We start from the raw sequence: 72,089 nt of genomic DNA, 5'->3' as shown, positions 1-72,089 counted from the left end.
CGACGACGAGGAGGGCGCCTAGGGAAGCATGCCTCCTCATTTTTAGTTATTAAATTCTATAATTTAAACGTAATATTGAATATCGCCGGCCTTTCATGTCGGCTAAAATGTTTAATTGATGGTTTTTCAGTGTTGAAATGTTTTTTTCGTGTCGCCTAAAAATGGGCCGCTCACCGCGTTGGGAGTAAGTGCCGACCGAATTGCAAAAGCGGACACGAATGTCTGTCGGGCCGACCCAAACGGATAAAATACGGACAAAAACATCGTCCATTTGGGTTGGTGCGTTGGAGTTGCTCTTACTTTTTCCTCCGTGCAGCCACACCTCTCATATTTTTTCTCATATGTCCGATCACTTGTACGTGATTGATGGAGAAGAAGAAAGAGAAAGAAAAGAATAAATAAACAAAGAGAAAACATGATCCGAGATGGGGTCGCGTCCTAAGTGGCGGACTGGCCGGGTGTGTCCGGACGCGTCCGCGAACCTTCATATCATCCTCGTATTTGAAATGGATTTAAGGGGTGAGTGTTAGTCCGAGCGTTTGAGATGGATATAAGGGTCCGACTCGGTCGATTATTTGTGACCGGTTACTGATCGAACAGGCTGGCCGGACTTTTAAGGAAGGTTTGAAGGGTTCAAGTGTGGATGCTCTAAATAAAGAAAAGAGAAAAGCTAGCTAGTGTGTATGTATTTGGAAAAAAGAAAAAGAAAGGCAGCTAGCTTTCACCATTTTTTCTACACCTTCAGTCACTGCTCATATAAACCTTTCGCCATTTGGTTTATGGAGAGAAAGAGAGAAAGAAAGGAGAAGACGTAGTACATGGGTATGTGGCAGTTTTTGGTTTGTCATGTGGATGTTTAGACTCCCGTAAAGTCTTTTTTCGTTTGGTTTCAGTTTGCACAAAGATGAACGTCGGGACTTGCCCGCGGACGAATACATGACTACGTTGAATGACAAACTGTGTCCACACAACTCGATTGGGACGGTTGTGGGAGATTTGAGAGTCCGCTTTAAAGATGCCTAAGGGCATTTCCAACGCTGACCCGCATGACATCTTATTCGTCCGTGGCATGGAGGATGAGTTCATGAACACAAATGTGGGAGGAAGCCATCTAGTGCTATCCACATACATTTCAAACCAAATTTCAACTAATAGAATGAAATTCATCAAACACGATAGAATTCATCAAAATTTGGAGAGAAAATAGTACAAATCGTCCATACATAGCATGCAAAAAAGTCTAGTACAACAGTACTTCAAATTCAACGAGATCAATCAGATGTTTAACATGTTTTTCATGATCGCCGCACACATACATCCCCTTGAGATCGTCCTTATTTGCGTAAATAGTCTGTTCTCCATCTTGTGATACATCATGACAGGGCGTGCATACTACATAATTTGTAGAACAACATTGAGTGAATGCATGAATTAAAAGTTGAGCAAAGAGAAGCAAAACTTATTTATGATCTTCACGGCTGCCCCATGCAATGACCACCTTGCCCCCAACAAATCAAGTGTGCCAAGTTTGTTCATGGATGATGTGCATTCATAGGGTGCAATGTGCTTTTGCTCGTGAAAAGAGAATCATGCACGCGCTCCTAGAAGAGCCCCCTTTTGATCCTGCCTACGAAATCCGTGGATTACAGCCAACCATGCATCACACAACAACTCCTAGTCTATGCTCGAGTAACCTGCCTTCCTTCGTACTTTAAAAAGTGACATGAAGTTCGAAAATAAGCTCAATGTTATTCGACTGAACACCTGTCGGGCGTTGTGACCACCATGGATGTCGTCGTAGTACCAAGGTGAGTGTGTTTGTGGGAGGTGGTTGCGGACGCCCCACAATGCCTTGGTGACTCATACTTGTGATCTGTGTTGGATTTTCCGTAAAGAGGGACGGGTTATCGCAGCACAATGCGGGTAAGTATTTCGCTCAGTTATAAAACCAAGGTTTATCGAACCAATGGGAATATCAACCACAAATGTCTTTAGTGGCTGCACACAAAACAACAAACAACTTGCACCCAACACGGGCAAGAGGGTTGTCAATCCCCTTGTACTTGTTATTTGCGAGCGAGTGATGTGTGTAGATAATTGTAGATAGGAAGATAAAATAAAAACAAGTAAATGGCAGCAAGGTATTGAAGGTTTTGTAAATATGTTGTGAATAGACCCATGGGCCATAGTTTTCCCTAATGGCATCACTCAGAAAAATAGCATACGATGGGTAAACGAATTACTATTGGGCAATTGACAGAAAAACGGATAGTTATGCGATATTCATGGCAATGATTATGTGTATATAGGCATCACATTCATAGACAAATAAGTTGACTCCTGCCTGCATTTATTACAATTACTCCACTCATCGACCGCTATCGAGCATGCATCTAGAGTATTAAGTAAGACAAAGTAATGCATGGAGAAAAATGACATGATGTAGACATAGTAAACTCAAGCAATATGAAAAAAACATAGTTTTATCCTTAGTACGAGCAACACAAAGACGCATCTTGTCCCCTTCTGTCACTGGGATATCGAAATTCACCAGTTTGAACCTACTACAACTCACCTCTCTCACCGAAGATCTGAGAGAATTAGCAAGCTATCATAATCATGCACATAAGAATCCTATAAGTATTCAGAGAAGACTCAAATATTTATCATGAATAATCTGAACATAAACCCTCAATTCATCGAATCCTAACAAATGCACCGCACAAAAGAAATTACATCATGTGTATCAAAGCAAAGATGCGATGATCATTGTATTGAAGATCAAGAGAGAGAGAGAGAGAGGAAGATTGCCATCTAGGTAGTGGCTATAGACCCGTAGGTCTGTGGTGAACTACTCACACATCATCATGAGGGCGGCAAGGTTGATGAAGAGGCCCTCCGTAATTGACCCCCTTCCGGCAGGATGCTAGAACGGAGCTCGAGATGGCCTCCCATCGGAACACAGACTTGCAGCGGCGTAAAAGGTGTTTTGGAACTTCCTCTGGGTTTTCAGGGTATGTGACAATTTATAAGCCACGGAACGAAGTTGGGAGGGCGTCGAGGGGCCCACAAGCCAACATAGCACCCCCCCCCGGCTACGTCGGGTTAGCTTGTGTGTCCCTCGTGTCGCCCCCAGGCTTCCTTTGATGGTTGTTGGTCTTCTTTTGGTCAAGAAAAAATATCCAGAAAGTTTTTGGTCAATTAGACTTCGTTTGGTTTGGAAACGTGAAAAGTGAAAAATATTCAGAAAACAACAACTAGCACTAGGCACTCGGTCAATAGGTTAGTGCTTAGAAATAATATAAATTGGTAAATAAATATCCCAATAGTGTTCTAGAATGATAATATATCAACATGGAACAATCAAAAATTATAGATACGTTGGAGACGTATCAAGCATCCGCAAGCTTAATTCATGCTCGTCCTCGAGCAGGTAAATGATAAAAATAGAACTTTTTATGTGACATGTTATCCACAATGTAACCTTATGCATGTATGCCCATTGAGAAATGATGAATTAACAAATTTTAACACAATAATATTTATAGGTATAAGCAATAAAATTATTAATCTTTCAAAGTATACGATCCTCAAAGATTGTTTGACCCTATTCATCTTATTATATTAGCAACGCATGGCTTCATCTTCACCACATTAATACAAATGTCAAGCATCATGGTGTCCAAGTCAAGCAATTTGATTGTACTTTTTCAATATGCATCTGATGGGGAACGTTGCATGGGAAACAAAAAAATTATACGCACACGAAGACCTATCATGGTGATGTCCATCTACGAGATGAGATTTGGATCTACGTACCCTTGTAGATCGCACAGCAAGAAGCATTAAGAAACGCGGTTCATCTAGTGGAACGTCTTCACGCCCCTCGAACCGCCCCACGAACCATCCCACGAACCGTCCCGCGATCCGTCCCACGAACCGTCCCGTGATCCGTCTCATGAACCCTCTTGTGATCCGTCTCATGATCCGTTCCGATCTAGTGCCGAGCGGACGGCACCTCCGCGTTCAACACACGTACAGCTCGACGATGATCTTGGCCTTCTTGATCCAGGAAGCAAGACAGAGAAGTAGATGAGTTCTCCGGCAGCGTGACGGCGCTCCGGTGGTGGTGATTATCTACTCCTGCAGGGCTCCGCCCGAGCTCCGCAGAAATACGATCTAGAGGAAGAGCTATGGTGTCTAGATCTGAGTTGCACGTGGCAAAAAGTTGTCTCAAATCAGACCTAGACCACCACTATATATAGGAGGGAGGGGGAGGAGGCTTTCCTTGAGGACCAAGTCCCCAAGGGTGCGCCGGCCAAGAGGAGAGTAGGATTCCTACTCCAATCCTACTCCAAATAGGATTGGAAAGTGGAGTCCTTCTCTTCCTTCCCACCTCCCCTTTTTTTCTTTGGTTTTCTTCTTATGGCGCCGAGGCCCTCTTGGGCTGTCCCACCAGCCCACTAAGGGCTGGTGCGCCACACCTAGGGCCATTGGGCTTCCCCCTGGTGGGTTGCCCCCCTCCCGGTGAACTTCCGGAACCGATTAGTCACTCCCGGTACATTCCCGGTAATGCCCGAAAACCTTTCAATAACCAAATGAAGCCATCCTATATATCAATCTTCATTTCCAGACCATTCTGGAAACTCTCGTGACGTCCGTGATTTCATCCGGGACTCTGAACAACATTTGGTAACCACATGTATAACTCAACTATACTAAAACATCATCGAACCTTAAGTGTGCAGACCATGCGGGTTCGAGAACTATGTAGACATGCCCCGAGGTACTCCTCGGTCAATATCCAATAGCGGGACCTGGATGCCCATATTGGATCCTACATATTCTCCGAAGATCTTATCGGTTGAACCTCAGTGTCAAGGATTCATATAATCCCGTATGTCATTCCCTTTGTCCTTCGGTATGTTACTTGCCCGAGATTTGATCGTCGGTATCCGCATACCTATTTCAATCTCGTTACCGTCAAGTCTCTTTACTCGTTCCATAATACAAGATCCCGTGACTTACACTTAGGCACATTGCTTGCAAGGCTTGTGTGTGATGTTGTATTACCGAGTGGGCCCCGAGATACCTCTTCGTCACACGGAGTGACAAATCCCAGTCTTGATCCACACTAACTCAACGGATACCTTCGGAGATACCTGTAGAGCACCTTTATAGTCACCCAGTTACGTTGTGACGATTGATATACACAAGGTATTCCTCCGGTGCGAGTGACTTATATGATCTCATGGTCATAGGAAAAAAATACTTGACACGTAGAAAGCAATAGCAATAAAACGACACGATCAATATGCTATGTTCATTGTTTGGGTCTAGACCATCACATGATTCTCCTAATGATGTGATCCAGTTATCAAGTGACAATACTTGCACATAGCCAGAAAACCTTGACTATCTTTGATCAATTGGCTAGCCAACTAGAGGCTTGCTAGGGACATTGTTTTCTCTATGTATCCACACATGTATCTATGTTTTCATTCAATACAATTATAGCATGGATAATAATAGATTACCACGAACAAAGAAATATAATAGTAACTAATTTATTATTGCCTCTAGGGCATATTTCCAACAGTCTCCCACTTGCACTAGAGTCAATAATCTAGTTCACATCACCATGTGATTTTAAAGAATCCAACACCCATATAGTTCTGGGGTCTGATCACGTTTTGCTCGTGAGAGAGGTTTTAGTCAACGATTCTGAATCTTTCAGATTCGTGTGTGCTTTACAAATCTTTATGTCATCTTATAGATGTTGCTACTACGTGCTATTCGAAAATACTCCAAATATCTACTCTACTATACGAATCCGTTTTACTACTCATAGTTATTCGGATTAGTGTCAAAGCTTGCATCAACGTAACTCTTCACGACGAACTCTTTAACCACCTCCATAATTGAGAAAAATTCCTTAGTCTATTAGTTACTAAGGATAACTTTGACCGTTGTTCAGTGATCCAATCCTGGATCACTCTCTGTACCTCTTGACAGACTTGTGGCAAGGCACGCATCAGGTGTGGTACACAACATGGCATACTATAGAGTCTACGGCTAAGGCATAGGGGACGACCTTCGTCCTTTCTCTTTCTTCTGCCTTGGTTGGGCTTTTGAGTCTTACTCAAATGCACACCTTACAACACAGCCAAGAACTCCTTCTTTGTTGATCTATTTTGAACTCCTTCAAAAACTTGTCAAGGCATGCATTTCATTTGAAAGTTCTCTTTAGCATTTTGATATATCTCCATAGATCTTGATGCTCAATCTTCAAGTAGCTCTATCCAGGTCTTCCTTTCAAAAAACCCTTTCAAACAACCTTTATGCTTTACAGAAATTTTACATTACTTCCGATCAACAACATGTCAACCACATATACTTATCAGAATTCTATAGTGCTCCCACTCACTTCTTTGGAAATACAAGTTTCTCATAAACCTTGTACAAACCCAAAAGCTTTGATCATCTTATCAAAGCGTATATTCCAACTCCGAGATGCTTGCACCAGTCCACTGAAGGATCGCTGGAGCTTGCATACTTGTTAGTATCCTTAGGGTCGACAAAACCTTCTGGTTGTATCACATACAACCTTTCCTCAAGGAAACCGTTGAGGAAACAATGTGTTAACATCCTATTTGCAATATTTCATAAACAATGCAGCAACTACTAATATAATTCCAACAGACTTTTAGCATCGCTACGAGTGAGAAAGTCTCATCATAGTCAACTCTTCGAACTTGTCGGAAACATCTTTGCGATAAGTCGAGCTTTTCTTAATGGTGAATAGTCACCATCATCGTGTGTCTTCCTTCTAAAGACCCATCTTTACTTTAATAGTCTTACTACCATCAAGTAGTTCTTCCAAAGTCTACACTTTGTCTTCATACATGGATCCTCTCTCGGATTTTATGGCCTCCAACCATTTGTCGGAATCCGGGCCCACCGTCACTTCTCCATAGCTCGTAGGTTCATTGTTGTTTCAACAACATGACCTCCAAGACAGTATTATCGTACCAGTGTGTAGTAGTACGCGACCTTGTCGACCTACGAGGTTTGTAGTAACTTGATCCGAAGCTCAATGATCACCATCATCAGCTTCCACTTCAATTGGTGTAGGCGCCACAGGAACATCTTCCTGCGCCCTGCTACACACTGGTTGAAGTGACGGTTCACTAACCTCATCAAGTTCCACCACCCTCCCACTCAATTCTTTCGAGAGAAAACTTTCGTCGAGAAAGGACCCGTTTCTAGAAACAAACACTTTGCTTCCGGATCTGAGATAGGAGATGTATCCAACTATTTTGGATATCCTATGAAGATGCACTTATCCGCTTTGGGTTTGAGCATATCAGACTGAAACTTTTTCACATAAGCATCGCAGCCCCAAACTTTCAAGAAACGACACCTTAGGTTTCTCCAAACCATAGTCTATACTGTGTCATCTCAACGGAAATACGCGGTGCCCTATTTAAAGTGAATGTGGTTGTCTCTAATGCATAACCCATAAACGATAGTGGTAATTCGATAAGAGACATCATAGTATGCACCATATCTAATAGGGCGTGGCTATGACGTTCGGACACACCATCACACTATGGTGTTCCTGGTGGCATAAATTGCAAAACAATTTCCACATTGTCTTAACTATGTACCAAAAACTCATAACTCATATATTCATCGACATGATCATATCGTAGACAGTTTATCCTCTTGTCACGATGATCTTCACTCTGAAATAGCGTTGAACTTTACAATATTTCATACTTGTGATTCTTCAAGTAAATACTCATGTACCTACTCAAGTCGTCAGTGAAGTAAGAACATAACGATATCCACTGCGTGCCTCAGCACCTTTTGGACTGTACACATAAAAAATGTATTACTTTCAACATGTCACTTTCTTGTTCCACGTGGTATTATTTTGCATGTCTCAAGTGATTCAAAATCAGGTGAATCCAAACGATCCATCCACATGGAGTTTCTTAATGCGTTTTATAGTAACAGGTGTGGTTTGCATGTCTCAAACGTTTCAAAAATAAGTGAGTACCAAGATCCATCAGCATGGAGCTTCTTCATGCATTTTACACCAACATGACTCAAGTGGCAGTACCACAAGAAAGTGGTACTATCATTACTACTTTGTATATTTTGGCACCAACATTACGAACATGTGTAACACTACGATCGAGATTCAATAAACCATTGAAGGTAATTTATTTAAGCAAATAGAATAACTATTATTCTCTTTAAATGAATAATCGTATTGCAATAAACACGATCCAATCATGTTCATGGTCAACGCAAACACCAAATAACAATAATTTCATTCTAACACCAATCCCGATGGTAGAGGGAGCGTGCGGTGTTTGATCGCATCAACCTTGGAAACACTTCCAACACCTATCGTCACCTCGCCTTTAGCTAGTCTTCGTTTATTCCGTAGCTTTTATTTTGAGTTACAAATCACTTAGCAATCGAACCGGTATTTAATACCCTCGTGCTACTAGGAGTACTAGTAAAGTACACATCAATATCATGTAGATCAAATATACTTTAGTCAACTATGCCAGCCTTCTTATCTACCAAGTATCTAGGGTAGCTCCGCCTCAGTGACCGTTCCCCTCATAAGAGAAGCACTTAGTCACGGGTTTGGGTTCAATCTTGGGTTTTTTCATTAGAGCAGCAACTGGTTTGCCATTTCATCAAGTATCCCTTCTAGTCCTTGCCCTTCTTGAAACTAGTAGTTTTACTAACCATCAACAATTGATGCTTCTTCTTGATTTCTACTTTCGCAGTGTCAAACATTGTGAATCGCTCAAGGATCATCATATCTATCCTTGAAATGTTATAGTTCATCACGAAGCTCTAGCATCTTAGTGGCAGTGACTTTGGAGAACCATCACTATCTCATCTGGAAGATCAACTCCCACTTGATTCAAGTAATTTGTTGCACTCAGACAATCTCAACACTTGCTCAACATTGAGCTTTTCTCTATTACTTTGTAGACAAAGAATCTTGTCGGAGGTCTCACACCTCTCAACAAGGGCACGAGCATGAAATCTCAATTTCATCTCCTAGAACATCTCTTATGTTCTCCGACGTTTCAAAACGTCTTCGGCGCCTTGCTTCTAAGACATTAAGTATTATGCATTGAACTATCACGTAGTCATCAAAAACATGTATGTCAGATGTTCGCAACATCCACAGACGACGCTCGAGGTGCAGCACACCGAGTGGTGCATTAAGGACATAAGCCTTCTGCGCATCAATGAGGACAATCCTCAGTTTTACGGACTCAATCTGCAAAGTTGCTACTATCAACTTTCAACTAAATTTTCTCTAGGAACATATAAAAACAGTAGAGCTATAGCGCAGGCTACATCATAATTCGCAAAGACCATTAGACTATGTTCATGATAATTAGAGTTTAACTAATCAAATTACTTACTAAACTCCCACTCAAAAAGTACATATCTCTAGTCATTGGAGTGGTACATGATCCAAATTCACAAAATCAAGTCCGATCATCACGTGAGTTGAGAATAGTTTCAGTGGTAAGCATCTCTATGCTAATCATATCAACTATATGATTCATGCTTGACCTTTCGGTCTCATGTGTTCCGAGGCCATGTCTGCACATGCTAGGCTCGTCAAGCTTAACCCGAGTGTTCCGCGTGTGCAACTGTTTTGCACCCGTTGTATGTGAATGTTGAGTCTATCACACCCGATCATCACGTGGTGTCTCGAAACGACGAACTGTCGCAACGGTGCACAGTCGGGGAGCACAATTTCGTCTTGAAATTTTAGTGAGAGATCACCTCATAATGCTACGGTCTTTGTAAGAAAAATAAGGTGCATAAAAGGATTAACATCACATGCAATTCATAAGTGACATGATATGGCCATCATCATGTGCTTCTTGATCTCTATCACCAAAGCATCGGCACGATCTTCTTGTCACCGGCGCCACACCATGATCTCCATCATCATGATCTCCATCAGCGTGTCGCCATCGGGGTTGTCGTGCTACTTATGCTATTACTACTAAAGCTACGTCCTAGCAATATAGTAAACGCATCTGCAAACACAAACGTTAGTTTAAAGACAACCCTATGGCTCCTGCCGGTTGCCGTACCATCGACGTGCAAGTCGATATTAACTATTACAATATGATAATCTCATTCGTCCAATATATCACATCACGTCATTGGCCATATCATATCACAAGCATACCCTGCAAAAACAAGTTAGACGTCCTCTAATTTGTTGTTGCATGTTTTACGTGGCTGCTATGCGTATCTAGTATGATCGCATCTTACTTACGCAAAAACCACAACGGAGGTGTGCAAATTGCCATTTAACCTCTCCAAGGACTGCCTCAGTCAAAACCAATTCAACTAAAGTTGAAGAAACCGACACCCGCCACTCATCTTTATGCAACGAGGTTGCATGTCAATCGATGAAACCAGTCTTTCGTAAGCGTACGAATAATATCGGTCCGGGCCGCTTTAATCCAACAATACCGCCGAATTGAGAAACGGCTGAGGAGGGCAGCAAATCGAACATCACCGTCCACAAAACCCTTTGTGTTCTACTCGTGATAACATCTATGCATGAACCTTGCTCAAGATGCCACTGATGGGAAACATTGCATGGGAAACAAAAAAATTCGTACGCACACGAAGACCTATCATGGTGATGTCCATCTACGAGAGGAGATTTGGATCTACGTACCCTTGTAGATCGCACGGCAGGAAGCGTTAAGAAACACGGTTGATGTAGTGGAACGTCTTCACGTCCCTCGAACCACCCCACGTACCATCCCATGAACCGTCTCGTGATGCGTCCCACAAACTGTCCCGCGATCCGTCTCATGAACCGTCTTGCGATCCGTCTCATGATGCGTTCCGATCTAGTGCCGAACGGATGACACCTTCGCGTTCAGCACACGTACAGCTCGACGATGATCTCGGCCTTCTTGATCCAGTAAGCAAGACGGAGAAGTAGATGAGTTCTCCGGCAGCATGATGGTGCTCCGGTGGTGGTGACGATCTACTCCTGCATGGCTCCGCCCGAGCTCCGCATAAATACGATCTAGAGGAAGAACTATGGTGTCTAGATCTGAGTTGCACGTGGCAAAAAGTTGTCTCAAATCAGCCCTAGACCACCACTATATATAGGAGGGAGGGGGAGGAGGCTTGCCTTGAGGACCAAGTCCCCAAGGGTGCGCCGACCAAGAGGAGAGTAGGATTCCTACTCCAAATAGGATTGGAAAGTGGAGTCCTTCTCTTCCTTCTCGCCTCCCTTTTTTTATTTCTTTGGTTTTCTTCTTATGGCGCCAAGGCCCTCTTGGGCTGTCACATCAGACCACTAAGGGCTGGTGCGCCACCCCTAGGGCCATTGGGATTTCCCCGGGTGGGTTGCCCCCCTCCCGGTGAACTTCCGGAACCCATTCGTCACTCCCGGTACATTCCCGGTAATGCCCGAAAACCTTCCAATAACCAAATGAAGCCATCCTATATATCAACCTTCATTTCTGGATCATTCCGAAAACCCTCGTGACGTCCGTGATCTCATCCGGGACTCTGAACAACATTCAGTAACCACATGTATAACTCAACTATACTAAAACATCATAGAACCTTAAGTGTGCAGACCCTGCGGGTTCGAGAACTATGTAGACATGCCCCGAGGTACTCCTCGGCCAATATCCAATAGCGGGACCTGGATGCCCATATTGGATCCTACATATTCTCCGAAGATCTTATCGGTTGAACCTCGGTGTCAAGGATTCATATAATCCGGTATGTCATTCCCTTTGTCCTTCGGTATGTTACTTGCCCGAGATTTGATCGTCGGTATCCGCATACCTATTTCAATCTCGTTACCGGCAACTCTCTTTACTCGTTGCATAATACAAGATCCCGTGACTTACACTTGGTCACATTGCTTGCAAGGCTTGTGTGTGATGTTGTATTACCGAGTGGGCCCCGAGATACCTCTCCGTCACACGGAGTGACAAATCCCAGTCTTGATCCATACTAACTCAACGGATACCTTCGGAGATACCTGTAGAGCACCTTTATAGTCACCCGGTTACGTTGTGACGTTTGATGCACACAAGGTATTCCTCCGGTGCCAGTGAGTTATATGATCTCATGGTCATAGGAACAAATACTTGACATGCAGAAAACAATAGCAATGAAACGACACGATCAATATGCTTCGTTCATTGTTTGGGTCTAGTCCATCACATAATTATCCTAATGATGTGATCGAGTTATCAAGTGACAACACTTGCACATAGCCAGAAAACCATGACTATCTTTGATCAACTGGCTAGCCAACTAGAGGCTTGCTAGGGACATTGTTTTGTCTATGTATCCACACATGTATCTATGTTTTCATTCAATACAATTATAGCATGGGTAATAAAAGATTATCATGAACAAAGAAATATAATAATAACTAATTTATTATTGCCTCTAGGGCATATTTCCAACATCATCAACTTTTTATTCGTCACACAATAGATTAGCGTGAACCAATGGACATAGCATATAGGTGGAACAAAATATTGTGGTAGGTTTCAAAGGGGTAACAAGTGGACAATATAGTCTCACTTTAACTAGGCGTACCAAAGGGCTATGGAGATGCCCGACAATAGATATCGATCCAAGGAGTAGGTATTTACATGCAAATTACGCACTAGATCTATAAGTGTATGAAATCTCCAGTAAAGCTAAGTGTGGTGTGCATCCATTTTGCTTGGTCATAAAGACCTCGGGCATTTGAGGAAGCCCGTCATTGGAATATACAAGCCAAGTTTATGAAAAAGTGATTCCCACTAGCATATGAATGATATAACACGAGTCTCTCTATATGAAGAACAAGTTGCCTCTTTGAGGCACAAGTGTGGTAAAGGATAGTAGCAAACTCACTTCTCTCTTTTCTCGCATTCATTTCTTTTGTGTTTTCATTTTTTATAATGGTGGGCTCATTTGTCCTCCCCCATTTTTATTTCCTCACTCGAACAATGCTCTAGTAATGATGATCATCACACGTTTAATTACTTACAACTCAATATGAAAGATGATAGGTCGATATGACTCTTTATGAATGCCTCTGGCAGTGTACTAGGATGTGCAAAGATCTAGCGTGATATGTATAAAAAATATGATAAACGGTGGCTTTGCCACAAATACTATGTCAGCTCTATATGATCACACAAAGCATTATGATGGTGAACGAACTAGTCATGTGAAGTGACGATGGCATTTGCATGGCAACATATCTCTGAATGGCTATGGAAATGCCATGATAGGTAGGTATGGTGGATGTTTTGAGGAGGATATAAAAAGGATGATGTGCAACAGAGCGTGTTATGTCATGGGGTTTGGATGCACAGGCAAAAGTTGCACCGATTCTCAAGGTGAGAATGGGCGATGCACGGTAACGAAGAGGGTAGCAAATATGAGCTGGTGAGATTGCGTATGTCCATGGTGTCACATTAGTCATGAAGAACTCATATACTTATTTCAAAGTTTAATTAGTTTTATCACAAATCAAAGTATTACTTTCATGCCCCGAGGGAGAGGGTTGGTAGGAATTAACCATCATGCGACTCCGACTCAAAATAGCACTAGGATTTCAACGAGGAATAGAAATGCTCAAACATAATCACCATGCCCTTTAAATTTTTAGATGAACAAGAAGTTTAACATAGCTTAATATTGACACCTCTCTGAATTAATAATAATGCACTCACTCATTTTTCGTATCACCATATCAATATCATTCACCCATAATTTCTCTATATGTGCTACATGATGGTTCTAATTATCACCCAATGAACACCCATTATTTTTTATCTAGTCTTATGACCCATGAAAATTACCGTCACTATTTATTTAATTATCAAACAAATATAAGAGAAGAACAAGATCATAATATTTCTATAAAATCTACAAGCCACCATGCTCAAAAAGATATAAGTAAAGTACTAGAGCAATTGCTATGCTCAAAACATATAAGTGAAGCACATAGAGTATTCCAACAAATTATGATGATGTGGTATCTCTCTCAAATAGGTGTGTCCAGAAAACGATGATTGTGGCAAACTGAAAGCAAAATCAAACAAAATAAAACGATACTCCAAGCAAAACGCATATCATGTGATGAATAAAATGTAGCTCCAAGTGACATACCCATGGATTGAGACGAAAAGAGGGGATGCCTTCCGGGGCATCCCCAAGCTTAGACACTTGAGTCTTCCTAGAATATTACCTTGGGGTCCCTTGGGCATCCGCAACCTTAGGATTTGACTTCTCCTCATTCCTTTGTCCATCGGTATAATATCCAAAACATGAAAACATCAATCACATAAAACTCAACAATACTTCATGAGATCCGTTAGTATGAGCAACATATCACATACTTTCAGGTACTGTTATAAGTTAATTATTATTTTATTTTAGAATAAGGTATTGTATTCTGACTTCTCCATGGCTTATGCCCCCGATACAATCCATAGCATCATCAAAACAAGCAAATTATGCAAGCAAAAAATAGAATCTGACTAAAACAGAACAGTCTCTAGTAATCTATAATGAACCTATACTTCTATAACTCCAACAATTTTGACAAATTAGGACGTCCTGAAGAATTTTTATAGAAATACTGTGTAAAAAACTCAGTTTCAAAATATGTTCTAGTAAAATCAGAGAAATTATGTACTAGACGTCAAATATTTTGTTTTTGCACCATATCAATTTTACTCATCATACAAATCATCCCAAAGGCTTTACTTGGCACGAACACTAACTAAAACATAAGAACACAATCGTTACAGAGGAAATAATCATGTTCTCACAAACAAACAGAAATTAAAAGGCAAAAAATAAAGATAACTATTGAGTTGCCTCGCAACAAGCGCTATTTTTCTTTGAAATTATCATCACATCATCTATTCTACCCAAGGGTTTCCTAATGGTAGAATACGCAAGATGCAAGTTAAGGGAACATTCTTCAATATTAGTGAGACCAGGCACATCACATAAATATTTGGGTATAGTTGAAATGCTAGCACCAAGGTCACACAAAGCATTGCACTCATATTTATTTAACTTAATTTTTATAGTAGGTTCCCACTCATCATGCAACTTTCTAGGAATAGAAACTTCAAACTCAAGTTTCTCAGCATAAGCTTTTACCATAACTTCTACTATATGCTGAGTAAAAGCTTTGTTTTGTTCATAAGCATTGCGTGAGCTAAAAATGGATTGCAGCACGGAAATACATTCTACTAAAGCGAAATTATCATAATTAAAGTCCTTGTAATCCAAAATAGTGGGTGCATCACTTTAAAGTTTGGACCTATCCAAACCACTTTTTTAGTTTTAGCATTAAAATCACCACCCTCCAAGCAAATGGGATGCTCCTTTACTAAAATTGACTCATCTCCAGTCTATTTATCATTAATATTCAGATAAGTAAACAAAGATTCAATAGGAGAAATAGCAATCATTGTATGATCTTCATCATGATTCCGGTAAAAACCGAGAGGAAGAGTTTTTTCTAGGAATTCTTTCTTAGCTTTCAACTTAGCGGTCCTCTTCTTACTTTCATAAATAGGAACTTGGATAGATTTAGTAGTCTCAACTAAATCACACTTAGAATTCAAAGCTTTTTTAAGAGTTTATACATCAAGAGAAATTATATCCATGTTTTTAGCCAAAGTATCAACAACATGCAATTTTTCTTCTACCATAGTATTGAAAACTTTTTGAGAATTAATGAATTCCTTAATTGTGTTATCAAGATCAGAGGGTATCCTATTAGAATTTGTAGAATAATTTACATAAGAATTACCATAAGAATTTCCATAACCATTAGAAACATTACCGAGATATGACCTAACATTGAAATTACCAGTATAAGCATTATTGTTGAAATTATTTCGCGAGACAAAGTTCGCATCAATAGCATCATTATTTTTATAAATAAAGGTAGAAAAAGACATATCATTGGGATAAACTTGATTATTTTTATTAGGAACCAAATTCATAAGAGCATCCACTTTTTCACTCAAAGTAGCGATTTCCTGAACAGAATTTACCTTCTTATCGGTTGGAGCTCTATCGGTATGCCATTGAGAATAATTGGTCATGATTTTGTACAGAAGTTTTGTAGCCTCTCCTAAGGTCACATCCATAATGGTACCACCTACAGCATAGTCTAGAAGATTTCTAGACACAAAGTTTAGTCCAACATATAAATTTTGGATAATCATCCACAAGTTTAAACCTTGAGTGGGGCAATTTCTTATAATCAATTTCATTCTCTCCCATGGTTTTGCAACATGTTCTTCATCATGTTGTTTAAAATTAATTATTTGATTTCTAAGGGAGATGATCTTAGCGGGAGGAAAATACTTGGCAATAAAAGCATCTTTACACTTATCCCATGTTCCAATGATATTACGTGGTAAAGATTAAAACCAAGCTTTAGCTTTATCTCTTAGTGAAAAGGGGAATAATTCTAATTTCACAATATTATTATCCATATCCTTTTTATTTTGCATATCACAAATTTCAACAAAGGTATTGAGATGTGAAGCGGGATCCTCATTAGGACTTCCCGAAAATTGCTCTTTCATGACAAGATTCAGTAATGCAACATTAATATCAAAGCCTCCGCACTAGTGGCGGGCGGTATAGGGGTTCTAACAAAATCATATTGAATAGTATTTGATAATTCACACAACTTAGTTAAATCTTGAGACATGATGACTAAGCAAGTGAAGTAACTAGCAAGAAGAGCAAACTAGAGAGCGAAGATGCAATCTAGTGACAAGCTAAGCAAGCAAAGGTACATATTTTTGTATTTTTACTATTTATGAGACAAAATAAATATACCATCAAATAAAAAGGAGAACACGTGAATGAAAATTTGTGTGGAGTTACTTGGTAGTTGGTGATGATATTCCCTCGCAACGGCGCCAAAAATCCTTCATGACCCATGTGATCTACGTTGGGTTTTCCTTGAATAGGAACGGGTTATCGCAGCACAATGTGGGTAAGTATTCCCCTCAGTTATAAAACCAAGGTTTATAGAACCAATAGGAATATCAACCACAACCGTCTTCAGTGACATCATACAAAATAACAAACAACTTGCACCCAACGCAACCAATAGGGTTGCCAATCCCCTTGTACTTGTTATTTGCAAGCGTGTGAGGTGTGTAGATAATTGTAGATAGCAAGATAAAATGAAAACAATTAAATTACAGAAAGGTATTGAAGGTTTTATAAATATGTTGTGAATAGACCTGGGGCCCATAGTTTTCCCTAATGGCATCTCTCATGAAAAATAGTATACAGTGGGTAAACAAATTACTGTTGGGCAATTGACAAAAAAGTGGATAGTTATGTGATATTCACGGCAATAATCATGTGTATATAGGTATCACATCCATAATCAAATAGGACGACTCCTACCAACACCTATTACTATTACTCCACTCATCGACTGCTATCTAGCATGCATCTAGAGTATTAAGTAAAATAGAGTAATGCATGAAGAACAATGACATGATGTAGACAAAGTAAACTCGGGCAATATGAATAAACCTCATCATTTTATCCTTATTAGCTGCAACGCAAAGATGCATCTTGTTTCCTTCTATCAATGGGATATAAAATTCTCTAGGTTGAACCTACCACAACGCACCTCTCTCACCGAAGAAATATCAATCTAGTTGGCCAAACTATTTCAATAGTCCAGAGAGAATTACGAAGGTATCATAATCATGCACATACGAATCATATAAGTATTTAGAGAATACTTAAATGTTTGTCATGAAAAATGTGAACATAAACCCACAATTCATCAGATACCAACAAAGGCACCGCATAAAAGGAATTACATCATGTGGATCAAAGCGAAGATGCGATGATCATTGTATTGAAGATCAAGAGAGAGAGAGAGAGAGGGAGAGAGAGAGAGATTTCCATCTAGGTACTAGCTATTGATCCGTACTTCTGCGGTGAACTACTCACACATCATCGTGACGGCAGCAAGGTTGATGAAGAGGCCCTCCGTGATCGATCCCCCCTCCAGCAGGGTGCTGAAATGGAGCTCCAAATGACCTCCCGTGAGAACAGAGAATTGCGGCGGCGTATCAGAACTGCCTATGGGATTTTTAGGGTATTTGAGAATTTATAAGCGAGAGAACACAATAGGGAGGGCCTCGAGGGCCCACAAGCCAATAGGGTGCCCCCCAGGTCGCGTCGGGTTGGTTTGTGGGGCCCTCGTGTGGCCCCTAGCCTTCCTCCGATGCTTTTTGGTCTTCGTTTGGTCCGAAAAAAATCTCCAAAAAGTTTCAGGTCTACTGGACTTCGTTTGGTATGGAAAACCTGAAAAGCGAAGAACGCAGAAAACAACAACTGACAGTGGGCACTAGTTTAATAGGTTAGTGCTCCAAAATAATATAAATTGATAAATAAATACCCTAAAAGTATTCCAGAATGATAATATATCAGCATGGAACAATAAAAAATATTGATACGTTGGAGAGGTATCAGTGGCAACCACACACGTACATGAGTGACATCGGAGGAGAAGGGTGCTACGGCGCCAGAGATCCCCGGCAATGACGCGAGAGATCCTTCTGCTGCCTCTTGAGCTTGCGTTGGTTTTCCCTTGAAGAGGAAAGGGTGATGCAGCACAAGAGCAGTAAGTATTTCCCTCAGTTTGAGAACCAAGGTATCAATCCAGTAGGAGAATCAAGCCAAGTGTCCAGAGTACCTGCGCAAACACAACGAGCTTGCACCCAACGCTATAAAGGGGTTGTCAATCCCTTCAAGATTGATTGCAAAGTGAGATCTGAAGGTGGAAAGTGCAACGAAGTAAAAGTGTAAGGCTGAAAATATGATGTGAAGTAGACCCAAGGGCCATAGTGTTCACTAGAGGCTTCTCTCAAAATAGCAAATATTACGGTGGGTGAACAAATTACTGTCGAGCAATTGATAGAACCGCGCAAAGTCATGACGATATCTAAGGCAATGACCATACATATAGGCATCACGTCCGAGACAAGTAGACCGATACTTTATGCATCTACTACTATTACTCCACACATCGACCGGTATCCAGCATGCATCCAGTGTATTGAGTTCATGACAAACATAGTAATGCCTTAAGCAAGATGACATGATGTAGAGGGATAAACTCAAACCAATGATGTAAACCCCATCTTTTTACCCTTGATGGCAACAACATGATGCGTGTCTCGCTACCCCTTCTGTCACTGGGTGAGGTCACTGCACGGTATGAACCCAAAACCAAGCACTTCTCCCATTGCAAGAATCATAGATCAAGTTGGCCAAACAAAACCCACAACTCGAAGAGAATTACAAGGATATGAAATCATACATATAAGAGATCAGAAGAAACTCAAATGAGATTCATAGATAATCTGATCATAAATCCACAATTCATCATATCTCGACAAACACACCGCAAAAGAAGATTACATCGGATAGATCTCCATGAAGATCATGGAGAACTTTGTATTGAAGATCCAAGAGAGAGAAGAAGCCATCTAGCTACTAGCTATGGACCCGAAGGTCTATGGTGAACTACTCACGCATCATCGGAGAGGCCATGGTGTTGATGAGGAAGCCCTCCGTATCTGAATCCCCCCTCCGGCAGGGCACCAGAACGTGCCCCAGATGGGATCTTGCGGAGACAGAAGCTTGTGGCGGCGGAAGAGTATTTTCATGGATCTCTCGCGCAGTTTTGGATTTTTCAGGTATTTATAGGCGGAAGAGGTTGGGCAGACGAGCCACAGGGGGCCCACAAGCCTGCTAGGCACAGGCCCCCTGGCCACGCCTAGGGGGCTTGTGGCGTCCCCTGGTGGCTTCTGCCTTGGTTCTCACGTCCCGTGTGTATCTTCTATTCCGAAAAAAAATTCTTTTCGGAAGTTTTATTCCGTTTGGACACCGTTTAAAATCCTCCTCTGAAAAGGGTCAAAAACACGGAAAAAACAGGAACTGGCACTTGGCACTGAGTTAATAAGTTAGTCCCAAAAAAGATATAAAAGCATACAAAACATCCAAAGTTTGACAAGATAATAGCATGGAACCATAAAAAATTATAGATACGTTGGAGACGTATCAAGCATCCCCAAGCTTAACTCCTGCTCGTCCTCGAGTAGGGAAGTGATAAGGACTGAATTTTTGATGTGGAATGCTACCTAGCATAGTTGTCCTTTGTAACTTCTTTCATGTGACATGAATGTTCAGATCCGTAAGATTCAAAACAATAGTTTGCTATTGACATGAACACAATAATACTTCAAGCAAACTAGCAAGGTAATCATGGACTTTCGAAATAACAAGGCCAAAGAAAGTTATCCCTACAAAATCATATAGTCTGGTTATGCTCCATCATCCCACACAACTAATTTAAATCATGCACAACCCCGGTATTGGCCAAGTAATTGTTTTGGCACTCTTACTTTCTCAAACCTTTTTCAACTGTCACGCAATACATGAGCGTGAGCCATGGATATAGCACTATAGGTGGAATAGAGTGTGGTGGAAGTTGTGAGACAAAAAGGAGGAGATGGTCACATTGACTCGGCGTATCAAAGGAGTATGGAGATGCCCATTAATAGATATCAATGTGAATGAGTAGGGATTGCCATACAATGGATCAAGTAGAGCTATAAGTATGTGAAAGCTCAAAAGGAGAACTATTGGATGTGCATCCAACTTGCTTGCTCACGAAGACCTAGGGCAATTTTGAGGAAGCCCATCATTGGAATATACAAACCAAGTTATATAATAAAGATTCCCACTAGCATATGGTGTGAAAAAACGAGAGGCTCTCAATCATGAACAACATGGTGCTAATATGAAGCACAAGTGTGGAAAAGATAGTAGCATTGTCCCTACTCTCTTTTTCTCTCTTTTTTTTGTTTGGGCTCTTTGGCCTCTCTTTTTTCTTTTCTCTCTTTTTTTGTGGGCAACTTTGGCCTATTTTTTTATTTCCTCACATGGGACAATGCTCTAATAATGATGATCATCACACTTTTATTTACTCACAGCTCAAAGCTTAGAACGATGATGACTCTATAGGAAATGCCTCCGGCAGTGTACCGGGATGTGCAGCGTGTTGGAAATATGCCCTAGAGGCAATAATAAATTAGTTATTATTATATTTCTTAGTTCATGATAATCGTTTATTATCCATGCTATAATTGTATTGATTGGAAACACAATACTTGTGTGGATACATAGACAAAACACTGTCCCTAGTAAGCCTCTAGATGACTAGCTCGTTGATCAAAGATGGTCAAGGTTTCCTGGCCATGGGCAAGTGTTGTCACTTGATAACGGGATCACATCATTAGGAGAATCATGTGATGGACTAGACCCAAACTAATAGATGTAGCATGTTGATCGTGTCATTTTGTTGCTACTGTTTTCTGCGTGTCAAGTATTTGTTCCTATGACCATGAGATCATATAACTCACGGACACCGGAGGAATACTTTGTGTGTATCAAACATCGCAACATAATTGGGTGACTATAAAGATGCTCTACAGGTATCTCCGAAGGTGTTCGTTGAGTTAGTATGGATCGAGACTGGGATTTGTCACTCCGTGTGACGGAGAGGTATCTCGGGGCCCACTCGGTAATACAACATCACACACAAGCCTTGCAAGCAATGTGACTTAGTGTAAGTCACGGGATCTCGGGCAAGTAACATACCGAAGGACAAAGGGAATGACATACGGGATTATATGAATCCTTGACATTGAGGTTCAACCGATAAGATCTTCGGAGAATATGTAGGATCCAATATGGGCATCCAGGTCCCGCTATTGGATATTGACCGAGGAGTCACTCGGGTCATGTCTACATAGTTCTCGAACCCGCAGGGTCTGCACACTTAAGGTTCGACGTTGTTTTATGCGTATTTGAGTTATATGGTTGGTTACCGAATGTTGTTTGGAGTCCCGGATGAGATCCAGGACGTCATGAGGAGCTCCGGAATGGTCCGGAGGTAAAGATTGATATATAGGAAGTCCTGTTTTGGTCACCGGAAAAGTTTCGGGCTCATCGGTAGTGTACCGGGAGTGCCGGAGGGGTGTCACGCCCCAAGGGGTCTCATGGGCTATGGGAAGAGATAAACCAGCCCCTAGTGGGCTGGAATAAGTTCCCACTAAGGCCCATAAGGTTTGAGAAGGAAAAACCACAAGGTGGAAAGAGTTTCCAAGTGGGAAGGTGGAATCCTACTCCAAGTAGGATTGGAGTAGGACTCCTCCACCTCCAATTTCGGCCAAACCTTGAGGGTTTGAGGCTGCCTCTTCCCTCCCCCTCCCTCCTATATATACTGAGGTATTAGGGCTGATTTGAGACAACTTTTTGCCACCGCAACCCGACCACATACCTTCATGGTTTTACCTCTAGATCGCGTTTCTGCGGAGCTCGGGCGGAGCCCTGCTGAGATTAGATCACCACCAACCTGCGGAGAGCCGTCACGCTACCGGAGAACTCATCTACCTCTCCGTCTCTCTTGCTGGATCAAGAAGGCCGAGATCATCGTCGAGCTGTACGTGTGCTGAACGCGGAGGTGCCGTCCGTTCGGCACTAGATCGGAGCGGATCGTGGGACTGATCGCGGGACGGTTCGCGGGGCGGATCGAGGGACGTGAGGACGTTCCACTACATCAACCGCGTTCACTAATGCTTCTGCTGTACGGTCTACAAGGGTATGTAGATCACACATCCCCTCTCGTAGATGGACATCACCATGATAGGTCTTCGTGCGCGTAGGAAATTTTTTGTTTCCCATGCGACGTTCCCCAACACAACGATCTAGCTTGGCGTATGACGTTGAAACATCTCGCTATCTATCTTACGATCATGCAATGGCAATATGAGAGTGATGACACAAGTCATGAGACGGAATGGTGGGAGGTGCATGGCAATATATCTCGGAATGGCTATGAAAATGCCATAGTAGGTAGGTATGGTGGCTGTTTTGAGGAAGGCATATGGTGGGTTTGTGCACCGGCGAAAATTGCATGGTACTAGAGAGGCTAGCAATGGTGGAATGTGAAAGTGCATCTATACCATGGACTCACATTAGTCATGAAGAACTCACATACTTATTGCGATTTTTTTTATTAGTAATCGAAACAAAATGCTAAACGCATACTCCTAGGGGAAGGGTTGGTAGGTGTAAACCATCGCGCAATCCCGACCGCAACACAAAGGATGACAATCAATAGATCAATTATGCTCCGACTTCCTAACATAGCGGTTCACCATACATGCATGCTACGTGAATCACTAACTTCAATGCAAGTATTTCTAGATTCACAACACCCTATTAACATAACTCTTAATATTACCAAATCCACGTCTCAAAACTAATTGAGAGGAATCAAACTTCTCTCCTAATCAATGCACATGAAGATGGAAGTTTTATTGTATCCTCTTTGGGTACCTATCACCTTTGGGACTACTTTCATAGCACAAGCCAACTACCAAGTTACGCACCGTCGTGCTCTAAAAGATCTAAGTGAAGCACATAGAGCAAAATTGCCTAGCTCAAAAGATATAAGTGAAGCACAATGAGTATTCTAGCAAATTCTCGATGAGTGCATGTCTCTCTCAAGAGGTGTGCAGAAAGTATGATTTTTACACAACAAAAATAAAAGACTCCTACGATACAAGACGTTCCAAGCAAAACACATATCATGTGGTGAATAAAAATATAGCTCCAAGTAATGTTACCGATGGATTGAAGACGAAAGAGGGGATGCCTTCCCGGGGCATCCCCAAGCTTAGGCTTTTTGGTGTCCTTGAATTTGGCTTGAGATGCCTTGGGCATCCCCAAGCTTGAGCTCTTTCCACTCTTTATCCCTTTGTCCATGAGAACATCACCCAAAACTTGAAAACTTCACAACGCAAAACTTAAACAGAAACTCGTGATATCATTAGCACAAGAAAACAAATTACCACCTATTTAGGTATTGTAGCAATCTTGATTTCTATTTATATTGGTGTTAGATTACTGTATTCTCACTTTTCCATGGCTAGTACCCCCCCCCCCGATACTATCCATAGTTTCATCAAAACAAGCAACCAACACAACAAAACTTAAACAGAAGCACGTGATATCATTAGCATAAGAAAACAAACCACCAACTCTTTAGGTACTGTAGTAAACTTGATTTCAATTTAGACTGATGTTAGATTACTGTATTCTCACTTTTCCATGGCTAGTACCCCCCGATTCTAACCATAGTCTCATCAAAATAAGCAATCAACACAACAAAAACAGAATCTGTCAAAAACAGACCAGTTTGTAGCAATCTATATACTTCGTATACTTCTGGTACCTCAAAAATTCTGAAAAATTACGACAGCCTGGGCAAAAGGCATATAAACGAGCACAATAAGAATCAACTCAAAATCTCTTTCTGGATAAAAATGAAAAATAATTTCGTGAGCGAAAAGTTTCTGTCTTTTTCCAGCAGGATCAAACAACCAACACCAAACTAGTCATAAAGGTTTTGCTTGACTCAAACACAAAAAGAAACACAAGAAACACAATCATAACAGAATTATGATGGTGTGGACGCAACAAAACAGAAAGAAAAAGATAAATTCATTGGGTTGCCTCCCAATAAGCGCTATTGTTTAACGACCTTAGCTAGGCATAAGGCGATAGAATCACGTATCGTCGTCTTTGGTGATCAAACCATAAGTAGCCCTCATCATGGATTCATAAGGCAACCTTATTTTCTTTCTAGGAAAATGCTCCATGCCCTTCTTTCAAGGAAATTGAAACCTAATATTCCCTTCCTTCATATCGATGATAGCACCAATAGTCCTTAGAAAAGGTCTACCAAGAATGATAGGGCATGTACGATTGCAATCAATGTCAAGCACAATGAAATCCACGGGTACATAGTTCCTATTTGCAATAATAAGAACATCATTGATCCTTTCCATGGGTTTCTTGACAGTTAAGCACTAATATCTCACCAAACACAGGGCAGACCATTCACGCACATATATTGTTGGATGAAGCTCAAGGAATAGTATGTTGTAACAACATGATTCATTTGTGAAAAACATGTTCAACATCTAGTTAATCTCGTTCAATATCAACTATTTTTCGTTGAATCTAAACTATTATTATACTAGACTTATTTGCATGCTAACTAACGAAATTCATCAAAATTTGAATAGAAAATAGTACAAATCATCCATACATAGCATGGAAGTAAGTCTAGTACAACAATAGTTTAAATTCAACGAGATTAACAAGATGTTACACATTTTTTTCATGAACGGAACATGTCGTCCCATACATACTCCCATTTCAGTTTCATCCAATAGTGCATGTGCATAAATTGTCGTCCCTCTAGCATGTGGTACATCACGACAACGCATGTAGGCTACACAATGTGAATAGCAACATTGAATGAATGAACGAATCAGTCAAGAAATTAAGGAAGAAGAAGCAAAAGTTACGATCTCCTCCTTTGTCGCGCGCAATGGCCTCCTTGCCTCGAGCATATCAACCCATGTCACAAAACTTGATGACAGAGGTATGGATGGCGTACCATTGATACGATGACGATCTCACATTGCAATCATGGATGATGTGCATTTGTGTGTGAAACGATTCATGCACTTGCTGCCAGAAGGCCCTTCTGCCCCTGTCTACGAAATTCGTGGATACAACCAACCATGCATCACACAACAACTCAACTTCCATGATCGAGTACGCCACCATCCTTCTTACTCCAAAAACCCGTCATGGCATTCGAAAGTAAGCTCAGTGGCATTTGACTGAACACCTAACAGGCATGGTTTCTACCATGGCCGACGCGGACAAGGATTGGAGTGTACCTGCCTATGGACGTGTCCCGGGTGGATGACACCATCATGAAAGGCGAGCGGGCGGGTTGGTACTAATTAGGGAAGTCCGACAATACATATGTGTCGGCCAGAGAGATACATCGACAACGTGAGAAGAGTATGGTGCGGATGCAAAGCAAGGAAGAAGAAGGGGTGGAATGAAGGAATAATAGGATTGGAAGGGGAAATGTAGTGGATTGGGATGTCGAACTCCTACATGACTGCTATCTAAACTCCCGCAAAACTCACCGGACCGATACATACACCTATTAGATGACACAACACGTCGACAAGTATGCTGGCGGTTTAAGGATCGGTGTTGAAAATATGGAGTGAACAGAGTGTGAATGGGCTACACGTAGGCTGAGTTCATCCAAGTGTCATACTCTTTGCAGCCACGAGAGTACCCACCCCTACTGAGTTACCACGCCACGACTACTACATGCCTACATGGAACTACAGGTGACCCTGCTGCGTGCATGCACGCCAATCTCGAGGCGTGGTCAGCGGTGGAACAGGAACAGAGCGCCTCGAGCGAAGATCCCCGTACTCCCAAGCACATCGTGAGCGCCACCACCACGTCGTCCTTGTCTGAATAATTGAGCTTTGGGAGCTCACACGTGATCCGTCAAATATCTATCCATTCACTCAGTAGTGGACGAACCGAGCTGCGCAACCCCGGGGCAGTAGGAGAGTTACCGCGGCAGCCGTGCACTTCACCTTCACCATGGATTCTTCCGGGTCTGCTTTGCCCTCGGCGCGCATTAAACTTGCCCAACTACAATCTCAAGCATGGCAGAGGTGAATGAGCCTTTAAGGAGCCACCATTACTGGACCTGTCCCGTCGCGGAAACGGACGGCAGCGCCTCGTGCCGGTGTCCCTCGCCCCTCGCCTAGCTAGCCGCCCGCCTGTATAGCCTGGGCTTCACTTGAGTCTTGAGGAGTGAGTGGACGTCAGTGGGTCGAGCTAGCCAGCTAGTGAGTGAGTGAGTGTGTGCGCCACTGCTTTGCGGCGCTCGCGCAGTTCCATGGCGATCTCCCGGCTCTCCGCGCTCGTCGCCGCCCTCGCCTGCTGCTGCCTCGTGCGGCTCGCCCAATGCGGCGGCGGCGGGCAGAACTACACCTCCATGTTCAGCTTCGGCGACTCCCTGACCGACACCGGCAACCTGCTCGTGTCCAGCCCGCTCTCCTTCAACATCGTCGGCCGCTTCCCGTACGGCATGACCTACTTCCACCGCCCCACGGGACGCTGCTCCGACGGCCGCCTCGTCGTCGACTTCCTCGGTGCGCGCCCTGCCCGTCGCCCATTGTGTGTCCACATGTTGACATTTCTGCCAATCTTATCCTGTTTCTTGTGGCCGCAGCGCAAGCGTTCGGGCTGCCGCTGCTGCAACCGTACCTGTCGCGCGGCAAGGACGTCCGGCAGGGCGTCAACTTCGCCGTGGGCGGCGCCACGGCCATGGATCCGCCCTTCTTCCAGGGGATCGGGGCGTCCGACAAGCTCTGGACCAACCTGTCGCTCAGCGTCCAGCTCGACTGGTTCGACAAGCTCAAGCCTTCACTCTGCAGCTCACCCAAAAGTTTGTCGCCGCCATTTCTTTACTAGTTAGTCGGATTTTGGGGTCAATCTCCACAACCAGTTGCTCATTGCAAGATTCCCCCGCTTGTCTTTTTTAAAATCGAAGCAGATTGCAAGAAGTATTTCAGCCGGTCGCTCTTCCTCGTGGGGGAGATTGGGGGAAACGACTACAACTACGCCTTGTTCAAGGGCAAGACCCTGGACGACGCCAAATCCTACGTGCCCACCGTCTCCTCCGCCATCATCGACGCAACCGAGGTGAGCACTGAGCAGAACAGCATTCTCAAGATGCATGTCTTCTCTTCCATTGTTGACCACAAGCGGCAGTTCTTACTCTGCTCTGCTGGTTGTGCATTGGCGGCACAGAGGCTGATCAAGGGCGGCGCGATGCACCTGGTGGTGCCGGGGAACCTGCCGATGGGCTGCTCGTCGGCGTACCTGACCCTGCACCCCGGCAGGAACAGCAGCGACTACGACTCTGTCGGCTGCCTGAAGACGTACAACGAGTTCGCGCAGCGCCACAACGCCATGGTCCAGCAGAAGCTGCAGGTGCTCCGCCTCAAGTACCCCAAGGCCCGGATCATGTACGCCGACTACTACGGCGCGGCCATGTCCTTCGCCAAGAACCCCAAGCAGTTCGGTGAGTTGAGCTCTTGCGATAGCTGCCATTTTTTTCCCCTTCATAGGAATAGGAGCACACGCCGATCGATCGACCAGCGGCGAAATCTAGGATAGTATTCGAACTGAATGGACATGGATGCGTTGGACCTTTCCACGTGATGAAACACCATGATGATATGATGCGAATCATTCAAGAACGCACAGCTACACTGAACGGTAACCATGTCCGAGCGATGGCCCGCCACGGCGTGCCATCATCATCATCAGTATGGGGCACAGTTTGGATGCTGTAGCAGGGGCCAGTAAAGATGCTGCAAAAAGATTTCAGGGCTGTTTAGAAAAGATTTTGGGGATCTGAATGTTCCTATTGGCTACCTAGCCTTCTTTAGGGAAAGGTGAGCCGTGTTTGATTTGAGCATAAAAGGACTTCGTGGTAGGTCCTGCAGAGTGTCTTGGTCATCTCCACTACCCGTTAACGTGGTTTCTGTCACTGCTAGGAGTTGATGTGCATGTGTGGTGCTGGCCATCAGGACGTCCAGAAAAGAAACTATTGGCGTAACTTAAACATAAAAGGCAGAATTTCTGTTTTCTTGGCATAGCCTAGTTTTCAGGTTGCCTTTTAGATCACTTGCAGTGCCCATGGATCTCATTTTTTTTAGGTTGCCTTAGATCATTTGCAGTAGTAGCACTAGTATCAGTTCCATGGAGTGGAGAGCAAATATATGAGGTGGCTTATGGATTGGCAGGTGAAGTGTCACCTTGCTTATTAGTGGTAGTGCTGAATGCTAACTTGGGAGGGTTGTGGCGGTTGCAGGGTTCAAGCAGGGGCCGCTGAAGACGTGCTGCGGCGGCGGGGGGCCGTACAACTTCAACCCGACGGCCAGCTGCGGCGTGCGGGGGTCCAGCGTGTGCGCCGACCCGTCGGCGTACGCCAACTGGGACGGCGTCCACCTGACGGAGGCCGCCTACCACGCCATCGCCGACAGCATCCTCCACGGCCCCTACACCAGCCCCAGGCTGCTCTGACCCCCAGCCTGCTTCTGCTTCTGCTTTTCTAGTGTTCTTGCTTGTTAAGCAAGTAGTAGTCGTGACTGATCTGTCATCTGTGTAATGGCTGTGGGCGACCAACTGGACAGAAGAGGCTAGATCGAGGTGGAAGTGATGTACTGCCTGTTACTGTATGATATGACCGCGCATTTCTGTGACTGATCTGCTCCGGAAACCTGTGATCAAGATGATACAATGCGTCGTGACATGTCAGGCAAGCTCGAATGCCGGCAAGGAGAAGTTCGCTCGCTCCTCGCACGGACAGGAGCCAGTGGAGTGACATGCGTGCGATTCGGCCAAATAACCCGCAGAAAGAAAAAAGATTGGGCGAAATGAGTATGTGGCGCATATGCGGTCTGATTACTATAGACATCCGTGTGAAGAGTAAAACGAGAGACCGGGTATTTATATCCACATTACGAGGCAGTTAAGATTACAATGTCGGTAACTGTAACCGATTTAAACAAATGACTTAAGTATTAATTATTAAGATTAAATTAATTTTTAACACTCCTTCTAATCTAGTATGCTAGTCTATATATCCACTTTATGAGGCAGTTAAGATTACGATGTTGGTCACTGTAACCGATTTAAACAAATGACTTAAGTATTAATTATTAAGATTAAATTAATTTTTAACACTCCTTCTAATTTACTATGCTAGTCTAATACGCATCATCTTGATAAAGACTCCTTCCATTATGTGTTTGCCTTGAGAATGTTCACCGTCTTCACCTTGAGAAAGACTCCTTAAAAAATCCTATAGGAAAAATATAAGAAGAATTGTATTAGATATGTTGATAGAACTCCTTTATTCTTAGTGGAAAAAATAATACAATATAAAATGATTATTGTCTCGTGATAACTCATCTGAGAAAAACCTTTATGGAAGGAGAAAACTCATCCTTGAGTTTAGAGAATAATAAATATGTCTTGAGTACTTCATTTAAAAACCCCGATAGGAAAAATATAAAGTATGACATATCATCTTTGAGAATATATTGGCTCATTAAAACCATTATGAGAAACTTTGAGAGAAAAACTCATAAGGGAAAAGAGTACGATTTGATATGCCATTGAAAACTCCTTTAAAACCGAGTGGGAAAACATAAGGAGAAAATGATATGGCATATATAGACACTTGTGTTTGTATTGCTTCATTGAAAACCTTTTTATGAGAAACCATTCAGGAGTAACTCATTAAGGAAAAAGAGTACAATATATGCAATCTGATGATTACTAACATGATATAGTTTGGAAAATTACTCCCCCTCAAATTTGCAAATTTGGAGGATGTGTCATACCAATTCCATTGATATGATCATGACATTGTGAATAATCTGTTGGATTTTCACGGTATTCTGTTGGCAAATTGTTTCCTCACTTTTCAGTAATTTGTAAAGATAAGTAAGTTCCGAGCATTGTGACTTATGATATTGATCTTCATATAACATATAGGTATTGAGTAACACAACTGGAAGTATCTTGATAAATAAAGTTAGGTGATTCTCATGAATCTCGACCATATGATTTTGAGTGTGGTTAATCATTCTGCTAACCATGCATATTTTGAAATGCTTTTAGATAAAGCAATTATGTTCGAATGATAAGTGGAAATAACCATTAAAGTCCATTTAGATGACTTCCATATGAAGGCAATTCCAGCAAATCAGTCATTGATATGGCGTCGTTGGGATCAACTAAAGAGCCAATATCATTAAATCCCATCATGGTCATATCTTGTATTTTGTGATGGAAATATCCAAGATTTAATGTAATCTTCAAATATAAGATGATATTCTTTATATTAACCATATGCTTTTTGTTGGGGGCTGCACTCTGAATAAATATAGCAAATATAGTGCCAAGCCTGACGCAGTTTGCAATTATATGAGTGCTTTGACATTAATGAGATGTAGAACTTCACGTCCTAGTATCACTTCATTATCACCCTTAGGTATGAATATATTTGTACCTTATCAAAGGTAGTATGACCATACATGTCTTTTGTTGTTATAATATATCCACATTGAACTTCTCCTATATGTTTTGGATATATGTAGACTGACATGTTTTCCTGAGAGAATGCTCAAGTTGTAAGCTTAAGCTTAGTTTGGTTGAATCCAAATTTTCCATCTTGAGATGATTTTATGTATTTTTAGGTCTTGTAGATATATTGATGAAGAAATCATCGATATACACTCAGGTGATGTAAGGAAACCAAATTTTGGGATTCCTTTATTAACACATAAAAATCATCATTCTTTGAGTAATCCTTGAATAAGGAACTTATCTCGTCGGTAGTAACATATGATTCACGACTATTTCAAGCCATAGATTGACTTATGAAGGTATACACAATACATGTTGCGGTTTCTTTTTGGATTCGGAACTGTAAGCCCTTCAAGGACTTCAATATAGATGTCCGAAATGAGTGACTCATATGATTATGTAGCCACTTCAACCATCAACTGCTAGATGTTCGAAATGATATTTATTATCGAAACATAGTTCCACTCATACCAAGAGGATATGTTACAATGCAATCGTTGTTGGGTCTTTGCGCGAACCCTTTTGCTACAAGCTTTGCTTTCTCACCACCTCATTTACTTTATTTATGAAAGAGAAGTTATTTGTACTCCATATGGAATATACTTATGAGGAGTATGTATTATTGTGGTAAATACAACTCTTTTGTTGAGCGAGTGCTATTCTTCATTACTTGCTTCCTTTTCTGTGAATCAATATGAGTGCAAGAGCCACTCTACCATGGATTTTGGTTCACGGCCCAAAAGTTCATAGAAATTTTAGAAGAAATATATGTCGACAAATGTAGTCTTCATGCATATGATTCTGGAGGAATCGGTGAAATTTGTGGAAATGTGTTTATTCTTGTTAACTCCTTGTGATTTCCTACAACAATGGAGTCAAGGTCTTTCGATGTCCCATAACCAAAATAGTTGTGCACATTTATGACGGGCTTTGGATGATGAGCATTCGGTGAGATGTCTTTCAACTTGATGTTGCATTACATTTACGAGTTGAGGATTTGATTTCCTCTGTTTCTGTGGAAGCATATGCGAGATTATATCTCGTGTAGTCAGATTTCTCCCCTGTTGCTCTCATTTCGGGAAACGAGTTGTTTATCAGGTACCTCCACTCCATCTGACACTTTACTGTAGGAATATAAAATTGACTGACACCTTTGTCATTAGTAAATGTATGTGGCATATTTGCAATATGCATTGTTCAAGAATTCGTCTGATTAACGAGTTAACTTGCGAGTTAATCGCTACTCTTAGGGTGACCGAATCGAATAACACCTATTCATCGTGTTAACTTGCCATGCCGATTAATTGGCCAGTTAGACCGATTAATGAGTTGTCATACCGATTAATTAGTTGCATGACCGATTAATCACTACTGGCCTATTTTGGCACATAATGCCTCCCACCCCCTCTTTCTACTAAATACCTAGGGTTTGGCCCTCCTCGCGCTTCCTCCTGCTCCTTTCATCCCCTCCTAACATGGCTGGTGGCTAGTCGTGTTCTCACCACTGCCAGTCTCCACACTACACCTGGAAGATCTAGTTGCTCCGCCATTCTGGCCGCTTGACTCGACCCCACCCCCTTGGACACTCCCGATCCTCTCCCATGGGGTGCTCCCCAATCTCTTCCTCAATGGCGTCACCAGCAGGCAAGGTACTACCATCTTCCCCCCATACCTTACTAGAGAATCCAGCAATCATGTATTAGTAGATTATGAATTACAATTTTGTAGATGGATGGATGGAACTGTTGGTTTTGGCTGTTGTCTGTAGTATATTATGTGATGTATGTTAGCAAGTATATGGATAAGTTTAAATATTTAATTTCTCATTTTGAATTTTGAGATTTTATATATTTAGATGTATAACGATTATTAATTTTACCTCTTATCTATTTTTTATATGCCTACAATAGAATATTTTGGTATATTACATAGCAAGGTGCATGGAATTATGGTATGATACATAAAAAATTTAGATATAAGTTGGCAAGTTTCTATTTAATCTACCGATTAATGGTTGACCAATTAATCCAGTTAATAGGCCGATTCACCGATTAATCACTACTCCCAAGCCGACTGAGCAGCTACCAGTTACCGATTTCTTGAACAATGGCAATATGTGATTCTAAACTTCCAGTTCAGATTCTTTGAGTACGTGGATATAAGGACTCGATGTCAATAACATTTCTAATTTATTTCTCAGCATTCTTTGTGGTACTTATCTCCCCCTAATGCCAGAAATGTCCTTATTGCTGATGCAATCAACATACGAGTTATGAATGATTTTGATTGACGGATAAATTATTCCTCACATAGATCCCAAATTTCCTGTGAGGGCCCATTGATGTATGCTAGAGTGGTGATATCGGTATGTAACCGAATTATCGCAGATAGAAAATACTTTATTGATTTCCACATAATTACTACAATGGGAAAGTAGTACGATATGCAGTTGGGATGATTTAGATCATACTTACGGTGTGTAAGGCCGTATGTGCCCATCAAGAGACTGGTAAATCTACAATTCTTGAAGATTGGTCATGTAATTAATTTCACCACCTTTGATAAGATATTGAACTAAAACATTCTAGGTATATATATATATATATATATATATAGTATTATATAATCAGACATTACTTATGTAATGATTTCAACAAAGTTGTCCATTTGAATGGATTTATCCCTTATTTAGAATAATTTTCTCTTACTTTGATAAGATGTGCAATTAATTTAGTTAAATCATTCATGGTTTTGTGTGAAAAGAGACACGCTTGAAATCATTTTGTAATTTTTTCTATCAGTACCATGAAGTATCTATATAATAGCAAATAATGGTTGAGTAAACCACATATATCTTTTGAATGTGTTCAAGGAAGAATAAATGGCTCATTTGAAATTTTAAGGTGAGAGAGCCTTATAACTTATTTCCCCTATGACACATGCGATGCACATAAAATCTGATGATTTGGGAAATATTGTAACTTGAAAACTTTTGACCAACATAAATGCCAATAATTTTTCTACTGAAACCCAAACCAGGATTGTAAGGATTAAAGCCAAATATCTTGTAAGATTTAGAAAATTATTGTGTATGCAACAAAACCTCGTATTAATTGATTCATACATTCAAAATTTATCAAATATAGGCTAATGATATTTTGGGAATAATTAGGAGATCCATATTACTGAAAAATTAATTACACAAACATATCATAGGCACAAATGAATTGATCATTCTTTCATTGCACTATATTTTTGGTCTCCTTCTGATGAAGATTTGAGAACAATAATTTACGAGAATATTTTTTGGTTGGATGTTAGTAATTTTTCAAACATCCCAATGAACTTATTTGCCTTTTAAATAATTTTTTGTGTGGTTTGACTATATGTTTGGGGGTTTTGTAATCATAGGAACAATATTTATTTAACCACAATTTGACAAACTTAAGAGTTGTCATTGTGATCATTTGGAAATGATCAAATCCATATGAAAAGGTAATTTTGTCACTGGTTGCCTTTTATCCTCCACTTTACTTTGAATTTCGCATGGTTCTATTTTATGACCACTGACTTGCATAGTATTCTCAATGCTAGCAAATATTCCTAATAATGGTATATCACCCGCTGGGTGAATGTGATGGTTTTAGGAAATTATATGTTTGCTTACCATGGAAATGGTAGTACCATCATAAGAGGATGGAAAGTGTATTAAGGGCTTCCAATCGGATCTGCATATGAAAGTATTTGATCATGAGATCTCAATTTGAAGCTGATTAAGTGACAGAATTATGAGTTGTGATAGACTTGAGGTCTTGACAAACGAACGGGTGATCATTCGGTTGCTCACAACAACATGTTTCTCTTAGGGAAATATTCAAGGTGGATAAATATTCACCCATGTTGTACTTAGTTTGAGAACTAAGGGAAATTGGTGGCATATAAAATGCATATGAATGTTCAACTTTAGAGTTGCTATCAAAATCATGACGTTGCGTGTTTAACATTGGTTACTCACTATAAAAGTATAACCACAATGTGATGTGGACATCGCAACAGTGTTTGACACACTTGCTATAAATAATGGTATCCATCTTGATGCATGGATGGCACTATAATTAGAAATAGTGACACAGGCTTCGCTACCACGTATTTTACCAATGTAATAGAAGGTAATCACCGGTATATGCAAATATTTGTGTAGTTTTCTGTGACATAGTCAAGCAAAGTGAGGCTTGAATAGTTTATATAGCACAAAATACCATTTCTGGATATAATGAGTGTGCATGACAATATTTACTAGAAGAGTAAAATATTTTAGTCAACAACAAAAATAAATGCTTCAAAGGAGTAAGTTTTAGTATGGTTGATGCCTTATAGCCATATGTGTAGACCTCAATTTATATTTGATAACACTTTGAAGATAATCACCAATATGGTGTTGATCTTGCAGTAATAGAAAACATAGTCTTACTTTTGTCAGTAGGTGTTCATATCTATATTACCTTATGTTATGTTATATTTAAGAAAATCACTTTGAAGGTAATCATGTGTCAGAGTGACATGATGTAGACCTTACAATAATAGTGAACAATCTGTAAATTTGAAGTAGATGTCAGTATTACCTTATGATATCTTGAGGTAGTCACATCAAATATTAATATTTGGAAGAGCGCTTTGAACATAATCATCTTGTAAATTTGACAAGATGTAGACTGATATGTCTTCAACCTAGCTATAATTTGTTATTGTTCCATGCTGATATATTATCATTCTAGGATACTTTTTTGGGTATTTATTTACCATTTTATATTACTCTTGAGCACTAACCTATTGACCCAGTGCCAGAGCCAGTTGTTGTTTTCTGCATGTTTTTCACTTTTTAGGTTTTTAATACCAAACGAAGTCCAATTAACATGAAACCTTTTGGAGATTTTTTCTGGACCAAAACAAGACCAATGATCATCGGAACAAAGTTGGAGGCCACCCTAGGGCCCCACAAGCCAACACGCCGTGACCCGGGGGCGCCCTGATGGCTTGTGGGCCCCTCAAGGCTCTCCCGACTTCGTTCTCTCGCTTACAAATTCTCATATATCTTAAAAACCCTAGGGGCAGTCCCGAAACACTTTTTATACCTCCCCAAGTCTTTGTTGCGATGGGAGGCCATCTAGAGTTTGGTTTTGGCACCTTGCCGGAGGGGGGGTCGATCACGCAGGGCCTCTTCACCAACCTTGCTTCCCTCATGATGATGTGTGAGTAGTTCACCAGAGACCTACAGGTCCATAGCTAGTACCTAGATGGCAATCTCTCTCTCTTGATCTTCAATACAATGATCTTTGCATCTTCGCTTTGATCCATATGATCAATTCCTTTTTGGGCGATGCGTTTGTCGGTGTTCTAGGAATGGGGGTAACCAGACTTGCCTGCCCGCGGCCCAGGGCTGGCCCACTTCATCAACCAAGAACCAATAGGCCCGGCACCACTTAAGGCAAGGCCCTCGCTAGGGGCCAAGCCTCGCGAGGAGGAACAACATCAAGACCCGCAGGGGGCTCCTCAGGACCCCTCCGGATCGGCGGATATTCTGAGGCGAGACCCGGCCTCAGGAGACAAGGATGACGCGGGGGAAGGACATGCGAGCAGCAGTGAACAGGACGGTGCAGTTTCCCCTTTAGTGCAAAGGGGGAAAGGACGCACACAGGTCTCCAAGGCATCTCCCAAAGGTTCCCATTCTAGTTCAACAAGGCCATCACCGCCCGCCGGCAGGACGAACGTCATCCCTGGACCCGTCCCTGTTGCGCTGGCAACCACTTTACACGCGAAGACTACTTTTGGACACGGGAAGCATGTTCCCCTACCCCCTTCGAAATTGGTCGTTGTGGGATCCCTTCCTGCCGAAACGATAAGGGAAGAGGACCGGGGCCGCCACTATATATGTAGAGGGTAGGTTACTTCATAGAGGGGGATCCATTCATTCATTCGCCCACCTGCACCACGCAAAGGCCACCCAGCCTCCGGAGGCCCTCGAGCACTGTACTAGTTCATCCACCAACCTCCACGAGAGGAAATCCACCAAAGCAGTAGTAGTGTATTACACTTCTCAACGGCCCGAACCTGGGTAAACTGTCGTGTTTTGTCTCTTCCTCACCATCGAGTGAGTTCTCTGCCATCCCCAGCGAGTAACGAGTTAGGTGAGGCGAGCCCGCGAGAGATCTTTGTACACGCCCGTGAGTTCGAATCTTTAGGGTTTTGCGGAGCCCGAAATCTGACATTTGGTGCGCCAGGTAGGGGGGCGTGTCAAGGTCTCCTCTGAGCTTCATCTTCCCTAAGCCCCGCTCCTCCGATGATCGGCGCCCCACAAGCTTCTTCGAGCCTCGTCAAACTGGCTTCCAACCGTCATACCACAACGACCGAAAACAGATGTACCGGCGTTGTGGTACCAGGCGGCTCGTACCAGATCGTCAACATCACCTCTACCTAGGTAACAATCTTGTCCTCATAAAAATGGACCACCTTTGTTGATTGTGTCGCATTGTTGAAGACTAGTACATTGATACCCCAAACTCTACTATCGGTGAGCCTCTTTTCAGCACATCTTCACATGTCCATTATTACAATAATGGATGGAAAGCTTCAAGCATGTGATCTCTTCATGATGCTTCACTTGAACTTGCACACCGCGACCTTGATGACGGTCACCACTTGATGTCATACTTCATTGGTTGTATGGGATATTACTTTTGATGCATGTCCATAGAAATATACCTAATGCCCCAAAGAAAACTCACAAAGATCATGTGTTAGTACACAAAGCATAATGGACAATACTTACCATTTCATGAGATCACTTGATCACATTTGGTACATTTTTTGCGCTTTGTGTGGTGTCCAACTTGAATCACTCTTTATATGTAAAAGGGTCCCCCTTTATATCATAAAGCAACAACCAACTGATACAACCAACTCGATGGGGCAGCAACACAAACAAGCCCAAAGAAAAAGAAAAGAAAGAGAAGAGAAACAAATGTCGACGTTTGCAGCTCAACTAAGCGAAGTTGGTCAACAACTGTTGCACCCTATGGAGAAGTAACACAGCATGCCAAGCACTCTGAAGCCTCGCGTACAAAGCAACACCGTTAGGAAGGAAAGCGAGGGCGACGACGCTGCTGGCTGCACAAGTCCTAGGGTTTACCCCAACTACGTGAATGGCAGTGGGGAAGGGGTATCACCGACGCCCCTCGAGAAGGTTCAGCCGCGCTGGTGCCGAAAGAACCATCGGGGATTTCTCCCGCCCCAAAACCACCATCGTCACCCTGGAAAATCGAAAGTGCACCGCCCACCAGCCTATGCCACCACGGTCACCGCACCAACTGTTGGGGAACGTCGCATGGGAAACAAAAGTTTTCCTACGCGCACGAAGTCCTATCATGGTGATGTCCATCTACGAGAGGGGATTTCCGATCTACGTACCCTTGTAGATCGCACAACAGAAGCGTTAAGAAAAGCGGTTGATGTAGTGGAACGTCCTCACGTCCCTCGATCCGCCCCGCGAACCGTCCCACGAACCGTCCAACGATCCGCTCCGATCTAGTGCCGAACGGACGGCACCTCCGCGTTCAGCACACGTACAGCTCGACGATGATCTCGGCCTTCTTGATCTAGCAAGAGAGACGGAGAGGTAGATGAGTTCTCTGGCAGCGTGACGGCGCTCCGGAGCTTGGTGGTGATCTAATCTCAGTAGGGCTCCGCCCGAGCTCCGCAGAAACGTGATCTAGAGGAAAAACCGTGGAGGTATGTGGTCGGGCTGCCGTGGCAAAAGTTGTCTCAGATCAGCCCTAATAGCTCCATATATATAGGAGGAAGGGAGGGGACGCTTGCCTTGAGGCTCAAGGAGCCCCAAGGGCTGCTCCACCAAGGGGAGGAGGAGTCCTCCTCCAATCCTAGTCCAACTAGGATTGGAAGGTGGAGTCCTTCTCTTCTTTCCCACCTTTCCTTTTTTTTCTTTCTCTTCTTTTGGTTTTTCTTTCTCTCTTGCGCAAGACAGCCTTGGGCTGACCCCACCTACTTGGTGCGCCACCCCCAAGGTCCTTGGGCCCTCCCGGGTGGGTGGTCCCCCCTCCCGGTGAAGATCCGGAACCCATTCGTCATTCCCGGTACATTACCGGTAATGCCCGAAAACCTTCCGGTAACCAAATGAAGTCATCCTATATATCAATCTTCATTTCCGGACCATTTCGGAAACCCTCGTGACGTCCGTAATCTCATCTGGGACTCTGAACAACATTCGGTAACCAACCATATAACTCAAATACGCATAAAACAACGTCGAACCTTAAGTGTGCACACCCTGCGGGTTCGAGAAATATGTAGACATGACCCGAGTGACTCCTCAGTCAATATCCAATAGCGGGACCTGGATGCCCATATTGGATCCTACATATTCTACGAAGATCTTATCGTTTGAACCTCAGTGCCAAGGATTCATATAATCCCGTATGTCATTCCCTTTGTCCTTCGGTATGTTACTTGCCCGAGATTCGATCGTCAATATCCGCATACCTATTTCAATATCGTTTACGGACAAGTCTCTTTACTCGTTCCGTAATACAAGATCCCGCAACTTACACTAAGTCACATTGCTTGCAAGGCTTGTGTGTGATGTTGTATTACCGAGTGGAGCCCGAGATACCTCTACGTCACACGGAGTGACAAATCCCAGTCTCGATCCATACTAACTCAACGAACACCTTCGGAGATACCTGTAGAGCATCTTTATAGTCACCCAGTTACGTTGCGACGTTTGATACACACAAAGCATTCCTCCGGTGTCAGTGAGTTATATGATCTCATGGTCATAGGAACAAATACCTGACACGCAGAAAACAGTAGCAACAAAATGACACGATCAACATGCTACATCTATTATTTTGGGTCTAGTCCATCACATGATTCTCCTAATGATGTGATCCCATTATCAAGTGACAACACTTGCCTATGGTCAGGAAACCTTGACCCTCTTTGATCAACGAGCTAGTCAACTAGAGGCTTACTAGGGACAGTGTTTTGTCTATGTATCCACACATGCACTGTGTTTCCAATCAATACAATTATAGCATGGATAATAAACGATTATCATGAACAAAGAAATATAATAATAACTAATTTATTATTGCCTCTAGGGCATATTTCCAACAGTCTCCCACTTGCACTAGAGTCAATAATCTAGTTCACATCACCATGTGATTCCAACGAATCCAACACCCATATAGTTATGTGGTCTGATCACGTGTTGCTCGTGAGAGAGGCTTTAGTCAATGGTTCTGAAACTTTCAGATCCGTGTGTTCTTTACAAATCTTTATGTCATCTTATAGAAGCTGCTACTATGTGCTATTCGGAAATACTCCAAATATCTACTCTACTATACGAATTCGTTTGACTACTCATAGTTATTCGGATTAGTGTCAAAGCTTGCATCGACGTAACCTTTTACGACGAACTCTTTAACCACCTCCATAATCGAGAAAAATTCCTTAGTCCATCAGTTACTAAGGATAAATTTTGACCGCTGCTAGTGATTCAATCATGGATCACTCTCTGTACCTCTCAACAGACTTTGAGTCAAGGCACACATCAGGTGCGGTACCCAGCATGGCATACTTCAGATTCTACGGGCAAGGCATAGAAGACGACCTTCATCTATTCTCTTTATTCTGCTGGGGTCGGGATTTGAGTCTTACTTAAATTCACACCTTACAACGCAACCAAGAACTCCTTATTTGCTGATCTATTTTGAACTCCTTCAAAAACTTGTCAAGGCATGCATCTTGTTGAAACTTCCATTAAGCGCTTTCGATCTATCTCCATAGATCTTTGATGCTCAACGTTCAAGTAGCGCAATCCAGGTATTCCTTTGAAAAACTCCTTACAAACAACCTTGTATGCTTTAAAGAAATTCTACATTACTTCTGATCCACAATATGTCAAAACCACATATTCTTTATCGGAAATTCTATAGTGCTCCCACTCACTTCTTTGGAAATACAAGTTTCTCATAAACCTTGTACAAACCCAAAATATTTGATCATCTCATCAAAGTGTATATTCCAACTCCGAGATGCTTGCACCAGTCCAATGAAGGATCGCTGGAGCTTGCATACTTGTTAGTATCTTTAGGATCGACAAAACCTCCTGGTTGTATCACATACAATGTTTCCTCAAGGAAACCGTCGAGGAAACAATGTTTTGTCTTCCTTTGTGCAATATTTCACAAATAATGCAGCAACTACTAACATAATTCCAACAGACTTTTAGCATCGCTATGAGTGAGAAAGTCTCATCATAGTCAACTATTTGATCTTGTCGGAAACATCTTTGCGACAAGTCGAGCTTTTCTTAATAGTGACGTACCACCATCATCGTCTGTCTTCCTTACAAAGATCCATCTTTACTCAATAGTCTTACTACCATCAAGTAGTTCCTCCAAAGTCTACACTTCGTTTTATATATGGATCCTCTCTCGGATTTCAAGGCCTCCAGCCATTTGTCGGAACTCGGGCCCACCATTGCTTCTCCATAACTCGTAGGTTCACTGTTGCTCAACAACATGACCTCCAAGACAGGGTTACCGTACCACTCTGCAGTAGTACGCGACCTTGTCAACCTACGAGGTTTGTAGTAACTTGATCCGATGCTCGATGATCACCATCATCAGCTTTCACTTCAATTGGTGTAGGCGCCACAGGAACAACTTCCCGCGCCCTGCTACACACTGGTTGAAGTGATGGTTCAACAACCTCATCAAGTTCTACCACCCTCCCACTCAATTCTTTCGAGAGAAACATTTCCTCGAGAAAGGATCCGTTTCTAGAAACAAACACTTTGCTTTCGGATCTGAGATAGGAGATGTACCAACTGTTTTGGATATCCTATGAAGATGCATTTATCCGCTTTGGGTTCGAGCTTATCAGACTGAAACTTTTTCCCATAAGTTTTGAAGCCCCAAATTTCAAGAAACGACAGTTTAGATTTCTCTAAACCTCAGTCTGTACTGAGTCATCTCAACGAAAATACGCGGTGCCCTATTTGAAGTGAATGTGGTTGTCTCTAATGCATAACCCATAAATGATAATGGTAATTCGATAAGATACATCATAGCATGCACCATACCAAATAGTGCGTGGCTATGACGTTCAGACATATCATCACACTATGATGTTCCAGGTGGCATGAACTGCGAAACAATTTCCACATTGTCTTGACTGCGTACCAAAACTCGTAACTCAGATATTCATTTCTATGATCATATCGTAGATAGTTTATCCTCTTGTTACGACGAACTTCACTCCGAAACAGAATTGAACTTTTCAATATTTCAGACTTGTGATTCATTAAGTAAATACTCTTGTATCTACTCAAATCGTCATTGAAGTAAGAACATAATGATATCCACTGCGTGCCTCAACACCCATTGGACTGCATACATCAAAATGTATCACTTGCAACAAGTTACTATCTTGGTTCATCTCAATGAAAACAAGGCCTTGCTCATGTGGTATGATTTGCATGTCACTAGTTATTCAAAATCAAGTGAGTATAAAGATCCATCAGCATAGAGCCTCTTCATGCAATTTATACCAACATGACTCAAGCGGCAGTGCCACAAGTAAGTGGTACTATCATCATTACCTCGTATCTTTTGGCACCAATATCATGAACATGTGTAACACTACGATCGAGATTCAATAAACCATTGAAGGTGATTATTCAAGCAAATAGAGTAACCATTATTCTCTTTAAATGAATAATCGTATTGCAATAAATACGATCCAATCATGTTCATGCTTAACGCAAGCACTAAATAACAATTATTTAGGTTTAACACCAATCCCGATGGTAGAGGGAGCGTGCAACGTTTGATCATATCAACCTTGGAAACACTTCCAACACGTATCGTCACCTCGCTTTTAGCTAGTCTCCGTTTCATACCTCTTAACAAGGGCACAAGCATGAAATAACAATTTCATCTCTTTAGAACATCTCTTATGTTCCGTGACGTGTCAAAACGTCTTCGGCGCCTTGCTTCTAAGACATTAAGTATTTTGCACTGAACTATCGTGTAGTCATCAGAAACGTGTATGTCGGATGTTCACAACATCTACAGACAACGCTCGAGGTGCAGTACACCGAGTGGTGCATTAAGGACATAAGCCTTCTGCGCAGCAACGAGGACAATCCTCGGTTTTACAGACTCAGTCTGCAAAGTTTGCTACTATCAACTTTCAACTAAATTTTCTCTAGGAACATATAAAAACAGTAGAGCTATAGCGCAAGCTACATCGTAATTCGCAAAGACCATTAGACTATGTTCATGACAATTAGTTCAATTAATCATATTACTTAAGAACTCCCACTCAAAAAGTACATCTCTCTAGTCATTTGAGTGGTACATGATCCAAATCCACTATCTCAAGTCTGATCATCACGTGAGTCGAGAATAGTTTCAGTGGTAAGCATATCTATGCTAATCATATCAACTATACGATTCATGCTCAACCTTTCGGTCTCATGTGTTCTGAGGCCATGTCTGCACATGCTAGGCTCGTCAAGCTTAACCCGAGTGTTCCGCGTGTGCAACTGTTTTGCACCCCTTCTCTGTGAACGTTGAGTCTATCACACCCGATCATCACGTGGTGTCTCGAAACGAATAATTGTCGCAACGGTGCACAGTCGGGGAGAACACAATTTCGTCTTGAAATTTTAGTGAGAGATCACCTCATAATGCTATCGTCGTTCTAAGCAAGATAAGGTGCATAAAGGATTAACATCACATGCAATTCATAAGTGAAATGATATGGCCATCATCATGTGCTTCTTGATCTCCATCACCAAAGCACCGGCACAATCTTCTTGTCACCGGCGCACACCATGATCTCCATCAACGTGTCACCATCGGGGTTGTCGTGCTACTTATGCTATTACTACTAAAGCTACGTCCTAGCAATATAGTAAACGCATCTGCAAGCACAAACGTTAGTTTAAAGACAACCCTATGGCTCCTGCCGGTTGACGTACCATCGACGTGCAAGTCGATATTAAGTATTACAACATGATCATCTCATACATCCAATATATATCACATCACATCGTTGGCCATATCACATCACAAGCATACCCTGCAAAAACAAGTTAGACGTCCTCTAATTGTTGTTGCATGTTTTACGTGGTGACCATGGTATCTAGTAGGATCGCATCTTACTTACGCAAATACCACAACGGAGATATATGAATTGCTACTTAACCTCATCCAAGGACCTCCTCGGTCAAATCCGATTCAACTAAAGTTGGAGAAACCGACACCCGCCAGTCATCTTTGAGCAACGGAGTTACTTGTAGCGATGAAACCAGTCTCTCGTAAGCGTATGAGTAATGTCGGTCCGAGCCGCTTCGATCCAACAATACCGCGGAATCAAGAAAAGACTAAGGAGGGCAGCAAGACGCACATCACCACCCACAAAAACTTTTGTGTTCTACTCGAGATTACATCTACGCATGAACCTAGCTCATGATGCCACTGTTGGGGAACGTCGCATGGGAAACAAAAAATTTCCTACGCGCACGAAGTCCTATCATGGTGATGTCCATCTACGAGAGGGGATTTCCGATCTGCGTACCCTTGTAGATCGCACAGCAGAAGCGTTAAGAAACGGGTTGATGTAGTGGAACGTCCTCACATCCCTCGATCCGCCACGCGAACCGTCCCACGAACCGTTCCGCGATCCGTCCCACGATCCGCTCCGATCTAGTGCCGAACGGACGGCACCTCCGCGTTCAGCACACGTACAGCTAGACGATGATCTCGGCCTTCTTGATCCAGCAAGAGAGACAGAGAGGTAGATGAGTTCTCCGACAGCATGACGGCGCTCCGGAGGTTGGTGGTGATCTAATCTCAGCAGGGCTCCGCCCGAGCTCCGCAGAAACGCGATCTAGAGGAAAAACCGTGGAGGTATGTGGTCGGGCTGCCGTGGCAAAAGTTGTCTCAAATCAGCCCTAATAGCTCCATATATATGTGTGGAGGGGAGGGGACGCTTGCCTTGAGGCTCAAGGAGCCCCAAGGGCTGCGCCACCAAGGGGAGGAGGAGTCCTCCTCCAATCCTAGTCCAACTAGGATTGGAAAGTGGAGTCCTTCTCTTCTTTCCCACCTCCTTTTTTTTTTCTTTTCTCTTTGATTTTCTATCTATGGCGCATAGGGCCTTCTTGGGCTGTCCCACCAGCCCACCAAGGGCTGGTGCGCCACCCCCAAGGCCTATGGGCTTCCCCGGGGTGGGCTGCCCCCCCGGTGAACATCCGGAACCCATTCGTCATTCCCGATACATTCCCAGTAACGACGAAAACCTTCCGGTAATCAAATGAGGTCATCCTATATATCAATCTTCGTTTCTGGACCATTCCGGAAACCCTCGTGACGTCCGTGATCTCATCCGGGACTTCGAACAACATTCGGTAACCAACCATATAACTCAAATACGCATAAAACAACGTTGAACCTTAAGTGTGCAGACCCTCGGGTTCGAGAACTATGTAGACATGACCCGAGTGACTCCTCGGTCAATATCCAATAGCGGGACCTGGATGCCCATATTGGATCCTACATATTCTACGAAGATCTTATCATTTGAACCTCAGTGCCAAGGATTCATATAATCCTGTATGTCATTCCCTTTGTCCTTCGGTATGTTACTTGCCCGAGATTCGATCGTCAGTATCCGCATACCTATTTCAATCTCGTTTACCGGCAAGTCTCTTTACTCGTTCCGTAATACAAGATCCCGCAACTTACACTAAGTCACATTGCTTGCAAGGCTTGTGTGTGATGTTGTATTACCGAGTGGGCCCCGAGATACCTCTCCGTCACACGGAGTGACAAATCCCAGTCTCGATCCATACTAACTCAACGAACACGTTCGGAGATACCTGTAGAGCATATCTATAGTCACCCGGTTACGTTGCGACGTTTGATACACACAAAGCATTCCTCCGGTGTCAGTGAGTTATATGATCTCATGGTCATAGGAACAAATACTTGACACGCAGAAAACAGTAGCAAAAGAATGACACGATCAACATGCTACGTCTATTAGTTTGGGTCTAGTCCATCACATGATTCTCCTAATGATGTGATCCCGTTATCAAGTGAAAACACTTGCCTATGGTCAGGAAACCTTGACCATCTTTGATCAACGAGCTAGTCAACTAGAGGCTTACTAGGGACAGTGTTTTGTCTATGTATCCAGACATGCACTGTGTTTCCAATCAATACAATTATAGCATGGATAATAAACGATTATCATGAACAAAGAAATACAATAATAACTAATTTATTATTGCCTCTAGGGCATATTTCCAACACCAACTTCACCATCTCACTGAGGCCACCAACACGAGACCTCGAGGGAGAACAAGGAGATACCAAACTCGTGGGTAACAGCAACACAACCGACCAAAGGGGACAACCTCCACTGCCACACGGAGTCGAGCGGACATAGAGACGGGGACTTGCCAAGCCATCACAGGCCCGTTCGGACCCCAATGGGTCCGGACAGTCCCAGCTACCACGCAGCAGCAAGCTGGCCGCCGGAGCCATCACCTCTACAGCCACAGCCGCCTAGCCGCACCACCAGGGAGCCGCGCCACCGCAACCAGAACAGCTAGCCCGCCCCAGCCTAGATGAAGCCCGAAAGGTCCTAGATCTGGGTCGAGCGGGCGTCGCCGGCCAGCCGTACACCATGCTGCCCCGCTACCAATGGTCGTGTCACCTTCTCAAGGGCGCCCGTGGCCTACGGGATCTCTGCTGCCGAGCCACACCACCGCGGCCGAGCAGCACCGCCACCGTCAAGGGCCCCCCGCACCCTCCAACACATGCGTAGGACCGCACAGAGAGGGCCTGGGGGACCATGTCAGCGACGGCGGCAGGGAACAAAGGGAAGGGCGGATGAAGGAGCGGGGGGTCGAGGTCCGCCTGTCGCCCGCAGGAGGGAGGGGCGAGCGGAGCGGACACGGGTCCATATCCATGAGTAATTGATTCCAATCGAATTACTCTTTGCCTTAATCTGGATCAACATTCTATCTCATCTTCTCTCTTCATAAATATGATGTTTTGATGGTAACATAAATGATCACACAAACTTCTACTTCAAGGCATGCTTTCAATAAGCTAAACTCTCACATGACCAATCTTTATGTAAATCCTTGAATACCATTTTGGTCATCACATAAACTTCTCAAAACCAAGAAATGGATTTCAAGAAGTGCCTCTAGACAAATCCTTTGATTATAACTCAAGGCAACCATTCGTCCATAGTGAATGTCATCATCTACCAAAACCACACATGAAAGCACCATGCTATTTCAAATGGGATCAGAACAAGGCAACGACTCATCAGTGCATTCTAAAAACATATATTGACAAGTATTGTCGGGTTTCAAGTTTGGGTGTTACAAAAATAGGTATAAACTAGCAAACCATGTCGGATTTTATATTGTATCCATCAAAATCTTTGCGGGGATAGAAAGATGCCCATACCCGTCCCTAATAAGGAAAACATAACATGTTATCTAAAATAGCACGACCCTTCTCCAAATGATATACAAGTTATAACACGCTATAACATGTTATATTCAAAATAGTGTGTTATATAAAATGCCAAATATATCCCAAAAATTAAGGATTTCAACTTCTATTTTTTGTTTTTGAGGAGCTATATGATACGTCTCAAACGTATCTATAATTTTTGATGGTTTCACGTTGTTATCTTGTCAACTTTGGATGTTTTGTTTACCTTTTATATCTTTTTTGGGACTAACTTATTAACTCAGTGCGAGGTGCCAGTTCCTGTTTTTTCTGTGATTTTGAGTCTTTTCAGATCTCATTTTGGAACGGAGTCCAAACGGAATAAAATCCCCAAAATGATTTTTTCCAGAATGAAAGAAGATCGGGAGGCTTGAGGGCCAAGCAAGTGGGCCCACAGGGAGCCCACAAGCCCTGTTGCCGCGGCCAGGGGGAGGTCGCGGCAACCAAGCTTGTGGCCTCCTGGCGCCCCTGCCCTAGGTCTTTGGCCTATAAATTCCCTAAAAATACAGAAAAAATCAAGGCGTCCATGAAAACACTTCTCCACCGCCGCAAGCTTCCGTTTCCGCGAGATCTCATCTAGAGACCCTTCCCGGTGCCCTGCCGGAGGGGACTTTGGAGTTGGAGGGCTTCTTCATCAACATCATCGCCCCTCCAATGACTCGTGAGTAGTTCACTTAAGACCTACGGGTCTGTGGTTAGTAGCTAGATGTCTTCTTCTCTCCCTTGGATCTTCAATACAAAGTTCTCCATGATCTTCATGGAGATCTATCCGATGTAATTCTCTTTGGCGGTGTGTTTGTCGAGATCCGATGAATTGTGGATTTGTGATCAGATTATCTATGATATATATTTGAGTCTTTGCTGATTTCTTATATGTATGATTTTATATCCTTGTAAGTCTCTCCGAGTCTTGGGTTTTGTTTGTCCAACTAGATCTATGATTCTTGCAATGGGAGAAGTGCTTGGTTTTGGGTTCTGACCGTGTGGTGACCTTTCCCAGTGACAGTAGGGGCAGCAAGGCACACATCGTGTAGTTGCCATCAAGGGTAACAAGATGGGATTTGTCGTAGATATGAGATTGTCCATCTACATCATGCCATCTTGCTTAAGGCGTTACTCTGTTCTTTTGGACTTAACACACTAGATGCATGATGGATAGCGGTCGACGTGTGGAGTAATAGTAGAAGATGCAGAAAGTATCGGTCTACTTGTTTTGGACGTGATGCATATAGATATAATCATTGCCATAGATATACACGACTTTGCGCGGTTCTATCAATTGCTTGACAGTAATTCGTTCACCCACTGTCTACTTGCTTTCATGAGAGAAGCCACTAGTGAACACTACGGCCCCCGGGTCTATTCACACCTATCGTTTCCACCTTTGCTTTTACTTTGCTTTGTTTCTTTGTTGCTTTCAGTTCTCACTTGGCAAACAATCTATATGGGATTGACAACCCCTTAATAGCATTGGGAGCAAGCTCTTTGTGTTTGTGCATGAACTTGTGATACTCCTTCACTGGATCGATACCTTGGTTCTTAGAACTGAGGGAAATACTTACTGCCGCTGTGCTACATCACCCTTTCCGCTTCTAGGGAACACCAACGCAAGGCTCCAGGGCCACGGGGGAATCCTTTGCATATTTGCCTAGGAAGTCCCTAAAGGCGTAGTCATAGCAGAAGGATTCCTGGTGCCGTTGCTGAGGAGAATTATGACAAGAATAGTCTCCCGTCAGCACGCTTGTTTCTCGCGCCGTTGGAAGGACTTTTGTTGCAGTAGAAAGAAGAATTTCTGGCGCCGTTGCCGGGGAAGGAGAGATCTATCCAAGTAGGTGTCACAAACTCATCTCTTGCATTTTTCTATTTTGCCAGTTGCCTCTCGTTTTCCTCTCCCCCACTTCACATTTGCCGTTTTCATTTGCCTTTTTCGTTTGCCTTCTCCGTTTGCCTTTTTCTCTCGCTTGCTTTCTGTTCACTTGTGTGCCATGTGCCTTCAATATGCTTGCATCTTCGCTTGCTGAAAATCTCGTGATATGGATCCTCATCCACTTGCTAATCTCTTTAAGAGATCCACCTATGTGGAACCAATTGCTAGTGAATTGAGTGCACTTGACTATCTTTATGGAGTTTTGCTTGAGATGCGTGAATCTGAAAATCATGATGAAGAAACTTATGAAGTGATTCACGAGGGATCCTTGAATGAAAAGCATGATTGAAATGGTTTCACTATAAATCCTATTAGTGACAATCATGCTAAGAATATGCAAAACCCTAAGCTTGGGGATGCTAGTTTTGCTATGTCCCCTACTTGTTGCAATAATCATGATTGGGGTGATGATCTTTCTTATGATCTTGTAAATTTGTTCAAGCCTCATGATGAATATGATATTTGCAATAATATTGAAAGTGGGTTGGGAGAAGTCATGACGTTAGTTGATGATAATTCCACTATTTTTGAAGAGCGTCAACTTTGCATGCATGTGGATCATGAAAAGAATATCCTATGGGATAGCTATATTGTTGAATTTGAATATGATCCCACATGTAATTTCTATGAGAGAGGAAAATATTTTGGTAGAAACTTTCATGTTACCAAATTACCTCTCGTTATGTTGCGATTGGTATTGTCTCTTTCTTCTTCCTTGCATATGGCAACTATTGCTTGTCTTGACAATCTGTTTTCTTATAAAATGCCTATGCATAGGAAATACGTTAGACTTAGATGTGATTTTCACCTTATGCCTAGCTAAGGGCGTTAAACAATAGCGCTTGTTGGGAGGCAACCCAACGAATCTATCCTTTTTATTTCTGTTTTGTGTTTTCCACACTTTCATAATTCTGTTATGATTGTGTTTTTTGTGTTTCTTTTTGTGTTTGTGCCAAGCAAAACCGTTATGATTAGTCTTGGGGATGATCGTTTGGTCATGCTGGAAAAAGCAGAAACTTTCTGCTCACGAAAAGAATTTTCATTTTTTTTCTGTAAGAGATTTTGAGTTGATTCTTTTTTCTGATTATTGCTACGAAAATTCTTCAGACTGTCGTAAGTTTTCAGAATTTTTGAAGTACCAAAAGTATACGAAGTATACAGATTGCTACAGACTGGTTTGCTGTTAACAGATTCTGTTTTTGTTGTGTTGGTTGCTTATTTTGATGAAACTATGGATAGTATCGGGGGGTATTAGCCATGGAAGATTGAAAATACAGTAACCCAACATCAACATAAGTAGAATTCAAGTTTTCTACAGTACCTAAGGAAGTGGTGGTTTGCTTTTCTTATACTAATGTTATCACGAGTTTTTGTTTAAGTTTCGTGTTGTGAAGTTTTCAAGTTTTGGGTGAAGTTCTTACGGACAAAAAGATAAAGAGTGGCAAGAAATCAAGCTTGGGGATGCCCAAGGCACCCCAAGCTGATTCAAGGATGTCGTAAAAGCCTAAGCTTGGGGATGCCCCGGGAAGGCATCCCCTCTTTCTTCTTCAATCCATCTCTAACGTTACTTGGCGCTATATTTTTATTCACCACATGTTATGTGTTTTGCTTGGAGCGTCTTGTATCATAGGAGTCTTTTATTTTTGTTGTATCACAATCATCCTTGCTGCACACCTAGAGAGAGATACATGCACTCACCGTGATTTTGTCGAGCTTCACTTATATCCTTTGGTTAGACAATTCAGCTCACATGTGCTTCACTTATATCTTTTGAGCTAGATGCTTTTGCTCTATGTGCTTCACTTATATCTTTTAGAGCACAGCGGTGCGTGGCTTGGTAGTTGATCTATTCTTTGAAAGTAGTCTCAAAAGGGGTAGTTATCCAAAGGGATACGAAAACTTCCACCTTCATGTGCATTGAATAGTTAGAGAAGTTTGATTCATCTCAACTAGTTTTGAGTTGTGGTTATGGTAATATTGAAGTTATGCTAGTAAGGTGTTGTGGATCTGGAAATACTTGCGTCGAAGTTAGTGATTCCCGTAGCATGCACGTATGGTGAACCGCTATGTGATGAAGTCTGAGCATGATTAGTCTATTGATTGTCATCCTTTGTGTGGCGGTCGGTATCGCGCGATGGTTTATACCTACCAACCCTTCCCCTAGGAGTATGCGTTGAATGCTTTGTTTTGATTACTAATAAAACTTTTGCAACAAGTGTTGGAAATATGCCCTAGAGGCAATAATAAATTAGTTATTATTATATTTCTTAGTTCATGATAATTGTTTATTATCCATGCTATAATTGTATTGATTGGAAACGCAGTGCATGTGTGGATACATAGACAAAACACTGTCCCTAGTAAGCCTCTAGTTGACTAGCTCGTTGATCAAAGATGGTCAAGGTTTCCTGACCATAGGCAAGTGTTGTCACTTGATAACGGGATCACATCATTAGGAGAATCATGTGATGGACTAGACCCAAACTAATAGACGTAGCATGTTGATTGTGTCATTTTGTTGCTACTGTTTTCTGCGTGTCAAGTATTAGTTCCTATGACCATGAGATCATATAACTCACGGACACCGGAGGAATGCTTTGTGTGTATCAAACATCGCAACGTAACTGGGTGACTATAAAGATGCTCTACAGGTCTCTCCGAAGGTGTTCGTTGAGTTAGTATGGATCGAGACTCGGATTTGTCACTCCGTGTGACGGAGAGGTATCTCGGGGCCCACTCGGTAATACAACATCACACACAAGCCTTGCAAGCAATGTGACTTAGTGTAAGTTGCGCGATCTTGTATTACGGAACGAGTAAAGAGACTTGCGAGTAAACGAGATTGAAATAGGTATGCGGATACTGACGATCGAATCTCGGGCAAGTAATATACCGAAGGACAAAGGGAATGACATACGGGATTATATGAATCCTTGGCACTGAGGTTCAAACGATAAGATCTTCGTAGAATATGTAGGATCCAACATGGGCATCCAGGTCCCGCTATTGGATATTGACCGAGGAGTCTGTCGGGTCATGTCTACATAGTTCTCGAACCCGCAGGGTCTGCACACTTAAGGTTCGACGTTGTTTTATGCGTATTTGAGTTATATGGTTGGTTACCGAATGTTGTTCGGAGTCCCGGATGAGATCACGGACGTCACGAGGGTTTCCGGAATGGTCCGGAAACAAAGATTGATATATAGGATGACCTCATTTGATTACCGGAAGGTTTTCGGAGTTACCGGGAATGTACCGGGAATGACGAATGGGTTCCGGGAGTTCACCGGAAGGGGGCAACCCACCCCGGGGAAGCCCATAGGCCTTGAGGGTGGTGCACCAGCCCTTAGTGGGCTGGTGAGACAGCCCAAAAGAGCCCTATGCGCATTGGAAGAAAAATCAAAGAGAAAAGAAAAGAAAAAAGAAGGAGGTGGGAAAGGGAAGAAGGACTCCACCTTCCAAACCAAGTAGATTTCGGTTTGGGAGGGGGAGACCTTCCCCCTTAGGCTCGACCGACCCCTTGGGAGTCCTTGGAACCCAAGGCAAGTCTCCCCCCTCCTCCTCCTATATATAGTGGGGTTTTAGGGCTGATTTGAGACAACTTTGCCACGGCAGCCCGACCACATATCTCCACGGTTTTACCTCTAGATCGCGTTTCTGCGGAGCTCGGGCGGAGCCCTGCTGAGATAAGATCATCACCAACCTCCGGAGCGCCGTCACGCTGCCGGAGAACTCTTCTACCTCTCCGTCTCTCTTGCTGGATCAACAAGGCCGAGATCATCGTCGAGCTGTACGTGTGCTGAACGCGGAGGTGCCGTCCGTTCGGCACTAGATCATGGGACTGATCGCGGGATAGTTCGCGGGGGCAGATCAAGGGACGTGAGGACGTTCCACTACATCAACCGCGTTCACTAACGCTTCTAATGTACGGTCTACAAGGGTACGTAGATCACACATCCCCTCTCGTAGATGGACATCACCATGATAGGTCTTCGCGTGCGTAGGAAATTTTTTGTTTCCCATGCGAAGTTCCCCAACAGTGGTATCAGAGCCAGGTTCATGCGTAGATGTCTTCTCGAGTAGAACACAAAAGTTTTTGTGGGCGGTGATGTGCGTTTTGCTGCCATCCTTTGTCTTTTCTTGATTCCGCGGTATTGTTGGATCGAAGCAGCTCGGACCGACATTACTCGTACGCTTACGAGGGACTGGTTTCGTCGCTACGAGTAACTCCGTTGCTCAAAGATGACTCGCGGGTGTCAGTTTCTCCAAATTTAGTTGAATCGGAATTGACCGAGGAGGTCCTTGGATGAGGTTAAATAGCAACTCATATATCTCCATTATGGTGTTTGCGTAAGTAAGATGCGATCCTACTAGATACCCATGGTCACCACGTAAAACATGCAACAACAAAATTAGAGGACGTCTAACTTGTTTTTGCAGGGTATGCTTGTGATGTGATATGGCCAACGATGTGATGTGATATATTGGATGTATGAGATGATCATGTTGTAATAGTTAATATCGACTTGCACGTCGATGGTACGGCAACCGGCAGGAGCCATAGGGTTGTCTTTATAACTAACGTTTGTGCTTGCAGATGCGTTTACTATTTTGCTAAGATGTAGCTTTAGTAGTAATAGCATGAGTAGCACGACAAACCCGATGGCGACACGTTGATGGAGATCATGATGATGGAGATCATGGTGTGACGCCGGTGACAAGAAGATTGTGCCGGTGCTTTGGTGATGGAGACCAAGAAGCACATAATGATGGCCATATCATGTCACTTATGAATTGCATGTGATGTTAATCCTTTTATGCACCTTATCTTGCTTAGAACGACGGTAGCATTATGAGGTGATCTCTCACTAAAATTTCAAGACGAAATTGTGTTCTCCCCGACTGTGCACCGTTGCGACAGTTCGTCGTTTCAAGACACCACGTGATGATCGGGTGTGATAGACTCAACGTTCACATACAACGGGTGCAAAACAGTTGCGCACGCGGAACACTCGGGTTAAGCTTGACGAGCCTAGCATGTGCAGACATGGCGTCGGAACACATGAGACCGAAAGGTCGAGCATGAATTGTATAGTTGATATGATTAGCATAGAGATGATTACCACTGAAACTATTCTCGACTCACGTGATGATCGGACTTGAGATAGTGGATTTGGATCATGTACCACTCAAATGACTAGAGAGATGTACTTTTTGAGTGGGAGTTCTTAAGTAATATTATTAATTGAACTAATTGTCATGAACATAGTCTAATGGTCTTTGTGAATTACGATGTAGCTTGCGCTATAGCTCTACTGGTTTTTATGTTCCTAGAGAAAATTTAGTTGAAAGTTGATAGTAGCAAACTTTGCAGACTAAGTCTGTAAAACCGAGGATTTTCCTCATTGCTACGCAGAAGGCTTATGTCCTTAATGCACCACTCGGTGTGCTGCACCTCGAGCGTCGTCTGTGGATGCTGTGAACATCCGACATACACGTTTCTGATGACTACACGATAGTTCAGTGCAAAATACTTAATGGCTTAGAAGCAAGGCACCGAAAACGTTGTAAAACGTCACGGAACATAAGTGATGTTCTAAAGAGATGAAATTGTGATTTCATGTTTGTGCCCTTGTAAAGAGGTACGAGACCTCCAACAAGATTCTTTGTCCACAAAGTAAAGGAGAAAAGCTCAATCGTTGAGCGTGTGCTCAGATTGTCTGAGTACGACAATCGCTTGAATCAAGTGGGAGTTAATCTTCCAGATGAGATAGTGATGGTTCTCCAAAGTCGCTGCCACCAAGCTGTGAGAGCTTCGTGATGAACTATAACATATCAAGGATAGATACAATGATCCTTGAGCGATTCGCGATGTTTGACACTGCGAAAGTAGAAATCAAGAAGGAGCATCAATAGTTGATGGTTTGTAGAACCACTAAGTTTCAAGAAAGGCAAGGGCTAGAAGGGATACTTCGTGAAACGGCAAAACAGTTGCTGCACTAATGAAGAGACCCAAGATTAAACCCAAACCTGAGACTAAGTGCTTCTGTAATGAGGGGAACAGTAACTGAGACGGAGCAACCCTAGATACTTGGTAGATAAGAAGGCTGGCAAAAGTCGAAAGAAGTATATTTGATATACATGATGTTGATGTGTACTTTACTAGTACTCCTAGTAGCATGAGCGTATTGGATACCGGTTCGGTTGCTGAGTGATTAGTAACACGAAATGAAAGCTACGGCATAAACGGAGACTAGCTAAAGGCGAGGTGACGATACGTGTTGGAAGTGTTTGCAAGGTTGATATGATCAAACGTCGCACGCTCCCTCTACCATCGGGATTGGTGTTAAACCTAAATAATTGTTATTTGGTGCTTGCGTTAAGCATGAACATGATTGGATCGTGTTTATTGCAATACGATTATGCATTTAAAGAGAATAATGGTTACTCTATTTTCTTGAATAATCACCTTCAATGGTTTATTGGATCTCGATCGTAGTGTTACACATGTTCATGATATTGGTGCCAAAAGATACGAGTTAATGATGTTAGTACCACTTACTTGTGGCACTGCCGCTTGAGTCATGTTAGTATAAATTGCATGAAGAGGCTCCATGCTGATGGATCTTTATATTCACATGATTTCGAATCACTAGTGACATGCAAATCATACCACATGAGCAAGGCCTTGTTTTCATTGAGATGAAATAAGATAGTAACTTGTTGGAAGTGATACATTTTTTGATGTATGCAGTCCAATGGGTGCTGAGGCACGCAGTGGATATCATTATGTTCCTACTTCACTGACTATTTGAGTAGATACAGGAGTATTTGCTTAATGAATCACAAAGTCTGAAATATTGAAAAGTTCAATTCTGTTTCAGAGTGAAGTTCGTTGTAACAAGAGGATAAACTATCTACGATATGATCATAGAAATGAATATCTGAGTAATGAGTTTCGGTACACAGTTAAGACAATGTGGAAATTGTTTCGAAGTTCATGCCACCTGGAACATCATAGTGTGATGATGTGTCTGAACGTCATAGCCACACAATATATTGTACGGTGCCTGATATGATGTCTCTTATCGAATTACCACTATCGTTTATGGGTTATGCATTAAAGACAACCGCATTCACTTTAAATAGGGTACCATGTATTTCCGTTGAGATGACACAGTATAGACTGAGGTTTAGAGAAATCTAAACTGTCGTTTCTAGAAAGTTTGGGACTTCAACACTTATGTGAAAAAGTTTCAGTGTGATAAGCTCGAACCCAAAGCGGATAAATGCATCTTCATAGGATATCCAAAACAGTTGGGTACATCTCCTATCTCAGATCCGAAAGCAAAGTGTTTGTTTCTAGAAACGGATCCTTTCTCGAGGAAAGGTTTCTCTCGAAAGAATTGAGTGGGAGGGTAGTAGAGCTTGATGAGGTTATTGAACCATCACTTCGACCAGTGTGTAGCAGGGCGCAGGAAGTTGTTCCTGTGGCGCCTACACCAATTGAAGTAGAAGCTGATGATGGTGATCATCAAGCATCGGATCAAGTTACTACAAGCCTCGTAGGTCGACAAGGTCGCGTACTACTGCAGAGTGGTACGGTGACCCTGTCTTGGAGGTCATGTTGTTGAGCAACAATGAACCTACGAGTTATGAAGAAAGCAATGGTGAGCCCAGATTCCGACAAATGGATGGAAGCCATGAAATCCGAGAGAGGATCCATGTATGAAACAAAGTGTATACTTTGAAAGAACTACTTGATGGTCATAGGACCATTGAGTAAAAATGGATCTTTAAAAGAAGACAGACGATGATGGTGATAAGTCACTATTAAGAAAAGCTTGACTTGTCGCAAAGATGTTTCCGACAAGATCAAACAGTTGACTATGATGAGACTTTCTCACTCGTAGCGATGCTAAAAGTCTGTTAGAATTATGTTAGTAGTTGCTGCATTATTTATGAAATATTGCACGTAGGATGTCAAAACATTGTTTCCTCGACGGTTTCCTTGAGCAAACATTGTATGTGATACAACCAGGAGGTTTTGTCGATCCTAAAGATACTAGCAAGTATGCAAGCTCCAGTGATCCTTCAATGGACTCGTGCAAGCATCTCGGAGTTGGAATATACACTTTGATGAGATGATCGAAGATTTTGGGTTTGTACAAGGTTTATGAGAAACTTGTATTTCCAAAGAAGTTAGTGGGAGCACTATAGATTTTCTGATAAGTATATGTGGTTGACATATTGTTGATCAGAAGTAATGTAGAATTTCTGTAAAGCATATAAGGTTGTTTGAAAGGAGTTTTCAAAGGAATACCCGGATTGCACTACTTGAACGTTGAGCATCAAAGATCTATGGAGATAGATCAAAAGCGCTTAATGGAAGTTTCAACAAGATGGATGCCTTGACAAGTTTTTGAAGGAGTTCAAAATAGATCACCAAAGAAGGAGTTCTTGGTTGCGTTGTAAGGTGTGAGTTTGAGTAAGACTCAAGACCCGACCACGACAGAATAAAGAGAATAAACGAAGGTCGTCTTCTATGCCATAGCCGTAGAATCTAAAGTATGCCATGCTGTGTACCGCACCTGATGTGTGCCTTGACTCAAAGTCTGTTGAGAGGTACAACGAGTGATCCATGATTGAATCACTAGCAGCGGTCAAAATTTATCCTTAGTAACTAATGGACTAAGGAATTTTTCTCGATTATGGAGGTGGTTAAAGAGTTCGTCGTAAAGGGTTACGTCGATGCAAGCTTTGACACTAATCCGAATAACTATGAGTAGTGAAACGGATTCGTATAGTAGAGTAGATATTTGGAGCATTTTCGAATAGCACGTAGTAGCAGCATCTATAAGATGACATAAAGATTTGTAAAGAATGCACGGATCTGAAAGTTTCAGAACCGTTGACTAAAACCTCTCTCACGAGCAAGACGTGATCAGACCCCATAACTATATGGGTGTTGGATTCGTTGGAATCACATGGTGATGTGAACTAGATTATTGACTCTAGTGCAAGTGGGAGACTGTTGGGAATATGCCCTAGAGGCAATAATAAATTAGTTATTATTATATTTCTTAGTTCCTGATAATTGTTTATTATCCATGCTATAATTGTATTGATTGGAAACACAGTGCATGTGTGGATACATAGACAAAACACTGTCCCTAGTAAGCCTCTAGTTGACTAGCTCGTTGATCAAAGATGGTCAAGGTTTCCTGACCATAGGCAAGTGTTGTCACTTGATAACGGGATCACATCATTAGGAGAATCATGTGATGGACTAGACCCAAACTAATAGACGTAGCATGTTGATCGTGTCATTTTGTTGCTACTGTTTTCTGCGTGTCAAGTATTAGTTCCTATGACCATGAGATCATATAACTCACGGACACCGGAGGAATGCTTTGTGTGTATCAAACGTCGCAACGTAACTGGGTGACTATAAAGATGCTCTACAGGTCTCTCCGAAGGTGTTCGTTGAGTTAGTATGGATCGAGACTCGGATTTGTCACTCCGTGTGACGGAGAGGTATCTCGGGGCCCACTCGGTAATACAACATCACACACAAGCCTTGCAAGCAATGTGACTTAGTGTAAGTTACGCGATCTTGTATTACGGAACGAGTAAAGAGACTTGCCAGTAAACGAGATTGAAATAGGTATGCGGATACTGACGATCGAATCTCGGGCAAGTAACATACCGAAGGACAAAGGGAATGACAGACGGGATTATATGAATCCTTGGAACTGAGGTTCAAACGATAAGATCTTCGTAGAATATGTAGGATCCAATATGGGCATCCAGGTCCCGCTATTGGATATTGACCGAGGAGTCTCTCGGGTCATGTCTACATAGTTCTCGAACCCGCAGGGTCTGCACACTTAAGGTTCGACGTTGTTTTATGCGTATTTGAGTTATATGGTTGGTTACCGAATGTTTCTCGGAGTCCCGGATGAGATCACGGACGTCACGAGGGTTTCCGGAATGGTCCGGAAACGAAGATTGATATATAGGATGACCTCATTTGATTACCGGAAGGTTTTCGGAGTTACCGGGAATGTACGGGGAATGACGAATGGGTTCCGGGAGTTCACCGGAAGGGGGCAACCCACCCCGGGGAAGCCCATAGGCCTTGAGGGTGGCGCACCAGCCCTTAGTGGGCTGGTGAGACAGCCCAAAAGAGCCCTATGCGCATTGGAAGAAAAATCAAAGAGAAAAAAAAAGAAGGAGGTGGGAAAGGGAAGAAGGACTCCACCTTCCAAACCAAGTAGATTTCGGTTTGGGAGGGGGAGACCTTCCCCCTTAGGCTCGGCCGACCCCTTGGGAGTCCTTGGACCCCCAAGGCAAGTCTCCACCCTCCTCCTCCTATATATAGTGGGGTTTTAGGGCTGATTTGAGACAACTTTGCCACGGCAGCCCGACCACATATCTCCACGGTTTTACCTCTAGATCGCGTTTCTGCGGAGCTCGGGCGGAGACCTGCTGAGACAAGATCATCACCAACCTCCGGAGCGCCGTTACGCTACCGGAGAACTCTTCTAATTCTCCGTCTCTCTTGCTGGATCAAGAAGGCCGAGATCATCGTCGAGCTGTACGTGTGCTGAACGCGGAGGTGCCGTCCGTTCGACACTAGATCGTGGGACTGATCGCGGGATAGTTCGCGGGGCGGATCGAGGGACGTGAGGACGTTCCACTACATCAACCACATTCACTAACGCTTCTGCTGTACGGTCTACAAGGGTACGTAGATCACACATCCCCTCTCGTAGATGGACATCACCATGATAAGTCTTCGTGTGCATAGGAAATTTTTTGTTTCCCATGCGAAGTTCCCCAACAACAAGTATATGAGTTCTTCATGACTAATGTTGAGTCCATGGTTTAGATGCACTTTCACCTTCCACCATCACTATCTTCTTTAGTGACGTGCAACTTTCGCCGGTGCACAAAACCCACCATTAGCCTCCCTCAAAACAGCCACCATACCTACCTACTATGGCTTTTTCAAAGTCATTCCGAGATATATTGCCATGCAACTACCACCATGACATGTGCCACCACGTCAACATTGCCATTGGATGATCATAAGATAGCAAGCATGATGTTTCCATTAATGTCCATGCCATGCTAGATCATTGTCACGGTACACTACCGAAGGCATTCCATATAGAGTCATCATTGCTCTAAGTTTTGAGTTGTAAGTGTGATGATCATCATTGATGAAACATTGTCCCATGTGAGGAAATAAAAGAGGCCAAATATGCCCACCAAAATAAAAAAATAAAAAAAAGAGGCCAAAGAGCCCATTCAAAAAATGAGAGAAAAAGAGAGAAGGGACAATGCTACCACTTTTCCACACTTGTGCATATTAAGCACCATGATCTTCATGATTGAGAGTCTCTCGTTTTGTCACTACCATATAGATAGTGGGAAATTTTCATTATATAACTTGGCTTGTATAGTCCAATGATAGGCTTCCTCAAAATTGCCTTAGGTCTTCGTGAGCAAGCAAGTTGGATGCACACCCACTAGTTTTCTTTAAGAGCTTTCACATACTCTTAGCTCTAGTGCGTCATTTGTATGGCAATCCCTACTCATTCACATTGATATCTATTGATGAGCATCTCCATAGCTCATTGATATGCCTAGTTAATGTGACCATCTTCTCCTTCTTTTTCTTGCACCCTCCACCACACTCCACACCACTTATAGTGCTAAAACCATGGCTCACGCTCATGTATTGCGTGAGAGTTGAAAAAGTTTGAGAAAGTAAAGGTGTGAAAACAATTACTTGGCCAATACCGGGGTTGTGCATGATTTACATTCGTTGTGCAATGATGATAGAGCATAGCCAGACTATGTGATTTTGTAGGGATAACTTTCTTTTGGCCTTGTTATTTTGAAAGTTCATGATTACTTTGCTAGTTTGCTTGAAGTATTATTGTTTCCACATCAATAGCAAGCTATTGTTTTGAATCTAATGGATCTGAACATTCACGTCACATAAGAGGAGTTACAAAGGACATCTATGCTAGATAGCATGAAAGCATCAAAAATTCATTCTTTATCACTTCCCTACTCGAGGACGAGCAGGAGTTAAGCTTGGGGATGCTTGATACGTCTCAAACGTATCAAACCTATCTATAATTTTTGATGGTTTCACGTTGTTATCTTGTCAACTTTGGATGTTTTTTTACCTTTTATATCTTTTTTGGGACTAACTTATTAACTCAGTGTCACGTGCCACTTCCTATTTTTTCTGTGTTTTTGACTCTTTTCAGATCTGATTTTGGAATGGAGTCCAAACGGAATAAAATCCCCAAAATGATTTTTTCCAGAACAGAAGAAGATTGGGAGGCTTGAGGGACAAGCAAGTGGGCCCACAGGGAGCCCACAAGCCCTGTTGCCGCGGCCAGGGGGGAGGCCGCGGCAACCAAGCTTGTGGCCTCCCTGGCGCCCCCCTGCCCTAGGTCTTTGGCCTATAAATTCCCTAAAACTCCAGAAAAAATAAGGGCGTCCACGAAAACACTTTTCCGCCGCCGCAAGCTTTTGTTTCCGCGAGATATCATCTGGAGACCCTTCCCGGTGCCCTGCCGGAGGGGACTTTGGAGTTGGAGGGCTTCTTCATCAACATCATCGCCCCTCCAATGACTCGTGAGTAGTTCACTTCAGACCTACGGGCCCGTAGTTAGTAGCTAGATGGCTTCTTCTCTCTCTTGGATCTTCAATACAAAGTTCTCCATGATCTTCATGGAGATCTATCCGATGTAATTCTCTTTGGCGGTGTGTTTGTCGAGATCCGATGAATTGTGGATTTGCGATCAGATTATCTATGATATATATTTGAGTCTTTGCTGATTTCTTATATGCATGATTTGATATCCTTGTAAGTCTCTCCGAGTATTGGGTTTTGTTTGGCCAACTAGATCTATGATTCTTGCAATGGGAGAAGTGCTTGGTTTTGGGTTCTTACCGTGTGGTGACATTTCCCAATGACAGTAGGGGCAGCAAGGCACACATCGTGTAGTTGCTATCAAGGGTAAAAATATGGGCTTTGTCATAGATATGAGATTGTCCATCTACATCATGTCATCTTTCTTAAGGGGTTACTCCGTTCTTTTGGACTTAATACACTAGATGCATGCTGGATAGCGGTCGACGCGTGGAGTAATAGTAGTAGATGCAGAAAGTATCGGTCTACTTGTTTTGGACGTGATGCCTATAGATATAATCATTGCCATAGATATCGTCACGACTTTGCGCGGTTCTATCAATTGCTCGACAGTAATTCGTTCACCCACCGTCTACTTGCTTTCATGAGAGAAGCCACTAGTGAACACTACGGCCCCGGGGTCTATTCACACCTATCGTTTCCACCTTCACTTTTACTTTGCTTTGTTTTTTGTTGCTTTCAGTTCTCACTTGACAAACAATCTATAAGGGATTGACAACCCCTTCATAGCGTTGGGAGCAAGCTCTTTGTGTTTGTGTAGGCACTTGTGATACTCCTTCATTGGATCGATACCTTGGTTCTCAAAACTAAGGGAAATACTTACTGTCGCTGTGCTACATCACCCTTTCCGCTTCGAGGGAACACCAACACAAGGCTTCAAGGCCACGGGGGAATCCTTTGCATGTTTGCCTAGGAAGTCCCTAAAGGCGTAGCCGTAGCAGAAGGATTCCTGGTGCCGTTGCTGAGGAGAATCAAGACAAGAATAGTCTCCCGTCAGCACGCTTGTTTCTCGCGTCGTTGGAAGGTCTTTTGTTGCAGTAGCACTATACATGCATAAGTTGTTAAGATGAACAACAACAACCATGAAACATAATAGTTTTTAAAATGAACTGAATGGAGGAACATTTTGGATTAACAATGGCGTCTTGTCCTTGTACTAATTCAGAACTCAATCAAAAGAAACGATATGAACTATGTAGTTATGTGCTGATAATAATTGTGGCATAAACATAAGTGAAACACAATAGTTGTGGAATAAATAATTCAGAAATTCTTATTACACAACAGTTAACACACAGGGAAAACTGTCCATCTAGGCATCTACACTCCAGTTGCCGCCTAACAGAACTCCTGAAGCTCGTGACTTGTATGTATCCCTCTACGCGCTCTTTAGGTCACATATGAGGCCGCGTCGGCAATAGCGGCCCCATGCTTGTGTTATGGACATGCCGTCGGCTGCGGTCTGCTCGTAGCCTGTCGTGAGTTCTACTTCTACGGGAGAGAGAGAGGTTCTCACTCTCACATGGTTGAGTTGTCGTCTCCGTCAACATGGCTGACATGGACGCAACAGTTGCTGGAGTTTGGTCCGCCACCACCGTCGTTGCACAAGCTGTCGAGGAGGAACTGGAGTGAACTCGGAGGAGATTGTGGGTGCGTTGTGGTAGCGCGTTAGGTCAGAAAGTTTTGGGCCAATGTCCCAATAGCCCAATGGGCTATTGGGCCTGCTTTGGATCCACTCCATGCTAATATGGGCCTACATGCTAAAAATGTCTAACGTTTTCTCGCTAAAACGCCTAAATAGCGCGCTATAGCATGTTTAGCGACATACCGAATAAATTTGCTGAAACGTAACGTGGTCATCCCAAATATGGTATAGCGGGAGCTCCTACCTGCCGTATTCTGCGACAGGGAGACGCTAGCACCCACACGGGGCTCGCCCAATTTGTTTTTCTCAAAAAAATCTAATTTTTTTTCTTTTTTTCCTATTCTTCTTATTTCCTTTTTTTTATTTTTGGGTCATTTTTTTCCTTTTCGTATTTGAAGGATAAACTTTTTTAGAATTTGAAGAACATTTTTTGAAAATGCAGAACATATTTTGAATTTATGAACGAAGTTTGAAAAACAATAATTTTCTGAAATTTAGAACATTTTTTAAAGCAAGATTATTTTTCAAAATTTAAGAACAATTTTCGAAAATTATAACAATTTACGAACACAAACTTACTTAAGAAATTAAACAAAATTATGATATTTTGAACATTCTTTGGAAATAGCGAACATTTTATAAAAATAGGAAACATTTTTTTTGAAACATTGAAGATTTTTGAAAAATGCCCAAACAATTGAAGTTATAAATGTTTTTGAAAAATCGCAACTATTTGAAATTTATAATTTTTTTTTTCCAAAATTGAAGAATTGTTTTTGAAAATCCAAACAGTTTTTGAAAATGCCAAACATTTCCTGAAAATCTAGAACATTTATTTAAAAATAAAAAACATTTTCAAATTTGACGAACATTTTTTGAAAATCCAGAACATTTCTTAGAAAGAAAAAAACATATTTCAAACTCGAAGAACAATTTTTTAAAATTCCAAACATTTTTTAAAAATTCAGAACATTTTTGGAAAATCAGGCACATGTTTTGAAACAGAAACAAAAAAGGAAAAAAATAAATAGATTGAAAAAAAAGAGATACTTGTTTAGGAAACCTTCTAGAAGTTTCCAAAACAAAAAAAGAACAGCTAGAAACCTTAGAAGGTTTCCAAAATCAGCGACATTGAAACGATCGCTGGGTATCTCGCAACTAACGGCGAATAAACCTTTCCTGCTATAGCGACGCTTAAAACGTTGAAATAGGGCGCTATTTTTTTCGGCCGTGGGGACGCGGGTTTCCCTATTGCCATCTTGAATTGGGTCAACGCAAAGGATGCCATTTTTTTTTGGAAAAGAAGGTTTATACCCCCGGCCTCTGCATCAATCGATGCGTACAACCATCTTTATTAATTATTCAACATAGGTCTAACAAGAACATACATCAAACCATCCGAAGCCACAAATCACATCTATGAAACTCGATAATGTGGTGTGCTCTCACTCCTCATATCTAAAATCGGTGCCGTCACCGATCCATTCACATAACGTATCGGAATCGACAGCCGGTACAACAGACCTAAAGCGTACATCACATGCACACGTTTTAGATGCCGTCATCATCTCAGGCCGCTGACCCATCTTTAGGAGAGAGATCTGTATCATTCTTGCCAGTCCGTCCATCCGTCGACGCCACCACGGCTCGTCGTCCAGACGTGAAGATTCTGAAAGATCTGTCGTGCGTAGCACCTGCCGACCAGGCATGACACAGCGTAGCAATTGTCGGCCAAACATGACTTGACATCTCCACTAAAAGCTCCGTGCAAGAATATCGACGCCACCACGGCGCCAAACAGTGCCACCGCCCTGCGCTCATTCGTCCAGACACGAAGATTCTGAAAGAACTGTCGTGCGTAGCACCTACCAGCCAGACATGACTCAACGTAGCACCTCTCGGCCAGACATGACTTGACAGTTTCACCAAATCATTGGGCCAGACGAAGCCGCTCCATCTCCTGCCTCTGTCATCTAGCGCTGCTCCACAAACGATGCTCCCAAAAGAGGAACGACACCGCAATACCGCCATCCTCCGATCTGAAAAGTCAGACTTTAGGGTTTCCCCCGAAGCACTACCCACCACCAGCAACCGTCCAGGACCCACATAGTGCCCACCACCACTCAGCGCTCAAGGCGACGCCTTCAGGAAGGTCACGACGTAAAGGACGCCGCCGCCGTCCACCGGAGTTAGGGTTTTCACCCGAGAGGCGGTGAGCTAGGAAGTGGAGGAGCAGACGTACACCGACGTCTTCAGGAAGAAAAACGACGCCTTGGGCGTCTCGTCGGCGCGGCCGGCCAGGGCCAATCAATGGGTTTCCCCTTATCTGAATCTCCTCCACCAGCTTCATACGCGGCCACGCCGACAACGCCAGGAAACCGCAGGAGGGAAGCACACCGCGGGTATATAGATCAATGAAGATCCAATCTGAACAGTGACGAGTACCACCACCCTACGCTGGCCGACGACGTCCGGGCATCGGATCCAGAAGGATCTGACCCGAACTCGACGACGCACGCGACCACCATGTCTTGCCCCTCCCGCAGTCGCCACACCGCGCCACAAGAACAAATCCCAACCCTCGACGCGCTCCGCACGCCGCCGCTAGGATCCACATGCCGCGCCGCCGCACCGCGCGTTAGTCCGACGCCTCCTCGCGAACGGCCGTCCCGCGTCAGCCATGTCGCGTGAAGTGGAGAGGATCCCCGCTGCCGCCCCTGCCGGCCAGGCTTCGCCCGGCGGCGTTGCTAGCGGCGGCGAGGATGAAGGAGCAAGGGAGAACCGGCGGGGCGGCTAGGGTTACCCCTGATCGCCCATGGGGACGACGGGAAGGGGGGACGGGAGGGGGTTACTGGGGGTGACGGGAGGGGCTTATGTAGTGAAGGCGCCCGGCGGCGAGGTAGGCGAGATCCGATCTGGAGGTACGGGGGTCTCCTGTTGTAGAGGTAGCGCGAGTCTCCTCTACACAGGTATGCCCGCCGCCCGCCTACGATTTAGATCCGAATCGGATCGATATGGTGACGACGCGCGCGGATGGCAGCCTCTGTGCGACGCAAAGGACACCATATATGTACTTGGGCATTTCCGCCACATAGCAATTGCATACCTTTTCGACCAGTTCACACACCCCCCAAAACTATGGAGCAGCGCTCAGCCCCAAAGTGCATAGCCTTCTTCCTCCTCCCTGTGCTCGCCTGCGTGCATTACGCTCAGGCAAACCCTGGTCGTCCCCCTATCCACTCCATCTTCAGCTTCGGCAACTCGTACGCCGACACCGGCAACTTTGTGAAGCTCGCCGCGCCCGTGTTTCCTGTCATGCCCTTCAACAACCTCCCCTACGGCGAGACCTTCTTTGGCCGCCCCACCGGCCGAGCCTCCAATGGCCGCATCACCATGGACTTCATCGGTATCTATATATATACATGCTCCCGTTCTTTCTCTCGAGTCAATTAGCTAGCTTTCAGTTTATGTTACGAAATTGCTATAGAAGGTGGTGCCTGCCATGCCGGGACTGACAAGTGATGAATCAACTTGGCAGCCAGTGAGTTTGGGCTCCCTTTCGTCCCCCCGATTCTTGGCAAAGACCGTAACTTCACCGGTGGAGCAAACTTCGCCGTCGTCGGCGCCACGGCGCTGGATCTAGCCTACTACCTCGAGAACAACATCACGAGTGTGCCCCCTTTCAACAGCTCCTTGGGCGTGCAGCTCGACTGGTTCCGGCAGCTGAAGCCCACCTTGTGCTCGACACCACGAGGTACGACCTTTATGCCAAGATGTAGTCTCCATCGAATGATTTGCTGACACATAGTAGTATATAATTGTGTTCAATCTTCAGCGTGCAGAAACTACTTCAAGAAATCCCTCTTCTTCATGGGAGAGTTCGGAGGGAACGACTACACCTTCCTCATGGCCGCCGGGAAAACCTTGGGCGAGGTCGCGTCGTACGTTCCAAAAATCGTACGATCCATCTCAGCAGGCGTCGAGGTATAGGCGCGTATAGCACCGTAGCAGCACATGACAAATATTGCCAGATTAAGTCGCTGCTTGATCGTTGGATCCGCGTTGCTTTGCAGGCGGTGGTCAAGGAGGGAGCAAGGTACGTGGTGGTGCCGGGGCAGCTGCCGACGGGGTGCATCCCCATCGTCCTGACGCTGTACGCGAGCCCGAACAAGAGGCACTACGACCGCCGGACCGGTTGCCTGAGAAAATACAACGCGCTCGCGCGCTACCACAACGGAGCGCTGTTCGAGGCCGTGTATCGGCTCCGGATCAAGTACCCCGCGGCCAAGATCGTCTACGCCGACTACTATGCGCCGCTCATGGACTTCCTCAAGAAACCAAAAAAGTTCGGTAAGCGTTTCTCGGTGCCCGCTCCAAGAGCTCAGTGAACGGTTAGAGTGGACGAACCGTTCTATGATAAGTTCCATGATCATAGAAAGGTGTCCTGACCAGTTCCATGATCCATGACGAGAAGTCCGGAATTGCTTGTTCGGATCTACCTACACGTAGGCAGGCAGTCGAATGTAGCTGTCATGAAAGTAAACGCCTCCTGTATTTTACTCTCCTCCTCCCCTCCTACTACGAGATGCAGATCCCAAAAAAAGAGTCGAAGACCGAGACGGTCAATCGATATGCTCGTGCATTCTTAAACATATCGTGTCAGCCTAGTAGTTGTATATACACTTTTTTAGCTTAGAATTGTCAACTTCGTTTTCCGATTTGTTTATAGCAGTTGCTAATGCCTGGCAAAATTGACGTCGCAGGGTTCAGTGCTTCGTCGAAGCTCCGGGTCTGCTGTGGCGCCGGCGGGCCGTACAACTACAACATGACGGCGGCGTGCGGGTTTCCCGGCGCCAGCGCCTGTGCTAACCCCGCTGCGCGCATCAACTGGGACGGCATCCACCTGACGGAGGGGGCGTACGAGCGCATCGCCGGCGGTTGGCTTTGGGGCCCGTATGCGCACCCGCCTATTCTCAAGGCCATGCGTCAGTAAGCAAACGTGTCGTGTATCGGTCTGTGGCAGATTATGGGCACCTGCATCGATGAATTTGTGGTGCTGCCGACCTGTCTTTTCTTTCTTTTCATTGTGCCCTATCCTTTTAGGGTGCTTTTCATCTTTAAAGACTCTTGTAGTATCCTTTTCTAATCAACTAACAAATATGTCCGTGCGTTGCAACGGAAACAAAAAATATTATATACTATAGATATATAAGCGTTTTTAGGATTGATTCAATGCCCTCACATATGAACACCCTCTCTTTTAACATGGTGGCTCATCATGTTGCCACTTAACTTTCTCTCCCACCCTCATTGATGATGGTCACGATGTTCACGTCAGCACAATACGTTCAATATGCTAAATTCTAAGGTAATGAGCTCGCCACTGTATGCCACACATGTCATTATGTTGCGTAAGCAAATATTTAAAAGTTTAAAAACAAATCTCATCGACCACAAACTACTCCCACGTCTATACATATAAAGACTTTCAAAAATCTAATCAAATCCTAGACATAAAAGACTTTCAATTGACGAATAGCTTTTAAATCATCATTTTTTGAAAAAAATTGGATTTTCACAAAAAAATCACGAACATTAGTTTTGTTTATGAAGATTTTCTGAAATGCACAAAAAGTTTTCAAGTTCATGAACATTTTTTGACTCAACAAACATTTTTTAGATCACTCAACATTTTTAAAAGCAGGGAACAAATTTAAAAAAATTTGTTTTTTGCTTTTGTGTACATTTTCTAAATTTGATGGATTCTTATTTCAGATTTCCGAGTAAGTTTTGAACACACGATCATTTCCCCCCTATTTTTTTCAAATCGTGTTTTTTTACAAATACACCAATATTATTTGAATCCACAAAACTTTTATGATTTTCTAAAAAAAATTGAATTGCATAAAATTTATAATTTTGCGATCATTTTTGTAATTCACCATTTTTGAATTTTCTAAAAGGTCTTATATTTAAAAACGGAGGAAGTAGAAGGATGAGAACAAAATGAGAAAAAAAAAGAAAGAAAAAACGAAATGAAAAAAAAGTATGCACAAGGCCGGCCCGGCTCATGAAAGAAGAGGATACTGGGTGAGAAAATGAAAAGGATAAAGTGCAGAAAGTGGGGACCGAACCATGGTCACGTGGGTAGAATTGACATGACTTAGCCACTACGACGACAGAGTGTCTATGTACTTTGTTCGTATCAGCACTTTATAATAAGACAACGCACGGCGACTTAAAAAAACCTGAAACGTTTTCTTTACTTATGAGTGGCATAGTGGGTAATTTATGTTAACTTTGAGGGTAATATTAACGACGGACGACAGAAGCACTAATTGCTTTATTAGTAGGTAAAGATGAATCTGACAGTTTAATTGCCGACATTCAAAAAAAATGTGTGTGCATATTTTTTAAAATACATCGTTCATCTTTAGTCATCGTCTGTGATGAGCAGTCTTTCCGTTTTTGAGGACACTAATAAAATGTCTATGCGTTGTCATGGACTTCTGAAGTATTTTGCTAAGGTTATACAAGAGTAATGCTTATTAAATTTTATAGATAGAGAAAACATAAAATCATCACGATTGCAGAATAATTGAAGTCTTCACTTAATGTATGATAACAAAACAACAAATTAACAATGTATACATATAAAGTGATGATCCAACTAAAAATATATTGCAAATGATTGAGATCTATTTGGTGCATTCAAGGAATTCTCGCACAATATCAGAAAAGTTGCATTTAGCTTCATTCGCACGATGCTTGAGCAAGTATAATAAAAACTGCTTTCACAACTCATACAATAAATATAGTTAGCACGAATACTTCATATGGAAAGTCTAAAAACATGTGTAATGTTACATTTCTCACCGTGCAAACCGGCTTCATCGGGTATTTACCGTTCCACAAGAGCATAAAATGAAAAACAAAATAGCCACACAAATCCCTGCAAAATCCAAATTTTTATTATATTAAAATGATGGTAACAAAAATGAATGTTTGTATTATAAATTTATTACCCATCTACGCTCATTGGAAGATAAATTTACAAGTGGTAGCTATTAGAAACAACAATAAACCATGACACACAACAGACAGAAGACCGTACTTACCATGTTGCATGATGAGATGTTGTTGTCCATTCTAGGCCAGCCATCAAACAAAGTTGCCAACATCTGAATAGTTTTCTTATCGCAGAACTTTTGATCTCGTGTTGAATCCTGCATCACGCATTAAGTACAAAAACTATTTAGACACATGTTCATACTAATGATATTGCATGAAGATATATGATAACTTAGAGAAAATAGTAGATCCATGTAGTGTATAGGAGGGTCTGTGAACAATATTCCCTCGTCACATGCCACTATACGCACGGCGATGTTTAAACAATCATTGTCCATAGACTCCTCCATGTTAAGTATGTCCTGAAATTTTTTGAGACTTAAGCCATTGGACATGATGTCGAGATTTGGACCCATTCCTTCCAGAAAATTGGATCGTAAGATTAATAACAATGTATACCGACACGTTACATATTTCTAAATATAAATGATGCTTACTCCAAACACTAGGCATCATCGATTGACATGATGTAGTTGCAGAGCCTGACAAGCAATTCATGTTCATTAGTGGGCATTTTACGAATTGTGGTAGGACATTTGTCTTTGGATCCGTCATGTGGATTATCCAGGATCTCAAGATCGGAATTAGGTAAGTCTACTTCATCATCAGATTGGCAGTATAACAGGCATCCTTTTAGCTTATTCGGTTCCTGATCGAGCAAAATGACAGCTAATTTTGGTCGAAAGTGTTTTATATCCTCCTGATAAATATTTTAAAAATCAATTTTGATATAATATTTTGAGATAAAACAAT

At 42.8% G+C, this 72,089-nt stretch overlaps 2 protein-coding genes across 3 annotated transcripts; both read left to right on the top strand.

Moving 5' to 3' along the window:
• Positions 1-26,627: 26,627 nt before the first annotated feature.
• LOC123443138 (GDSL esterase/lipase At5g45910-like) lies at positions 26,628-29,375 on the top strand. 2 transcript variants are annotated; one of them, XM_045119414.1, is made up of 5 exons: positions 26,628-27,254; positions 27,335-27,550; positions 27,659-27,807; positions 27,877-28,189; positions 28,985-29,375. In XM_045119414.1, exons 1-5 carry the CDS (start codon positions 26,999-27,001, stop codon positions 29,194-29,196), a joined length of 1,146 nt encoding a protein of 381 aa, XP_044975349.1. In that variant the 5' UTR covers positions 26,628-26,998; the 3' UTR covers positions 29,197-29,375. The 2 variants fall into 2 exon arrangements, with proteins under 2 accessions (XP_044975349.1, XP_044975350.1); XM_045119415.1 differs by having other exon boundaries at positions 26,632-27,254; positions 27,916-28,189.
• Positions 29,376-67,252: 37,877 nt separating this feature from the next.
• On the top strand, positions 67,253-69,408 carry LOC123439621 (GDSL esterase/lipase At1g28600-like). Its single transcript, XM_045116311.1, has 5 exons — positions 67,253-67,611; positions 67,744-67,959; positions 68,041-68,189; positions 68,279-68,555; positions 68,969-69,408. The coding sequence occupies exons 1-5, from the start codon at positions 67,344-67,346 to the stop codon at positions 69,196-69,198; spliced, it is 1,140 nt and encodes a 379-aa protein (XP_044972246.1). The 5' UTR covers positions 67,253-67,343; the 3' UTR covers positions 69,199-69,408.
• Positions 69,409-72,089: the final 2,681 nt, after the last annotated feature.

This window comes from Hordeum vulgare, chromosome 3H, assembly GCF_904849725.1.
Source record: "Hordeum vulgare subsp. vulgare chromosome 3H, MorexV3_pseudomolecules_assembly, whole genome shotgun sequence".
NCBI classification, from domain to species: Eukaryota; Viridiplantae; Streptophyta; class Magnoliopsida; order Poales; family Poaceae; genus Hordeum; species Hordeum vulgare.
This window is presented reverse-complemented; position numbering and strand designations above follow the sequence as displayed.

Coding starts and splice junctions, on each gene's coding strand:
- LOC123443138 (XM_045119414.1), top strand. CDS start 26,999: ATGGCGATCTCCCGGCTCTCCGCGCTCGTCGCCGCCCTCGCCTGCTGC. Junction 27,551..27,658: donor ACTCTGCAGCTCACCCAAAA/GTTTGTCGCCGC, acceptor AAATCGAAGCAG/ATTGCAAGAAGTATTTCAGC. Junction 28,190..28,984: donor CAAGAACCCCAAGCAGTTCG/GTGAGTTGAGCT, acceptor TGGCGGTTGCAG/GGTTCAAGCAGGGGCCGCTG.
- LOC123439621 (XM_045116311.1), top strand. CDS start 67,344: ATGGAGCAGCGCTCAGCCCCAAAGTGCATAGCCTTCTTCCTCCTCCCT. Junction 67,612..67,743: donor CATCACCATGGACTTCATCG/GTATCTATATAT, acceptor TCAACTTGGCAG/CCAGTGAGTTTGGGCTCCCT. Junction 67,960..68,040: donor CTTGTGCTCGACACCACGAG/GTACGACCTTTA, acceptor TTCAATCTTCAG/CGTGCAGAAACTACTTCAAG.